This window comes from Pelodiscus sinensis, chromosome 16, assembly GCF_049634645.1.
Source record: "Pelodiscus sinensis isolate JC-2024 chromosome 16, ASM4963464v1, whole genome shotgun sequence".
Lineage (NCBI taxonomy): Eukaryota > Metazoa > Chordata > Testudines > Trionychidae > Pelodiscus > Pelodiscus sinensis.
Window position 1 is genome coordinate 18,818,361 of NC_134726.1, and position 72,089 is coordinate 18,890,449.

The 72,089-nt window shown below is 43.1% G+C and overlaps 1 long non-coding RNA gene across 1 annotated transcript; it reads left to right on the forward strand.

Moving 5' to 3' along the window:
* Positions 1-4,523: 4,523 nt before the first annotated feature.
* LOC142818543 (uncharacterized) lies at positions 4,524-34,849 on the forward strand. The gene is made up of 3 exons (XR_012896049.1): positions 4,524-4,773; positions 33,026-33,136; positions 34,636-34,849. It is a non-coding gene; the product is annotated as an uncharacterized LOC142818543 (long non-coding RNA).
* The last annotated feature ends 37,240 nt before the right edge of the window (positions 34,850-72,089 follow it).

The following is a 72,089-nucleotide window of genomic DNA, read 5'->3' on the forward strand; positions in this document are numbered from 1 at the left end:
AGAACTGGTTAAAAGACAGGAAACAAAGGATAGGAATAAATGGTAAATTTTCAGAATGGAGAAGGATAACTAGTGGTGTACCCCAAGGGTCAGTCCTGGGACCAATCCTTTTCAATTTATTCATAAATGATCTGGAAAAAGGGGTAAGCAGTGAGGTGGTAAAGTTTGCGGATGATACCAAACTGTTTAGGATAGTCAAGACGGAAGCAGACTGTGAGGGACTCCAAAAAGATCTCACCAAACTGAGTGATTGGGCAACAAAATGGCCAATGAAATTTAATGTGGATAAGTGTAAAGTAATGCACATTGGGAAAAATAACCCCAACTATACGTACAGTATGATGGGGGCTAATTTGGCTACGACAAATCAGGAAAGAGATCTTGGAGTTATCGTGGACAGTTCTCTGAAAACTTACACACAGTGTGCAGTGGTGGTCAAAAAGGCAAATAGGATGCTAGGAATTATTAAGAAAGGGATAGAAAATAAGACCCAGAATATCTTACTGCCCCGTATAAAACTATGGTACACCCACATTTTGAATACTGTGTACAGATGTGGTCTCCTCACCTCAAAGAAGATATTTTGGCCTTGGAAAGGATTCAGAAAAGAGCAACTAAAATGATTAGGGGTTTGGAATGGGTCCCATATGAAGAGAGGTTAAAACGACTGGGACTTTTCAGTTTAGAAAAGAGAAGACTGAGGGGAGATTTGATAGAGGTCTATAAAATCATGAGTGGTGTGGAGAGGGTGGATAAAGAAAAGTTGTTTTTTAGTTCCCATAATAGAAGAACTAGAGGACACCAAATGAAATTAATGAGTATCTGGTTTAAAACTAATAAAAGAAAATTCTTCTTCACACAGTGTGTAGTCAACCTGTGGAACTCCTTGCCAGAGGAGGCTGTGAAGGCTAGGACTATAACAGAGTTTAAAGAGAAGCTAGATAATTTCATGGAGGTTAGGTCCATAAAAGGCTATTAGCCAGGGGATAGAAATGGTGTCCCTGGCCTCTGTTTGTCAGAGGCTGGAGAAGGATGGCAGGAGACAAATTGCTTGATCATTGTCTTCAGTCCACCCTCTCTGGGGCACCTGGTGCTGGCCACTGTTGGCAGGCTACTGGGCTAGATGGACCTTTGGTCTGACCCAGTATGGCCATTCTTATGTTCGTATTATGTTCTTAGCCCCTTTGCAGAGGGCCTGCCTAAAACCTAGGCACCCTTTCACTCCAGTTTAAACCCTATTTTGAGAATGTTGATGACATTAAGCAATGCATAATCCTTGTACTGGCTCTTCTGCAATAAGCCTGAGTTTCACTTTTAGACTAATCTTCCGTCCTAAAAATTACCATAAAATAGAATAATGGACCCAGTAGCAATTCTGTGAAACCCTAAGTTAACACTTTTTTTTTTAATCAACAGTTTCTTAATTTTCATAGTTCTGGAGTTCAGAATCCTGACATAGGAAAAAGCTTTGTTTTTTTGTTTTATTTTTCATTTGTGTTGTTTTTCATCAGTTAATTTTGTAATCAAAGAATGAGATTCTCCCAGAGCAGTCTGAGGGAGACTGCTACAAGCTTTCTTTTGAAGGCCCATTCTCAAGCCGTAGTTAGGACATGCCAGAGGTGAGAATGCAGCATGTAACCCCGTGGAGATTTTGCATATTGCTCTAGGGCTAGGCTATAAGGAGCCATGGACCAGATGCTGAAATAGACAGTTCACCAATGAGGGGACACTGGAGTATGCAGTGGGTGGTTGCAATAAGCTCACAGTCTGAAATGTGCACCTCCTAGCTGTTTAGAAGAGACAATGTACCTCGATGCCCTAAGCCGTGTGTGCTGAACCCTTGCTTCAGGAAAGGGTGAATTCTCAAAACTGAACTCTCAGAACTGTGATTCTTTTAAAATACAGATAATTGTCGGTGAAGAAAAATGGCCACACAAGATTTTGAAAGTGTGTTAAATATTCCTTTCTCTCAAATACAGATTTTTAATTTACTATTTTGGTATAACCTAAAGGATGGCATTTTTTAAAAAAAGAATGAGAACAAAATAAGATTTCTATATTTAAATTCAACATGGCTTAATTATCCATTATTATTCATAACAACTTATAATTAAGCACCTTTCATCCTGAAGGATTGGAAAGCACTTTACAGATCATATGTAGTGATTACTTGTCCCATATTGAAATGTACCCTCTTCTATGCTGGCTTGCAGAAACGATTTTACAGAAGTAAAGCTGTGTAAAAATAATCTTTATCTAGGAAACGAAGGGAAAAGAGTGTTTTCTCTGAAACGACAGGGGAAACTTTTGGTGTGTGGAATGTGCTAATGTCAAGTGGGTGGCTGGATTGTTTGTTTTGTATTCTATTAGAGTAATATCCAACATTTGTTGTACTGACGCAAAGAGTGGAACAAATCTTCGCCCCCAAAAGCTTGTGATCTAAAAATAAACAAGAACCAAAACTTTAACTACAGAATATGGGTGGGAGGAGGGATGCAAGATACAGGCCTGGTGTCCATATGATAGGCACATAAGTTATTGGCTCGCTTTTGTGTTTTAAAGATGCAAGTCCTTTTTTTCAAGCTCCCCTGCAACTGTGGATTTTTCAGAGTGATTTCAACAAAGCAAGGAGAGCTTGGCAAATAAATTTTTCAGCAGGGTAGTGTGGGAGCTGCATGAAAGTTGTGGAGATACTCAACTGATAATGGGTTCTCATTCAGAAAGGGAAAATATGAACCAGTTGAACACAGACACACACACCTGTTCTGGCAAAATGTCATGGGATCTTTCATAACAGTTGTCCTCCTTTCCTCTCAGGCAATGCTTCATAGATCAATGTGGGGTCAAAAGTCAATGGATTGAGAGACTAGCACTGGGTACTGAAATACCCACCCTGCTTCCTGCAGCACCAGTGACTAGGGCTCTTTCAGCCCAAAAGATCAGTCAAGAACACAGGCAGATGGGGTGGCATTTTAGTCTCCTAAGAAGCTGTATGATCTTGTCCAAATCTTACAAGAAAAGAATAATTTCCCTGAAGGCAAGCTTAGCCCATCTTCTGCCAGCTTGTCACAGCTCTCTGCATCTCTTGCAAGAGGCAATCTCACGCACCAAGAGCAGTTTTTACATCTGATCACTCGCAGGGATCTAAGCAGAGATTCAGTTCTGTGCAGCATGGACCATTAGTGAGTCTGGCTAAATGGATGGAGGATTTCACTAAGTGGATAGTTCTGCTGCAAGGGCTTGCCAGTGGCTATTGAGAGACTTCCTCTGATGCAGTTGAATTTTGAAACCTTTGACATCCACAGACCGTATTAACTGAAAATCCTAGCTCTGCTCCTGGCCGGTAGTAGCTTATGCAGCAGTGTGCTCACGGAAAGAATTCAGTACTTCACTAGGGATCAGGTCCATAGCCTGCTGGCCAGCTTGACAGGGCTGGGACCTGGGAGAAAAGGAATCCTTACCCCACGCCTGTCAAATGGTTAAGAAGCTGCTTCAGTTCAATCGCTAGAGACTCTGGGTAGCCCATCCAACTTTTCACCTTCCATCACCCACATGCAGCTCACCGCAGTTGAGGGATCTGCCATGGAGTCAGATGCTGTGCAGGGCTTGAATCTCAGACCGTGACTCTGTGGCTGTGGAGGGGGCCCTTAATGTGACCTGCAGCTGTAGGGTGAGTTGTCATAAGCCTTGCTGGTGAAGTATTGGGAATAGTTCCAGTGATGTCATTGGGCTTGCAGGTTGGATAAGGGCTACATAGTTCCATCTGCACTCTCAGAAATAACCCCCTGACTCGGGACTCTTTGATGTGAGTTAGCATTGACCAGAAGCAATACGGTTCTACGATCCAGCCCTGAGTTAAGGTTAAAGGATTTGATTTTAAAGTCATGCCAGCATGATGGGATTATCTGTCCTCTCATTCTTTACCACTCCTCAGACCTTTGCACCAGGTGACCAGATATCCCAATTTCATAGGGACAGTCAGGATATTCGGGGTTTTGTCTTATATAGGCACCTATTACCCCATCTCTCTTCCCAATTTTTCATGCTTACTATCTGGTTCCACGAGGCGTACAGATAGTTCGGATTAGAAGCCTAATCCGAACTATCTAGTCCGTGCCGCGTGTAGCCGCGCGGCACGGGGTTCGCACTAGCCGGCTTTTAAAAATGGCGGCGCCGGCTTTATGCTAATGAAGCCCGGGAAATTCAAATCCCGGGCTTCATTAGCAAGTTCGGTATGCATACATTACCCCCCTAGTTCGAACTAGGGGGGTAGTGTAGACATACCCATACAGTGAAAAACCCTGCAATCGGCAGCAGACCAATTTTTGCTCTCTGTACACTCATCCTGCCACTCGCTAGTGTGGTACAGATGAGCTTGTGATCTCCCCACTTGCCTCTGGATATGCAACAAGAAATGTGACCTCAGTGAGAGTTCATAGAATCTTAATAACATGACAAGTCGGTAGGTTCCGTGGCAACGTTGTTGATGTTGGAATAGAGTGGAGACAGGATCATTCCACGTGTAAAGAAAATGGTGGGGAATGTGTGAGAACTGCTCTCGAATCTGGGCTAAAATACAGGCTGGAAATGTTTAAGAGGAAGATCTTAGACACGTTATCCATGAGAAGATGTGTGTAAATCTGGGAATAATTATGTACTTGTGGAGACCTATTAAAAGCATAGAACACTAATCACAGTGGATTTCAATTACCTAGAGTTTGAAGGGAATGGAGACTGTTTAATACCTGAGGAAGGATACATGTGTCTGCCAGTGTGAGTGTAAGATTATTTTTCTTTCACAATTTATATAAATAACAAAAAAAAAAAAAAAACCCAAAATCTCAGGATAGTTTGGATTTAATCCCAAGAAATGAAGCAGGTACCAGATGATAAATAAAATAGAAGCTTGGGAGCTTATAAAGTTGAGTGATCATAATACTATTGGAATTGAAATATTCATGAGGCTACAATATGTACAAAAAGAAGCAGCACAAAATATTAGATTTTGAAAAGACAGCATTCAAGGGAGTGTGTAATGAATTGAGGAAAATTGATGGGGATGCAACGACTGTCCCCAAAAATGTGTTGTGGAAGATTGAAGGAAATTTCTTAGGAACAGATAAGAAAGAGATGCAATCTACATTCTTCCCATAAAATGTAAATGTCAAACATTCAGTTCATCATCTCAAACCAACCTTTAACAAAGAAATAGTAGACAGCAAGAAGGATTACAAAACCGAATCATCCTGGATAAATTATATATATATATCTAAAAAATAATAGTGGAGAGGAAAATACACGTCGGAACCCAAGTCAGATTTGAAATTGCATAGTGAACCTCAGCTCTATCCGCATTGCAGTTAGACACAGAACATGAAATTCTTCTTCCCTCATAAATATAACAATGGGAGTGAGGCACAGTATAAACTAGAGAAAATGAGGTAAAAGGAAAGGCTGTTCACCCCTACTCTACATGTTTGTCATCTTTTGTTTTTCTTGTTTCCATTTGATCTGCATCTTCTCCACCTCTTCCTTCACTTCTCGGTCTTCAGAATCAAGTCTTGTTTTTTCTTAAATGAATTTATACGCTTGCTTCAATGAGTTGCAATAATAAATTACTGACTTTTGCATTAAATAATTCTGCCCCGTTTCCCTGTTAATCCCTCGTCTCATTCAGTTTATGATGTCCCCCTTCCCAGTGTTCTCCTACTTTCTTGGTTGCTTTAAAAGCCGGATTATGACTCCTTGCTATGTGCCATGAAATAAGAGGAAATAAGAACCCCCCACTCCATTACACCCCAACATGCCCTTTGGACTGAGTGCACAGGAATAAGCAAGACAATTTACTGCTCATTTCCTCCCTGGAATTGGTAGAACTATGGCTCTACTTTCCTCGTGGCTGGTGAGAGTTCCTGAGCCAGTACTCTGAGTCCACAGCACTCTGAGTACCTTTTCTGAGTGGGGTGAGGCAGACAGGGAGCCTGCCCAGGGCTCCCCACTGTGTCTTTGGGGGGCCAGATTCCGTGGCTTTGTGGGTCAGATCTGGCCCTCAGGGTCAGATTTTGCCCAGCTCTTCACTAGTGCATGCAAGCAGGGGCACAACTAGCAATTTGGGGGAAGGGGCATGACAGAGATGACTTTTGGGCCCCTTCTCCTCTCATGGTTCACCTCTAAGATTAATTATTTTACCCCTTCTTCTCAGTGAATTAAAGAGCTATTAAATAAGTTTGCATAGTTTTAATTGTGCCTCAGCTTTCATTTAAAGAAGAAAAAAAAAGTGATGCTATGCAAGTAAAAAATCGACACTTCCCCCAGTATAACAAAATCAAATGTTGCATAATTTAAATTTTGAGAGCAATCAATTGTTTAATATCACATAAAATAATCTAATTATTCATGGAACATGGAAATTTGTTGAGACATACATTATACGGTAAATAGCAGCATTAGAATACTTGTACGGCTCACGCATCTTGCTTTCATGCCAGCCCATGTGTCCAAAACTTCTGTAAAGCGGGTGGATTATGCAAGCTTGTGCTCAATTGAAACAACTGCCAGGTTTGTTAAATGCTCTTCGTCCATTATAAACTGAAATAAGGGGGAGGGGGGAGGCGGGGGAAGAGGAATCAAGCAAGGAAGGTGAGGATATGGAGGGCTCAGGGCAGGAAGATTGGGGGAGGTTCATGAGTCAGGGCAGGAGACTACGGATGGAGGGGCTCAGGGAAGGGGGGATGTGGGAGGTGCATGAATGAGGGCAGGGGGCTGGGGAGGCATCAAGACACAGGGGGTACGTCTAGACTACATGGCTTCATCCACTGAGCCATGTAGTCTAGACGTACCAGGATGTAGGGATGAATGTGGAGAGGGCAAGGGTGCCATTTTGGGAGACTGGAAGCTGCAGCTGCATATACTGGGTCACTACTGCTCTTCCTCTTCCCTTTATAAGGGAGCAAGGGAAGTGCACAGCTTGTATGAAGTCTCTTCTGCCTCTTTCCCTGGGCAGCTGGGAGAAAGGGGAAGGCACGCATGCTGCACATTTCCCCCTTGTTCCCTGATATGATAAGAGGAAGAGCAGCAGAGTTCTGGGTACACACATCTGCATCTCCCCCTTCCCTAAAGGGCATGGGGGGGGGGGTCTAAGATCTGGGGCTTCCCTAGACCAGGGAGGGTGTGTCAAAACTGTTCCCCATTCTAGCACTCTGAGTGCAGAAGGTGAGGGCCCCTAAGAGACCTTAAAAATACCCTGCCTCTATAGGCTTCTGTTTAAAAGCTTCCCAAGATCACAGATTCCCTGGCCTAGGGAGGTAGCTGCAACCATCAAGAGAAAAACTTTTTCTTGAACTCAGGAAGAAGCACTTGGAACTTCTTTCAGAGGGGTACCCCAAGTTCTTCTAACACAAGAGAACTTCAATTAAAAAAAATAAAATAAAACAAACTGTAATCTTGGCTAGCTGACATCTCAGTCTTAGGGTATGTCAACACTGCAGTGCTAATTCGAACTAACTTACTTCGAATTAGTTACTTTGAAATAAGCTAATTCGAAATAATGCATCTAGACCCAAAAACTATTAGAATTAGCATTTTGCTGATTCGAAATAGCGTGTCCACACTGGACTCATGCTGGGTCACATTTAAGGGCAGCTGAAACCAGTTCCAGCAGGGCATCAGGTCAGTAGTTGTTTTGTGTGGCTGCTGTCTGAGGCTATCTGAGGCTCGTGCTTAAAGGGACCCCCCTGGACAGCCAGTTCTCAGCTTTTCCACTTGCTTGCCTACCTCGTCGAGGGACAGCAAAGCGTTTTCCTCTCCACCTGCCTGTGTCAGTGGTTCCCATTGGGGACGTCGCAGCAGTTGGCACCATGGAGCCAGAGCTCGCTCTGGGCATTTTGCTCCAGTTTTTGGGCTTGCTGCTGCAAGCCTGCCAGCAATGGCTGGAGGCTGCCTGGCACCATCTGGTGCACGTCAGCCCCCTGCCTCTCCCCCTGGCCTCCCTGGGGGTCGTGGAGGAGCCGCAGCAGCGCCCGGATGCCAGTGTGCCCCGCCGCATCTGGCATCTGGACACTAGCAGCGACTGATGGGACTGCATCGTCCTGGAGTGCTGGGGAGACCAACAGTGGACCCAGAACTTGAGGATGAAGAAGGACACCTTCCTGGAGCTCTGCGAGTGGTTTGCCCCTGCTCTGCAGCGACACTTGCATGAGGCCCACCATCCCCCTCCAGAAGTGTGTGGCCATTGCCCTGTGGAAGCTCTCCACGCCAGACAGCTACTGATCCATTGGGAACCAGTTCGGCGTGGGGAAATCCATCATCGGAGCAGTGCTCATGGAGGTACGGCACTCACTGGCTACTGGGCTGGGGGGAGGAGTGTTGCAAGGAGGGGATGGGCCGCCCCAGGGAAAACGGGGGTGGGGGGAAGAGGTGAAAGTGCCCCACACGGGACGGTTCGGTCTGTTCCGGCTGTACTACATGCCGCCCGCAGGGGTTGCTTCTGGGAGTGGGGCGCGGGGCAGTGCCAGGGAACAAACATTCCCATCCACCCGGGCACCCCAGTGATTTGCAGTTTGGTGTGTCTATCTGCAGGTGGTCAAGGCCATCAACAGGGTGGTCCGCTTCATCAACCCAGACGCGGTCATCCAGGGGTTTGGCATCCTCAGCTTCCCCAACTGTGGGGGGGGGGGCATTGACAGGATGCACATCCTCATCCGTGCCCCAGAACACCAGGCCTCCCAGTATATCAACCACAAGGGGTACTTCTCCATAGTCCTGCAGGACGTGTCTGACCACCGGGGCCAGTTCACAGACATTAATGTGGGCTGGTTCTGCAAGGCACATGATGCCAGGGTGTTCCGGAGGCTGCACGCCGGGAGCTTCTTCCCGACTGCCACATCAGGGTTGGGGACGTGGACATGCCCGTGTACCTGGTGGGGGATGCGGTCTACCCCCTACAGCCCTGGCTAATGAAGCCCTACATGGGACACCACAACCCCTCCCAGCAGGCCTTCAATGCCAGGCTCACCAGGGCCCGCATTTGCTCGAGGGGGCCTTCGGCCGACTGAAAGCACGGTTTAGGTGCCTCCTCGCCTGCCTCGACCTCACCGAGCACAATATCCCTCCTGTGGTGGCAGCATGTTGTGTGCTGCACAATTTATGTGAGCGGAAGGGGGAGGCTTTCCTGCCAGCCTGGATGGCTGAGGCTGACCACATGGCTTGCTAATATGTGGAGCCCAGCACCGACGCCATCCAGGAGGCCCAGCAGGGGGCCGTCCAGATCCGGGAAGTCCTGTGTGAGAGTTTCCTGGTGGAGGAGGACTGAACTCTCCCTGCATGCCCCACTGGGGCCTTCTTGCACCCTCACTTCCTTCCCCTTCCTACCCCCCCTTCCTAATGTAAAATAAAAATACCTGTTTTGCCAAAAAAAACCTCTCTATTTTACATAACTGGGGTTGGGGGAGGGGAGAGGGAAACCTGGGAGGAGGGAGCTGGAAGGGAGAGGAAGGGAAGGGAAAGCTCAGGGTTGGGGGTCCTGATGGCTCTCCCATCTCGCAGCACTGCGAGTGCAGGGGCGTTGGGGGGGAGTGAGTGTGGAGGGTGGAACAGGAGGGATGGGGGGTGCGGAGGAAGTGGGAGGGGGAACAGGGGTGAGAGGAGGAGTGAGAGCTTGGGTGGCCACGGGGGCTAGAGCAGGAGGAGGCAGGAACCTGTCCACCGAGGCCTGGAGGTGGCCATGGAGGGCATGGCCCTGCTCCTCCAGCGCCTCCAAGCTCTGCTGCCACAGCTGCAGGTCGTCCTGGACCCAGTGGTCCTGGGTGTGGAGCTGGTGCTCCAGTAGCCGCAGGTGCCGCCGCTGATAGTCCTCCAGGTTGCGGGTGTGCCTGCTGGCCCAGGTGCAGGTGGCTCTTGCAGGCGGGGTAGTGTGCCCTGCAGTCTCAGGTGCTGCGGCTGTGGTAAAACAAGAGCAGTGGTCAGTTCTCCCTGGGGACACAGTGGGTGAAACCCAGCCCCTCTCTGCAAGGCGAGGTCGGTATGTGGGGAACGGGCCATGGCTCCTGCATGACGCCCAGGTGCACTGTCCCTGGGCTCCCTCTCCCCCCCTCCCATATGCATAAGGGGAGCATGATGGCACTCACATGTGGAGCCCTCCCCGGCCTTGGATGACAAAGCCGATGTGCTCTGTGGGATGCCTCGAGGGTCCTGGGCAGAATCCCTGAAGGCTCCTGGCTCTCAGCCTCCTCCTCTTCCTTATCCTCCATGTCAGGGACAGGGCCCTCTGCCCTGGGGTCGATCACCACCTGGAGAGCATGGACTGCGTGAACCCCCAGGATGCGGTCCAGGGCCTCATAATGAGGGCAGGCCTCTGGGTCAGCCCCTGGCTGGGAGGCCCTGGAGTAGCCCTGCCGCAGGTCCTTTATTTTACAGCAGACCTGGTCCTGGGTCTGCGTGTGGCCTCTGGTGGCTAGGCTGGCAGCCATGCGGCTGTAGACGGCCACGTTCTGGTCGCTAGTGCGAAGATTGTGGACATTGGAGGCCTCCCCCCAAACTTCAATGAGGTCCACGATCTCTGCAGTAGACCAGGCGGGCGCCCGCCTCTTGCAGCCCTGGGCAGGGTCCTGTGAGCCACCAGCCTGGTCCTGGGAAGAGGTGGAGAGCTGGGTGGCTGGCTCATCTTGTGCCAGGTGGAGGGTCTGCTGGCTGGGTGCTGGCAGGCTTGCAACTGGCACAAGCACTTTAGCCAAACCATGGCCCTTTAAGGGCTCCGGGGCTGGGAGGGGGAGCAGAAGAGTTTCCCTGGTTTGGCCCAGAGTGGCCACCAGGGCAACCTGGGAAGGGCTAGCCTCCAGCTAGTTCGAATTAAGTGGCTACACAGCCCTTAATTTGAACTTCTTAATTCGAACTAGGCATTACTCCTCATAGAATGAGGTTTACCTAGTTTGAATGAAGCGCTTCGCTATTTCAAATTAAATTCAAACTAGCGGTTTGCATGTATAGACACTATGAAAGTTAGTTCAAACTAACGTCTGTTAGTTCGAATTAACTTTGTAGTGTAGACATACCCTCAAGCATGCACGCACAGGTCTCCCATTACCTTCCAAGACACAAAAATAAAATCATCTTCTTAAAAAAAGGTGATTTTTATTAACAAAACAAAAAGATATGCTTGATAAAGCATACTTAGTTGCTAGGTGTTTTAAAGCAACTGAGAAAAGAACAATTTAAAAACACAGAGAAAATTCCATTCCTGGGATACAGCTTAAAGTGCAGTGTATTGGGAGAGACATGGACTTAGCACAGAGAAGTTTAGCCAAACAACAAAACAAAGAAAATAACCTGATTCCATCTAAATAGCCATTCCCTATCAACTCACAGTCCATGCTTCAAGTTCCAGTTCATTTCCATGTCCAGTATTCATGGTAGTCCTGCCTGGTTCAATTCACCTTATTTCTCCAGATCTCTGTTTAAAACGCAAAGAAGAGAAAACAAACAGGGTTTCTTTTATTTCAGATCTGAATACCTTCCCCCATTGGCTCTCCTGGCTCCCTGCCAACACTTCCTAGCTACCTGAGTTTAACACTTTGGTTACTAAATGCTGGGATGTTCAGAAAAGGCCAGAACTCTTCCTATCCATCACAAGGTGCACACCCACAGCCAGCCCTTTATCTGCCTGGCTGCCTGCTCCTTAGCAAGGCAGCCTGCAGAAGACCCCCAGGAGCCTGGGTGGGAGAAGTTGCAACTGAGCACCCCAATCTGCCGGTTTCTTCTTGCTGGAATTCTGCACTGGATGCATCAGTTTGCTTTAACTCTAACCTAAATTCTAGAGCAGCCTTTCAGCACAGAGTTGTACTTTTCTTTCTCAAGTGTCAGTGTTTGCCTTCAAAAAATTACTGGAAAGTGGGGGTTCTCCTCCCACCTCTTACTTTGTATTTAGTTAGTCCCATGCTATGACCTCTGAGGCAATTACAGCCGTTCATGTGCTGCAGATTTGAGCCAAGATAATGGGTGTACTGACTACAGTGGACTTGTACACAATGAAATTAGCTGAAGGTCTACATATGCTAACAGAATCACCTCTGCCAGTATAGACTACCATAGGAACTTGTTTATGTGCTCTTGGTTTCAATTACTTTCCTATATAGGTTGAATCTCTCTAGTCTGGCACCCTTGGGACCTGACCATTGCTGAAACAGAGAATTTGCCAAATCAGGGAAGGTCAATATTGTCTAGCAGCATTAGCAATGGTTCACTGCCTACTGAGATGTTAGAAGACATTTAGGGGTAAATAAAAGCTAAATAACAGCACAGAACTGAAAGTCATGACTGGTGGCTGTAAACAAACTTCATGGGACCAAGGGAAACTTAGCCACACCCTTGATAATTGGACATCTAGTTTGTAAAATCATTCCAGACCACAGATGTTGCTGGACCAGAGAGTGCTGGATTAAAGAAGGTCAACCTGTAGCAATTGCCAAACCTTCTCTTCTTCGGAGTGCTGAATGCTGCCTTGTTTTATTTAGCAAATATCCACTAGCTTGAGTCTTAGCTCTGATTACTAATTATTGTGCATTTGTCTGCATTGTTGTATTTGATAGTCCAATTATAGAAATGAACCAGATTCATTTTCTTTGAACCTCATTTCCCCTCAAGATTCAGTCTATACTAGGAAGAATAATTATCTACATTTTATGCAAAACTGACAAATTTTGGTGGTTTTGCAGTTGTTTTAACTACTGTGTAATCTGATTAACTACTGTGTAATCTGCTGTGCTCTTAGCTCACTCAAGTGGTATTCTAAGATGTGCTCACAATTTAATGTCTAATTAGGAAGACTGAGAGATGTGGAACAATAAATTAGCTTAGGACCTTACTTGTACATTTTAACTATGTTTTTAAACAAATAATGCTGTAGCAAGCAATATTAAGTTTGTAATCGCAAACTGATCTTTTAAACTCTGGTAAGGAAATCCTCTATTTTCCACATGAGTGCAATGCATTGAAATATATGGGTCTTTTTGAATATAACAGATGTAACTACCTAACATGCACCATCATTATGTTGAAGACTGTGTACATGCCAGCCAACAAGTAGCGAAAGTGAATAGTCTGAGTCCTAAAAGGTCTCCTTGAGCTAAATCAGTTATGTTAAATGTAAGGATACATTCTCTGAAATTGAGAGGCCAGATTCTGCTCTTGGTTTAACCAGTGTAAATCCAGAATAAATTCATTGTTTTCAGTGGACTTAATCTGCTTTCACTCCAATGTAAAACAGCCAAATTTGGCTGCTTCTTTTCTTGGAATGCCCTTGGAATTAAAACCTTCAGATGTCAAATCTACACTTTCAGATCAAATGCACTAAAAACAAAGCGTGAAGTTCTCTTCTCTGATCAGCATTATGGAGCTCTGTTTTATCTTCCCCATCTGTTCCTCACAGACAACATTCAGTAAAATCTCCAGCACACACCAAAGATAATGTGTTTTCCCACTTTTTATTTGGAAAAATCATTTTGTATATGGGTGACCCCATCCCCGCTCTCCAATATTTATTTTGATGGAGATGGATGTCCTCTTTGATAAAATCGGCACAGCAGCATACACAATGGCAGTTGCCCACTCTGACTGGTCAGCGTACCTCAGTTAGGCTGTGTCTAGACTACATGCCTCTGATGGCAGAGGCATGTAGATTAGACACATAAGCAAAGTCAAATGAAGCTGCGATTTAAATGATCGCAGCTTCATTTAAATTTACATGGCTGCCGCGCTGAGCCGACAAACAGCTGATCAGCTGTTTGTCCGCTCAGCGCGCAAGTCTGGATGCTCCCTGCCGACATCAAAGCCCTTTGTCGGCAGCCCCGTTATTCCTTGTGGGATGAGGTTTACCGGGGCTGCCAACAAAGGGCTTTGATGTCGGCAGGGGAGCATCCAGACTAGCGCGCTGAGCGGACAAACAGCTGATCAGCTGTTTGTCGGCTCAGCGCGGCAGCCATGTAAATTTAAATGAAGCCGCGATCATTTAAATCGCGGCTTCATTTGACTTTGCCAAAACAACAAATCTACATGGCTCCGTCGACGGAGCCATGTAGTTTAGACGTACCCTTAGATATAGCAGGAGCCCACCTGAGAGAGTTGGAAACTCGTTGTTTTTTTTACAGCTTGTGTGGATATTTTCAGCAGCACAGTTTGGACATAAACTGTTGCGATTTTGAAGAGATCATGTATTACAACCACTTTGCACTGGTGCAAATATCCACACAACAGAACCAAGCCCTCTTTTTTCACTTTGGAGTGTCTGCTGTGTTAGAAAAAAAGGGGGGAGAGTGTGTTAAAATGTTTATGTACACCTAAAATAACTCACTTTGCATAGATGTTTAGACAGACATGAGGTAGTTAACTTTTACTTATTAGGAATCTCTGCAGTCAATGGGAGTTTTCAACCTGTAGCAATTGCCAAACCTTCTCTTCTTCGGAGTGCTGAATGCTGCCTTGTTTTATTTAGCAAATATCCACTAGCTTGAGTCTTAGCTCTGATTACTAATTATTGTGCATTTGTCTGCATTGTTGTATTTGATAGTCCAATTATAGAAATGAACCAGATTCATTTTCTTTGAACCTCATTTCCCCTCAAGATTCAGTCTATACTAGGAAGAATAATTATCTACATTTTATGCAAAACTGACAAATTTTGGTGGTTTTGCAGTTGTTTTCCCACTGATTCAGTAGGCTTTAGGTGAGATCCCAAAATGAAAATAGGTGGATTAGAAGTGATGACTGAAGGGAGAGGGAGAAGAACTCTGTTCCATCCCTAGTTGCCAAAAATACCTAGTTTCTGATTTTACTGTGTTTGAAATCAGAGATGAGCCTCAAGCTCCACATCTGAACATTTTGACCTTTGGACAATTTTGATTCAATACCTGAATTTTGTGACTTGAACCACTCTCAATTTTTACAATTCCCCACTAATTGTTCATGTTTATTCATGTTATATGTCTCACAGAGGGCTTGAAGGGGATGGAATGATACTGAATGTGAAGGTATTTCTTGTAGTAAATTGCTGAACTTTTCAGCTGACAAGCTACAGGACATGATGTCCTTTAGATCATGAGAGGGCTGGAAAGTTCTCACTACCAAGGGGAAGAAGAAAAACCACAAGGATTGCAAATATTGGTAATCATGTCTGTCGAATGCTGATTTTCTTGTATGCCTAATATGACATGATTCCTATTGTAGAGTCTTGAAAAGAGAGAAGTTTTAAAACTTCATTTGGTCCACAGTTCAAGTTCTAAGGAAGGTGGAAAAGTTTAATTTCTTTTAAAACCAAATAAACACACAGGCATGAAGCCTGACTCTTGGGGTTTAAGGGGGATTTGTTTAGGTCTTTCCTGCTTCTAGACTTGATTTCCCTGGTTGTGTATCAAAGGTTTCCTACAAAGAGCTCAACCGTGGCTATCATACTCTGGTGGTTTTATTATCCTTTAAAAGCATCCATCTGTAAAATATGGTTTGCAAGTTGATAGCCTAGAATTTAGAGGTTCTGAGATTAGTTTTCCCCTAACAGTACTACAATGCTACTATAATATAGGATTTTTTTCTCATTTAAAACTCCAGAGGTGAGGGGTTACTGAATACGTTGGTGTTTTTTAGCTCAGTCTCATAGACTTTATGGTCAGAAGGAACCATCATGATCATCTAGTCTGACTTCCTACAATTTGCAAGCCACAGTAAACTGCCTAGCTTCTGGCTGAGTTACTGAAGTCCTCACGTTATGATTTAAATATCGTTTTGTGGATTAAAAGACTTCATCTTAGAGAATCCCTCATTTACATTAGTTTAAACCTGCAAATGACCCATATCCCATGCTGCAGTGGAAGGTGGGGAAAAAATTCTGAACTGGGTGAAAATTCCTTCCTGATCCCAAACATGGTGATTTGAGCTACACGAATTACATATCTTATTTCAATGCTATTTTATAAACTCATAGAACACTAGAACTGGAAGGGACCTTGAGAGGTTATTGAGTCCAGTCCCCTGCCCACATGGCAGGACCAACCATCATCTAGACCATCCCTGAAAGATGTCTGTCTAACCTGCTCTTAAATATCTCCAGAGATGGAGATTCCACAACCTTTCCTAGGCAACTTATTCCAGTGTTTGACCACTGTGACAGTTAGGAAGTTTTTCCTAATGTCCAACCTAAACCTCCCTTGTTGTAATTGCCATTTGCTTCTTGTCCTAATCTCAGAGGCCAAGGAGAACTTGAAAACCACTACCATGTCCCCTCTTAGGCTAGGTCTAGACTACACTCTTTTATCAGAAAAAGCTATGCAAATTACGCTGCACAATTTGCGTAGCTTTTTCCAATTGCTTTTCTGGAAGAGGCTTTTCCACCATTTGGCCCGTCTAGATGGGGCAAAATGGCAGAAAAACATCCTCTTTTGGCAAAGCCCTTATTCCTCATAGAACGAGGTATACAGGGTTTCTCGAAAGATCGTGTTTGCTCTTCCGCAAAAAAAAGTGGAAGAGCAAATGCGTTCCCTGGATGCGGCGGAGTTTTTCTGGGATACTTCTCGTATCCCAGAAGAACCCGCCAGTTTAGACATACCCTTAGTCTTCTCCTTTCCAGACTAAACAAGCCCAATTCTTTCTGCCTTTCCTCATAGGTCATGTTTTCTAGAACTTTAATCATTCTTGTTGCTCTTCTCTGGATCTTCTCCAATTTCTCCACATCTTTCTTGAAATGTAGTGCCCAGAACTGGACGCAATACTCCAGTTGAGGCCTAATCATTTCAGAGTTGAGCGGAAGAATGACTTCTTGTGTCTTGCTCACAACACTCCTGTTAATGCATCCCAGAATCATATTTCAAAACAGATTATTTCTTCATTTGGTGCTGTTTACACAGTGTCAAATTTCAAAATGAAGCGCTATTCCAAAATGTCCCTTGCTCCTCGAGAATGAGGTTTACAGGGATGTTGGAATAGCAAGCCCGAAATAATGGGCTTGCTGTGAAGGTGTGGGGATAGCTATTTCAGTATACTCTAGTATCCCAAAATAGCGTTGCAGTGTAGACATACCCCTAGGGTACGTCTAGACTACAGGCTTTTATCGACAGAGGCTTTGTCGACAGACACTGTCGACAAAGCCTCTGTCAACAAAGAGCGCCTAGACTACAGCCAGTTCTGTCAACAAAGCAAACCGCTTTTTCGACAGAGTCTAGACGCTCTCTTTTGAAAAAGCACAGTGTGGATGCAATAGCACCTTTTTTCGACAACTCTGTCAAAAAAAGGCATTATTCCTTGTAGAATGAGGTTTACTGCTGTCAACAAAACTGCCGCGTTCTGTTGACTTACTATCGACAAAACTCGGTGGTAGTGTAGACGCAGATATAGTTTTGTCGACAAAAGTCCAGTTTGTCGACAAAACCCTGTAGTCTAGATACACCCCTAGGCTGTGTCTAGACTGGTAAGTTTTTCTGCAAAATCATGTGCTTTTGTGGAAAAACTTGCCAGCTGTCTACACTGGCCGCTTGAATTTCCGCAAAAGCACCGATGATCTCATGTAAGATTGTCAGTGTTTTTCCGGAAATACTATGCTGCTCCTGTTCGGGCAAAAGTCTTTTTCCAAAAGACTTTTGTGCAAAAGGGCCAGTGTAGACAGCACAGTACTGTTTTCCGCAAAGAAGCCCCGATCGCGAAAATGGCGATCGGGGCTTTTTTGCGGAAAACTGCGTCTAGATTGGCCACGGATTCTTTTCTGCAAAAAGTGTTTTTGCGGAAAAGCATCCGGCCAATCTAGACGTGCTTTTCCGAAAATGCCTTTAACGGAAAACTTTTCCGTTAAAAGCATTTTCGGAAAATCATGCCAGTGTAGACGTAGCTCTAGTGTCCCATCACAGGTTCATAAAAAAGATCTTAGTTCAGGCCCCAAATTCCACTAACAAGATGGATAGAAATGGCTCAGAAATGTCAAAGCAATCTTCTACAGGGGGGTTAAATATCCCAGTGTTACCAGAGTACTTCAGTAAAAAGATGCTAGAGGCAAGAGACAGCAAGGAGCTGCCAGATTCTGCTTGGATTGCCCAAGAGCCCCCAGGAGCTCCTGTGTTTACCAACAGGCCATGGTGCATATTCCATGGGCATTATATCCTCTACAGAAAAATGTCCTTCCTGCAACATTCCTTGCATTTTTCCCTCTGGGAGGCGATAATCTAGGCCTGGGTCATTTTGCTTTTTGACTTTGTCTGTCAATACGAAATCTCCTGAGAGTGTCCAGAAACCTGGGATTAATCTAGTTGGTGGTTTCCTTACAACAGCCTGTTGTTAAGTGCTGAGGAAAGTTGTTGCTGCTGCAGCGGTATCGTTCTTGGAGAGCCAATGTCAGCTGTAGTAGTACAGAGAGCAGCATGGGCTGTGAGTATAAGAGCAGGGGAAGGCAATGCCTTCCCAAACTGCCAGCCCAGCCCAACACACACTCTGCCTCCAACGCCTGCCCTACTTCAGCACATCTCCCCCTGTCTCCCAAGGCTGTCTGGGCTTCAAGGCTGGGGCTGTGCTGCCGGCTTCCTTTGGGCTGGTTACCTGCTGTGCTGTGGGGTCAGGTGGAATTCCCATCATGTTCCCTCCAGGCCGGGTTCCCACCCATTCCAGACTCTCAGGTAAGCTGGGGCCATGTGGATCTTCCCTCCCTCCTCCTTATGCTCCTGTTGAAGCTGGGGCCATGCATTTCCTGACTTCCCCCCCTATACCTCCTGATGGAGTTGGGGAGATGAGGCTTGGTGCTGCTCATGTTCAAGGGCAGGGGAGCTTCTCACTGTGGGCTGCCTGCCTTCCTGGCTTGAGTGGGAGCATTCCACTATGGGCCACCCACCCTCCAGGGCTGGAGGGCTTCCCACTGTGCACCACCTGCTCTGCCTGTGTACTGCAGAAGGCTAGATCCATGCTGGTGCTTCCCTCCTTGTGCTGGGGGTAGAAGGCTGGGACTGTGAACCTCTAGCTGATGAGGTGGCCTTCCCCTGCAATGGGGGACTTGGCTCTCATGAGGGCCTCAGGCGGTAGGGGCGGGAAGTTTGCCCACTGCCATGAAGAGCAGCATGTTAATTCAGCAAACCTCAATGTTGTTAAGAAAGACTATAGACTTGGTTCAGTGGTGAAGGCACTCGGTGACATTTCTTGTTGACAAAGAATGGTACTAGTGCTCCATAGGAGCTATAGGTACATTAACTCATGTATGCCCATGTAAGTGCACCAGCCATAGGATCATGGAAGTTTAGGGTTGGAAGAGATCTCAGGAAGTCATCTAGTCCAACCCCCTGCTCCATGCAGGACCGACCCCAACTAAATCAGTCAGTGCACTGGGATGCTGACACCATGGCTGGCCAAAGGTGCTGCTACTATGATTTCTTCTCTAATACACTGATACAAAGAAGTTACATATAACACTCTGGACATGGTTAGTTACCAACCCTACACCTTGTACCTGCTAATTTGAACAAAACATCCTCACCCTGTCATTCCTATGAAGGGTCAGTGTGTTCCTACATCATCTCCAAAGAATGTGTTTACCTGGTTACTTGAGAACTCTGGGTGTTCTTGTACCATCCTCTGCAGTGAGGGATGTGCTAAGTTGGTATGTGCTGTATTGTTTTGCCAATGCTAGGGCTACTCTGTAGTCTTTGGTTCACATGGCTAGTAATGCCTAGGGGAGTAGCAGGGTCTAACCTATCCCATTCCAGTTTAAATGGAATATGCATGATATATTTCAGTGAATTCCTCTCCAGTGCCCAAATCCTTTTGTTGTCTATGGCAAGACTTTGTGAACAATCTTATATATTTTAGAAATGTGCATCTGTCCATCCTGCATACTAAATCCCTCATCCCCAGATCCACCCCAGAGCAATGGTTTAAATGGGGGGGGGGGGAACCTTATTTAAGTTAAGGACCCCAGTAATGCGCAGTAGATCTTTGAGTTTAATATACAGTTCCAGTTTTTTCATTAAAAGATTCCATTTGATCAGTGTTTCCCAATTTTATTTGGCCATAGAACCCTTTTAAACTCGAAAGAATTTTGTGGAACCCCGGATAACAGTCTTATATATGGAGCTGAAAAAGTAGACCACAAATAAGTAAGGGTAATAATAAGCAAATGCTAAACAAGGTCATGAGATCAACATTTATTTTAATTGCACATATTTAAGAGCAAAAATCTCATTTACAAAAAATAAAGCTAAAAAACTAATATGCATTATATTGGCAGTTTTCAGTGTGAAGAGTGTTTTTTCTTCTTTTCTTGGCAAATTCTTTTTATATTTGGTTTAATACTGTTGGATTCACATATCTGATGAGTCTTGATTGTAATGGTCAAGTTTTTATATAATTAATAAACTGTACTGCTTTGTCCAACACATTTTTAAGAGAGGGAGAAATATTTTAACTACCAGGCAATCGCACCACTGACTGACTGCATGCGCAGCGCTGAGTAGTGACATCATTGTCCCCACTCTCTAGCTAAGCTGGCATTACAGTGGGACACTTATTGTGGCAAACACAAATGAAAATTGTTTTCAATAAAATTCATAAATGCTTAAATATTAATTATGTTTTTTAAATCATAAAATGTTATTGTAATGGAATTTTCTCACGGAATCCTTAGTTCCACAGAACACCATTTGGGAAACACTGCACTTGATATATGGAAAGAACCATGAATGGGTGGCCATCTTCCTCCTCCTACAATGCTTCATATTTAATTGAAAATTACTGAAGCTAAGAAGAATTCGGCTTTTCCACATTTTCTAGCTTAGAGAGGGTGTGTCTAGACTACAGGGTTTTGTCGACAAAAGTTGACTTTTGTCGACAAAACTATACCTGCGTCTACACTACCGCCGAGTTCTATCAACATGATGTTGACAGAACTCGGCAGTTTTGTCGACGGCGGTAAACCTCATTCTACGAGGAATAATGCCTTTTGTCAACAGAGCTCTGTCAACAGAAGGCGTTACTGCATCTACACTGTCCTTTGCATCTACACCTGTGGTCACCAACCCATTCAGGCCCCCCCACCCTCCATTTTCCCCCCACTCCCAAGAAGCCCCACTTCCTACCTCTAGTGTAGTGTGTGCCAGCTTTCCGCAGGGTGGACGGAAGTCCTGTCTGAAGCCCGCGTCACTTCCAGGGGTTCCGGAAGTGTGCTGGCTGCTCCCCTCCCACAGCTCTGTCATGTGCTGGGGGAGAGTGTGTCGGCCTCAGAAGAGGAGTGTGGCAGCTTCCCTGTGCTGCTGGCAACAGAGGGGTGGGTTGAGCGCAGGGGTTTCCCTGCGCTGCGGGAGTGGGGGTTGACCCCGAGGTTTGGGCTGTGCTGTGGGAGAGGCGGTCTGGCCCCGGGGCAGGTGGCCCATGGGGGGTTTGGCCCCACTGCGGGAGACGTGTTTTGTCCCTGGGGCTGGCTCCCACAGGGGTTTGTCCCCAGGGCAGGCGCCCGCGGGGATTTGGCCCCACCATGGGGGATGGGGGGGATTGGCCACGCCATGCGAGGGGGGTTTGGCCCTGGGGCAGGCACCTGCAGAGGTTTGGCTGCGCTGCAAGAGGCATGTGCTGTCTTCCCTTGGGGGACGGGGGGGGGGGGCGAGAATTCTGGGAGGAGGTGATAGAGGGGGACTCTCTGCCCCCACTCCCCCTTGTTGCCTCCCTCCTCTCCCCAGCCCCCTGTTCCCTCGCTCCACTCCCCAGCCTCAGAAACCTGTCCCCACTGGCACCCTGTCCCCCGCCCTCCTGGCACCCTGTCCACTCTCCCATCCCCAGCCTCAGAAACCTGTCCCCACTGGCATCCTGTCCAAACAGGTTCCCTGCCCTTCTCAGAAATAAAGTCACTGCAGACACTTTTATGTTTGACATAGTATTTTATTTGAAAATGAAGCCTGGTCATCAAACCCCCAATTGGAGCCAAGCCCCCATGTGGCCACAGCTTCATAACACTCCTGCACTCCCCTTTCCCCCAGACCCTGCATCTCAGCCTATCATACACTGGAACCCCCTGCCCTGAGCCCCTCACATACCCAACCCAAATTCCTGAACCCTCACATCCAGAAATCTGTGGCTTACTTAGTACCCAAACCCTACATCTGACCCCAGCACTGCCCGGCCTGGAACTCCCTCTCTAAGCCAGTGTTCCCTTATCCACTTCCTCCTGCATCCAGATTTCCTCCCAGAGCTTGCACCTCTCACCCCTTCCTGCACCTAAATCCCTCCTTCCCACCCTGGAGCCTACACATCCTGTCTCAACCCAACAAGGGTTCATCTTGACTGCAGGAGTTTTTCAGGATTCCGGAGATATCCCAGAAAAACTCTTCTGCATCCAGGGATGCATTTGTTCTTCCACTTCTTTCAGTGGAAGAGCAAACATGATCTTTCGGTCACCCCTATATTCCTCTTTCCATGAGGAATAAGGGGGCTTCCAAAAGACGGGTTTTTTTCTGATATTTGGTCAAGTCTAGACAGGCCAAATGTTGGAAAAACTTCTTCCTACAGAAGAATTGGGGGAAAAAAAGTAGCAGTGTAAGGGTTGGGGATAGCAAGTGATGGAGAGGAGGTGAACAGAGAGGGCGGGGCTTCAAGGAAGGGGGTGGGGTTTCAAGGAAGGGGCTGGGCAGTAGATCTTGGCTTGTTCTGTCATTTAAAAAGTGATATTGGGTGTAAAAAGGTTGGAGACCACTGGTCTACACTCTCATGTGGACAAAGCGGCTTGCTTTGTCGACAGAACTGGATGTAGTCTAGACGCTCTTTGTCGACAGAAGCTTTGTCAACAAAACCGGTCGACAAAAGCCTGTAGTCTAGATGTACCCAGAGAAACACTGAGGAACTGGCATTCATATGCAAATTTGACACCTCCAGGCAGGGACTGAGCAAAGACAGTAGTTGAATGGGGCATTATATTCAACACCCAAATGACTCAAAAGCTAAGTCTTGGACGTTTACAGCTCATTGTATTAGCCCCATTTAGCATGAACACTATAATTGACAGGTGAGTTTTTTCTTCTTTCTCTTTCCCCTCTCCTCTTTTTCTGCTTAATATTTAGGATTTCTGTACCTCTTGCTCCACTCATCTGAAGAAGTGGGTTGTACCCACAAAAGCTCATTATATTTTATAATTTTTTGTTAGCCTCTAATGTGCTACAGGACCACTTTTTTAACAGCTTTTTAAAGTTAGAGACTAACACAGCTACCCCTCTGAGAGTTACAGTTTCCTTAGAATGATCTCCCTCCATGCTTTTCTCAGCACAGCCTGACACATTCTCCGGTTTGCGAACACCCCTCTAAATCATTGATGAAAATATTGAACAGAACTGGACCCAGAATGAATCTTTGCAGTAACCTGATACCCCCTTGCAGCTTGACAGTGAACCGCTAACTCCTCCTCCTGGGAACAGTTTTCAAACTAGTTATATACCAACTTTATAATATCTCAAACTGGGTTGTATGAAACTTACTACTTGATTTCTTCAGAGATCAGTATCCACCTAGCAGACTCTTGGCATGTTGTCGAGAACATCATAGGAGTAGAGGGCAAATGACTCTATTTTTGGAATTCAGAAGACCAAAATTGTTCCTGTTCTTTAAAATAAATCATTCTCTCTCAGTACTTATCCATGCTCATGATCACCTCCTAAGTATTTACAAACAGAATAAATAATAAAAGAATAGGAAAATCGAGCCACGATCTAGTGATGGAATACCATCCCATTTCTGACCCATCAAGTCACCATGCTCACTTAATTCAAAGACTTTCACTTCTCATAGTGATTATGGAAGTAGGTCAACAAAGATGATATTGTCCTAATTTCTTTCTCTCTGCTTTACAGTGTTTGTCTTAGATTGTAATTTCTCAGTGGCAGGAACAGTTTGTTTTGTACCACGCTGAACATATTATTGGTACTTAAGCTAAGAAATTGTAAGTGGAACTAGTGAAGCTGAGCAGTAATCGTGAGTGTTGGAAAAATATTTACAAGCTCTTTTATAGGTATTGTACCAGAGAAGCAAGCAGGCTGTATGTGAAACCTTTTTTTTCTATTGATGTACACACAAGCATAGGCACCAAAAATAGCTCCTTTAATTGAAATTGTTCTGAAATTAGATATCTCTCCCTTAATATTCTTTGGATTGAAGCTCTTATTTCACCTCATTTATACTTCTGGCAATGATATATACAAATTTGGTGTCTGTAAGGGTGTTGAGAGGATCGGAAATTTGGATTGTCTTCTATGGGACCACATGACGTTTCCCAGATAATTTCTTCACTGCTTGGATTATGGAGGCACAAAAAGAAATAACTCATTTATATGAAGACAGAATTCCTAGGATTGTTGTCATGCAAACCAGTGGAAGCCACTTCCTTTTGCATAAATAAACTGAATGGGCATGCTAAGAAAGGTTGAAGGCACCACTCATTTATTCATTCAATCTTCCTGAATGGGGTTGCTAAGGAAAGCAACTTATTAAGAACCCAATTTGACAAAACTTCATGCATAACAGGTGTCCCACTGACCCAAAGATGGCTACTGTGTTCATCTCCCCCCCAAGCATCTTAATGGTAAGGAAGGGAGAGTTGTGAGGGTAGCTAATTGTTGGAGCAGGAGGGACTGTCTGCTGTTAAGATGCCTGTTTTAGAATTATCTGGCATGAAATTGCTGCAGTTTAGTTAGAATGGAATGGGGTTTTTTTAATGTCTTTGTGTTATGCTATGTCAGAGTTGCCTAGGCTCTGACCCTAAAACAATGACGTCAACAGGAAGACTCTCAGTGACTTGGGTGGCCTTTGGTTCAGATTCCTGTTTTGGGTCTAGCTTTTAGTGTGGCCTGAGAGCTGGTCTAATTGAAATTGTAATTACAGGACCGAGTTACTACATGTATTCAATGGTGAAAACTGCAAATGGATCCAAAGGTGTCAGTGAAGGTAAAATACTTGGGGTAGCGTGGAAGGATATTTGAGGTGTAACTGAGGGTGTAAATTGCCCTGTAGACCTGATACTGTTGCATAAGCAGGAAAGAATCCACTTTGCTGTTCAAATTCCAGAGGACCTCCCTGGGTTGGGGGTTAGAAATTAACTTTTTTTCCACTTGTAAACTGGACATACTAATTTTGAAAATCTTTGTGATACGATACACCAGAAGCTCCCCAACGCCGCTATTCTGAGTCACCTTGCAGAGCTTCCCATACTTTTAAACACAGACAATTTCATTTCACTGGGAAAAAAAAGGACATTTGCATTTGGAATGAGTACTTCAGTTCCAAAAGTCCAGCTAATTCTGATTATTTAAAGTGCTATGCTAAAGGGTTTGATTCTGTTGAGAATGAAATTTCCTATAACCATTGATTGATTGATTGATTGCAAAAGGGTAGGAAGTGAAAGGAGGATGCTGTGGAGTATTGTGATTAGTTGTGATATATTTTTCTAAGTTTTGGAAATTTCTTGGTGATCATTATTAACTATTTAGCATATAGGGATTGATCTAAATCCCATTGAAATTAACAGAAAGCATCAGATTCAAAAGTCTAACATATGTATTAGATGTTAAATGTACTGGCACTTGAGAAAATATGGGTTTATCACAATTCCTGTCCCAAATTGCTAATTTAAAAATTACTGTAAAGAAATTAATCAGAGAGTATTTTGAAATAAACCATTGTTTACTCTTCTTTTTATCTAATCTAGTACACATACAACATGTTTTCTAACATTAAAATGGTCTACAGCACAAATGGAAAATAAAATAAACATTCAGGGTAGGCTGCAGGTGGCTATACTGAAAATATTACATGTAACAAGAGTAAGGAAAATGTGTTATGAGCAAATATATATTGTGCCTCGTTTCAGATTATTAGAATATTTAATCTGGCTGTGCCATAATGTCCCTTTGCTATTTTTTTCACACAATTAAGTGTGAAAAGAGAAGAAATTACCCTTTTAAGTTCTCATGTACATTGATTTTTGGCTTCTACAGGATTTTCAAATTTGAGCAGCATGACAACAAATATGTTTTGTCGTTATTGCAGCATGTAGTCAGTGCTTGCATATTCCATCCAATAGTAGGCAGCCTTGTCAAAGTCCATTATCTGAGCAGCTGTAGTAGATTTGTTGGTATGGTGGTGCTATGTGTGTTTTGTTCTTGCTAATTCATAACCTATCTTGTCAGTTGTATATTTTATTGGAGACTAGCACACACTTTGATTCAGGTGCAGTGGGAATCTTATGGAAATGATGAACTTCCAAATAGCCTTCATGTTATTTTTGATTCATCAGATTACATCATTTTCTGTCTCAGAGGGATAGCTGTGTTAGTCTGTAACTGAAAAAACAACAAATGGTTCTGCAGCACCTGAGAAACTAACAAATATATAGATGGTATCATGAGCCTTTGTAAACACAGATTGTGCTCACGAAAGCTCATGATGCCATCCACAATTTTTGTTAGTCTCTCAGGGTATGTCTAAACTACATGGCTCCATCGACGGAGCCATGTAGATTAGTTTACTCAAAAAAGGGAAACGAAGCGGCAATTTAAATAATCGAAGGGTTCTGGGGTCGACAGATCCCCGTCTAGACTGTCATGCTGTGCTGACAAACAGTTGATCGGCACAGCGCAGCGGCCATTTTTATTTAAATGAAGTGGTGATTATTTAAATCGCCGCTTCATTTCCCCTTGTTGTCCTGCCTCATCTACATGGCTCTGTCGATGGAGCCATGTAGTCTAGACACACTCTAAAGTGCTGCAGAACTATTCATGATCATCTTCTGTGTTGTGCTGTGATATGACATACAAGCACAATTCAATGTGAAGTAATCAATCATTAAGGTATATTTTTAAAATTTGAAACTCTGTACACAGAATTGAGGAAAAGGAATATTGAAAAAAAATATTTTTGTTAAAAAAAAAAAGTTTGTTTAAAGTCTTGCCAGGTATTCCCTTAAAAATCCACAGGATGGGTTAGAAAACTTGGGACCAAGATGTATGGGTATCTGATCCTGCAAATACAGGCCTGTGAGTAATTCCACTTGGACAAATGGGGCAGTTTGTTGTTGTCGAGTATCATTGTACCAGGAAATGTTCCCTAGTAGGCTTTTCTTTTTCCTGGTTTGTATTGTGTATTTTCCCATATAAAAAAATAATGAACTGTTTTGAACACACATGCACATACACACACCTCATCACCACTGGTACAAAAAACAGCTCTCTGATTCCCTAGCATCTTCCTCATCACTCAAGTTATCTGCTCACCAGGCCTGCTCCTGCTCTTACAGAAGTGAATAAAAAACTCCCACTGACTCTCCGGGAATTGCATCAAGCCCTCACAACATGTGTTCTAATGAAGGGAGGTTGTGTTTAGTTTACGTGATAAAACAAACAATGCAGTTGTTTGTCTACCTTCAGTCCTTCCTGCCTTTCTATGTGGCAGAGGTATAGCACTTAGAGATTGTTTCATTATAATCTATCTCCATTGCTTCAGAAATTTGAACAGCTGCACATGAAAGGATAAAAATGTTTTGCCAAATTAATCTCCGATGATTTACTGCCTACGCCTAATCTGTCCGGAACCAGCTATGAATATTCTAATGCCTGTTTGGAAATGACTGACTAGGATGACGGCAGCTGAGAAGAAGCTGTCAGAGCTTTATGGTGGCTGCTTGTGAAACATGATGTGCCTGCCTGCCTGCCTGGAGCAGTTGCAATCAGACTTTCAAAATGATGACAATTCATTGTGGTATTTGTTGCAGAAATAAAAAGTACCACCTGGGCTCCCGGTAATATGAGGAAGAGTCAGTGAATCTCTAAATGGCATCAGCAACCTGTTAAGCAAATTTATGGCTTACATTTGGGGAGTTAATATTAACATGAAAGGTGAGCCAGAAGCCACACTGGGTAAATCTTCAAGTGCCCTATGAACAGACGGCTCCTCAATAAATTGGAATACTAACTAGTCTGGTTTTCTTAGCCTAGAAGATGCACACTGCATTCTCTGGGTAAATTGAGTACTGCACAGCCTTCTATTGCACACGACTCCATTAGCCTCACTGTTTTAATGCAGCTTCCGAAACCTTGGGTTTAGATACCAAAGTGACAGACCCCTCTGGTGTACAATGGAGAGATAGTAATGGCCCCTGTAGAAAAATCCAGTAGAATTTGATGTGGGAATGATTCTCATTGTATGTAGTTTTTGAACCAACCTACAGAATTCTGTAACAAAATCAGAATTCCCAATTCAAATCTGTAGGTTGCTTTAAAATACTGTGAAAGGAATCTTATTCGCTTACTAAAAATCAGTATGTTTGTAGGAGTACAGAAATCTATTTAATGTCTGTTGAACCCCACTGACTTCATCTGTATTAAATTACATGGGGACTATGCCATAGAAGACCAATAGGTTTGTGTAGTCTTTGCTTTTAAGGAACATTTAAGAAAATGAGGAAATCACATGGATACAGTGGGGTTCCAAAGAACCAAGTTTATTGAAAATATACAAGGCATAGCTACATATAGCCACTGCTGCTTTGTTTGTTTCTGGTGGCCTCTGCAACAGAAGACACAGAGACTTACTATAGTCTAGACTCACAAACTATTTAAAGGCCAATTCTTATCTGCTACAATTTGTTTATTGAAAATATTAATTGAAATACATTTCTATTGGTCCCCTGAGGAATTATCACCCCTTACTCAATGCTATAACTAATAAATGGCACAATCCAGCCCTTACCTAGAATGTTTTTTTGCATTCTGCATTCTGGAAAATAAATCCCAAGTTTTACAAAAGACTCCCAAAAGTTTGCCAAGACAAACTTAAGTTTCTCTAAGAATTTAGAGAGGGTCTGTGTGTATATGCAAAAATGTGGTTATGTTACCCTGGCTCTTCTAAAAGGAAAGTTATCATTCATAATAATAAATGTGAATTGTATGTATTTATAATCATGTATATATGATCATATTCCTGATGTTTTTTCTCTTCAATACACAATAATACATTAACTGTAAACACTATGGCTGTGTCTACATTGGCACGATGTTGTGCCAAAGCGGCCGCTTTTGCGCAAAAACATGCTGCCTGTCTACACTGGCGGGGAGTTCTTGCGCAAGAACACTAACGTTCTAATGTGTGAAATCAGTGCTTCTTGCACAAGAACTATGATGCTCCTGCTCAGGAATAAGCTCTCTTGCGCAACTGTTCTTGCACAAGAGGCCAGTGTAGACACGCAACATGAATTTCTTGTGTAAGAAAGCCCAATGGCTAAAATGGCCATCGGAGCTTTCTTGCGCAAGAGAGTGTCTACACTGGCACGGATGCTCTTGTGCAAAAGCACATGCCAGTGTAGATGCTCTCTTCTGCAAATACTTTAACGCAAGAACTCTTGCGTTAAAGAGTATTTGCGCAAGATCATGCCAATGTAGACATAGCCTATAGGCAGGGCAAAGTCTGAAAAGCAGCCTGACATTACACTTTCCATCCTTTTTAGGTGACATGGGGCACAGAAACTTGAAAGCTAATTATGATGGGGTGTATTCCATTCCTATCTTCTGATGCCCCAGACATCTCCCAAGCTTTGTCCAATAAGTAAAAAATTCTTTTTATATTTCTGTCACTAATGCAGCTGTGTGCAACAAAGTATTTACAATGCTTCTTGCCCTGTAGCCTTTTCCCGTAGGGTTGAGAGGGAACAGTGATCTCCCTTTCTTGAGATCTCAGCACTTACTGGGCTCAGCTAACCCAAGCCCCCTCTCTCTCACTGCCTTCCTGTCTCTGCTTTTATACTCCTCAGCTGATGGCTAATTGGTTATTGGCCTTCCCAGCCTTATCAATTGATTGGCTGTATCCCCAAGCAGCCTTCTGTGGGAGAACTGATTGGTGCCTAATTGATCAGTGTACTGGGTCACTTAATAGCGCCCAGCACTGTCACACACTTCTATCCCTCCCATCTCAAACACTGAGGTTCCTCTTTCCTGGCATCTGCCTTTCTTTAGCGGAAGAACCGGGTACCTTTTTCCTGTGCTTGTCCCCAGCTTGGTTATCCTGCCTCCATCCACAGAAGTCACACATTGTGGTAGGGGATGTGCCCATAATTCAGATCACTTGTTCTTCATGCTAGGAACTTTTCAGGGATTTCCTCTCTCTTGCCCTCAAGTACATGGGCCATGTACTATCCCTTCATTATTAATGTTTTGCTTATGGCTCTCATTCTCTTAGTTCTACTAATATAGCTCATGATTCCATCTCTTGTGGCCCTAGTAGTGACCATTCTGTGGACAGCCTGTCTTTCTTCAATATTTCCAGGCTTCCTTTTTCCTCTGCTTGTTCAGCCAATTCTTCTCTCCACATTCTCCTCAGGAGTGTTCATTTCCCTCTTTCACCCCCTGTCATATAGCCTGTTGTCTAGGGTTCTCTGGCTCCCCTATTTCAAGCCCTTTCTCTGACCGTTCACATCCCTTCAGCTCTGGATCCCAGATGCCTGCTTTCTTCCTAATGGGCTCCACTCGATGGGGCCATCTATTCACAACACCAGCATCACAACACCAACCTCTTTTCCACCTGAACTTCCTGTGGGTGCCCTGGACAATTGTAGCCATTAGGAAAAGATTCAGTCTTTCCCTTGGCAGGGTCAGCTGTGGCTTCACCATATCTTTCCCAGCCAGCCAACACCCTGATTCATTCCCACTTTCACTGCAATGGTTGGCTTTTTACTCTGCCACTTTCCCAAGGTCCCAGTCCAGCCACAACATTCAACTAACCTATAGCCCAGATAAGGGTAGTCTGTTCTTCTGTATCCCCCTCTTCCACATTGGTAACAGGAAATTATCCATCTCTCTGAAGGAGTCCCTTTGCTTTCCTCCACATTCTTCTCTGCAGACATCACCCCTGCTACTTCTTCAACCTTCTGTTCCAGCTCAAATCTGCTAAATAGATGCTCTTCCATGCATCTGACCTCTACCTCCAGATGTGTGGGTTGATACCTCCTAATGCAGATGCAGGTGTTCTCTGGGAGGCCTTGTAGAAATGGATCTGAAATTATGGAAGGAATAATTTCGTCCACATTCTGCATATCCAGTTTTAACCCCCCAAAAATTGTTTGCAAAATGTTTTCAAAATTATGTTAAACTTGTAAAGAGTGATCAAATTCAAATGAGTAGTTGCTAAAGTCCCTAAGTCCAATTATGCTGCAACATGTTTGTGAAGTCCCTATGAATGTCATTCTATCCGATAATAAGAAAACTGTGAAAATTAAGAAAAGAAGAAGGAATACTTTATCCTCTCTGGTAGTTTCCTGTCTGATACTATGAGTTGCCTACATTTAGAATCACTGACATAAATAATCAGCCCTGTCTCAGAGCTTAATATTACTAACAACATGGAATGGTTACTGAGAAGCATAAACTCATTAACAACATACCACAAATGCATAAGGAAAGTGAATACAAATGTCACCGATATTCCATAGCTCTTGAGACGAAAATTGTTCCTTTATCCTCATGCTCTTTTTTAGTACTCACACAGCACTGCAGTCTGATATAAATTAAAGTCCACTGATATCAACAAGGCTTCAGATAGGGCCTATACAAAGTGACTCCATAAATCCTAGATTCAGTCATCTCCAGACCTTGAGGGAAATCTTCCCAATCCACATATAAACTCCGTGACTAGAAGTAGGGTGACCACACATCCCAATATTATTGGAACCATACTCATATTAGGAACTTTGTTTTAAAAGGCAACTGTACCTCACTCTTGCCCCAAAAAAGTGTCCTGATTTTTCACACTTGCTCTCTGGTCACCTTAACCATACATCTCTATTACTTAACCAGGTATTAGCTCAAGTATAAATTGAAGGAAATTTTAGTAATGGTTGTCCTGACCCTTTCTCTACAATCTTCACTCAGTCAAAACTCCCATCAGTAGAAGCCTCTCCTAAGTGAGGGCTACAGGTTAACATTCAAGGGCTCCAGTTCTGCAAAGACTTATCCGTGTATTTAACTTGACAAACTCTGAGTGCAGGGGCGGGTGGTCAGGATAGTTAATATGGTGGCCTTCCATGCATAAATTGTGTGCTTTAGCTTTTGCAGGGTAATTTTTAATATTGTGCTGTATTTTAGGAATCTCCATTAGTTTGGCTAATGCCAGATACGAGATATAGGCTGCAATGAAGGATCTGTAAAAGATGGGAAGAGAGTTTTGTTTTAGTTAAGGTACAGGTCTGGGCATTTGTGAGATCTGAGTTCAATTCTTGAATTGGTCATAGGCATCCTGTGTGACCTTGAACACCCTCTGTACTGCAGCTCCCCTTCTGTAAAACGGGGACCATGATTCCTTTTCTCTATACTTTGTCTAATTTATCTATTTGACTGTAAGTTCTTTGGGGCAGGGACTGTCGCACTATTTGTATAGCACCTAGCACAATGAAGTTTCAGTCTCAGCTGGAGCTTCTAGGCTGTGAGGTCATATAAATAACTTCTTATTTAAGGGGAACAATTACAATTATTAATTGGGCTAAATCAACATAATTAAGATTGGTTTTTACTCTGGGCAAAAGAGCAGCACAAGCTTTCAGTTCATCTGTATTTGTCTTCCTCAGACTATATCTGCTAAACTTTAGACTCCTTGTTGTATAAGAAAAAACTAATAGAAAACAAAATTGACTTGGCATTAATATTCCCTTTCCTTAGTATTTATAGTGATTAATTTGCTCTCTTCATATGCAGCTTGAGGTTCAGAAAAAACAGAAGATACTTTATCAATATTGATTTCTTTATGTTGGCCAAATCCTCATTTAACCTTTTGTGCTCATGAACAGTGCAGAGAGAGGGATACAGTAAACAGACCTTTCCTACAGGCAGAGCATTCTTTTCACACTCCCAACTCTGCTTTATGTGGGCAGGATTTTATAGGTTGGTTTTTGCATTACTGCTTTACACTATTGTTTGAAGAATGAGCTTTTAAACCTGAAGAAGTCATTGTTAGTCACATAGTGACTAATTTGGCACAACATTTCAGCCCTGCTTTCTCAACACTGCAGGCACAGGTCCCCAACTTCAGGCAAATGTAATGCCGGCAGACCTCGATCATCTGAGGGAAGAATTGAACCTGGGACATCTGGATCTTAGTGTATGAGCTTCTATTGCATGAGGTAAAAGCTAAGGCTATAGAGCAAACTCAATATTCTATCTGTAAAATCTAAAAGGGTGTTATAAGGAGGAGGGAGAAAAATTGTTCTCCTTGGCCTCTGAGGATAGGACAAGAAGCAATGGGCTTAAATTGCAGCAAGGGAGGTTTAGGTTCAACATTAGGAACAATTCCTAACTGTCAAGGTGCTTAAACACTGGAAAAAATTGTCTAGGGAAGCCGCAGCCAACCTGCGGCTCATGAGCTGTATGCGGCTCGCCCTCCTTTCCCTCTCCCTGACTTGTAAAGCCGCCCTTGTGCCCCTGAAAATGGTTCCCTGTGCTCACCGGAGCAGGGGAGCCATCTGGGGCAGCCTTTATAGATGGATTATTAAATATGGCATCAGCTGGCAGGAGCCTGATGTGGCAAAAAGCCTCTAAACACATTGGCTACGTCTACACTGGCATGATTTTCCGGAAATGCTTAAAACGGAACAGTTTTCTGTTTTAAGTATTTTCGGAAAAAGAGCGTCTACATTGGCAGGATGCTTTTCCGGAAAAGCCCTTTTTCCGGAAAAGCGTCTGTGGCCAATGTAGACGCGCTTTTCCGGAAAAAAGCCCTGATCGCCATTTTCGCGATCGGGGCTTTTTTTGCGGAAAAGACTACTGTGCTGTCTACATTGGCCCTTTTCCGAAACAGTTTTCCGGAAAAAGGACTTTTGCCCGAGCGGGAGCAGCATAGTTTTTCCGGAAAAGCAGCTGATTTCTTACAGTAGATCATCAGTGCTTTTCTGGAAATTCAAGGGGCCAGTGTAGACAGCTCGCAGCTTATTCCAGAAAAGCGGCTGATTTTCCGGAATAAGTGGCCCAGTGTAGACAGCCATTTTCTTGAAGGGGCAGTCCTTTTGTTTGTTTGTTTTTTTGTTTGACAATTTCGCCCTGGCTCTCTGCACTGGATACACTGGTATCTTGGCTCTTTGCCCAGAATGAGTTGGCTACCCCTAGTCTAGGGTGTGTGTGGAATCTCCATCTCTGGAGATATTTAAGAGCAGGTTAGACAGACACCTGTCTGGGATGAACTAGAGAGTGCTTGGTCCTGCCATGAAGGCAGGGGACTGGACTTGACCTCTTGAGGTGTCTTCCAGTTCTAGTGTTCTATGATTCTATGATGTGTAAATGGTCGCAGGGCCACTAAATGGGATAGTACATTACTCCCAGAAAGTGTGTGGGTTACTCAATATGAATCCTCACAGCTCCATTTAAAATGAACAGAGTCACAGTAGTTTATACCAGCAGAGGATCTGCCCATTATTGTAAATGACAGCTCAGTGGGTCTAAGGAAAAGCGAACCTATTTCAACAGTGAAAGAGTTAGATATTGTGTTTAAAATTTTACTTTAGAAATTGGGACCTGCTGCAATATTCATAAATACAGTTTATTTTCCTGCAAGACTGCCTTTAGGGGTTTTTCCATCTTTGTTTTTTGTTTGTTTTGTTATAACAAAAGTTTTAATTGTGTACTGCAGGTGAAAGATATTTGGTCCGGTGGATATGGGCTTTGGACAGGAAGTTGACTTTAACCTGTTGGACCCTGAGCAAGTCACTTAACACATCTACATCGGGAGATGATTAGATTTGCTGGTTACCCACCTATTTGTGTGGAGACTGGAGAAAGGGGAGGCATATTCTCTGAAGACTGATTCTGTGGCCTTTTAATTTAGGATGCAGCATTGATAGAAACAATTTGCTAAAGACCAAACAAGAATAAAGTTAAAATAAAACTATAAAATGAAAATAATAAACCCGCTGAGGCAATAGGGAGCGTCACGCATTTCTCAGGTAGTTCCAGGCATGCTTGCTAAGTCATTCTTCCTTTAACGAAGCTCTCTTTGTGGCACTTAAGGTTATTTATCACAGATTTCTTTAGTGTTACCAAACAAAATAGCCATCATTTAGAAACTGTTCTGTGAGCAGCAATGGCTACTGCATACAGTAGCTTCTAGTTTTATTATTTCCTCACACATATAGCCAGATCCTCTGTTGGTGTAAGTTAACGTAACTAAATTGAAGTCCATGTGACTGTGCCTATTTTACAGCAGCTGAGGACTTGGCCCATAATGTACAATGATTGGGTGTGGATTCCAAATAGTAATCTGTAATTATAATGCTAATCCCTTGTAAAACTGTGATACTTGTGACAGTTTTATCACCCTTTAGAGTCATAGGTCAGGTGTATACCACACATTTTCCCCTTCCGCTGCCATGTTGAATGTGGGGCAGCGACCGCTGCTGCCGCACCATACCAGCCCCCATAATCCTCTGGGTCCTTCTCATCCATAGGATGGTTGATGCAATCATTGCTGCCCCCTCAAAGGTCAGAGCTTGAGGTAGACACCCCAAATCATCCTATGGACAGGGCGTTTCTGGATGGGGGAATGGGGAAATGAGATATGAGGTCTTTACCTTGAGATCTGCAGAACTTTTGTCAAACTAGTTGCCAATTGACAAGAACATATTGTGAAAACTCTCACCACTTTCAAAGTCCATGTTCCTACAAAGCACCCAGCAAAATAATTCGAGATGGGACTTGCATCTTACTGTTCTTACAGATTTTTCAGGCTCAGATATCAATAAGTTTGAGTCTGAACACTGTGGCATGCCCATGAGGCTGGGCTTCACTCCTTTTTAATCATCCTTCATCTACCATAGCTTTTGAAACAAACTGTTACTAATGACTAGTCATATGCCAGCCTAATGAATGGGACACCCATGTGAGAGACTAATGTGCAGTCTCAGTCCAGACCTTTGGCCTTTCTTAGCCCTTGACTCTCTTCTCAGTTTGTAGTGGTATCCTTCTAGGTCAGGAGTGGGCAAATACAGGCTGGATCTGGTCTGCCAGAGTTAGCCCCTGGTGCCTCCCCCCACCACTATATTTACCTGTTCCTCTGCAGAGAGAGGCAATCGCAGCTCCCATTGGCCAAGGTGTTCCTGGCCAACGGGAGTTGTGGGAAGTGCAGTTTTATTGCCCACCCCTGCTCTTGATTCTTTGAGGCTTGTATGGAAAAGTTTGCATTGCTGCTGCCAGTTTGTCCCTTCAATATAGTTATACTATAAACATTATTTCATTCTCCTGGACTATAAGCCTAGCAGCCATTTAAGACTGTTTTATGTTACATTTTGTTAAATAAGGCTCTGCCTGTAAGACACCAATAAGTATCCACCGTACATAGGCATTTTTTTTCTTTCTTGTAACCTTTCAATGGGACACTGATTAAAGAACAGTGCACCTTCCTAGATACTGTCTGGTAATGTGAATCTGGGGCGCCTATGGATATCAGTGCACAATGTACCAGAAGGCATAATTGATCCCAAAAGTCAGAATGGGAATAGCAAAAAGTAATAGCAATTTTTTTAAGTACATCGGAAGCCTGCTACTCAACCAAGGGAACCACTGGACAATTGAGATGCTAAAGGAACATTCAAGGATGATAAGGTAATTGCGGAGAAATTAAATGATTTTTTTGCATTGGCCTTCATGGCTGAGGATGTGAGGCATATACCCAATCCTGAGCCATTCTTTGGAGGTGACAAATCTGAGGAAATGTCCCATTCTGAGGTTTTCAGAATGGAGAGAGGTAACTAGTGATGCCCCACAGAGGTCCATACTGGGACCAATCTTATTCAACATATTCATGAATGATCTGGAAAAAGGGGTGAACAGTGAGGTGGCAAAATTTGCAGATGATACACAACTGCTGAAGATAGTTGAATCCATAGCAGACTGTAAAAAGTTTCAAAAGGATGTCACAAAACTAGGTGACTTGGCAACAAAATGGCAAATGAATTTTAATATTGATAAATGCAAAGTAATGCATATTGGAAGACATGATCCCAACTATATGTTCAAAATGATGGGGACTAAGTCAGTTATTGCCACTCGAGAGAGATATTTTGGAGTCATTGTGGATAGTTCTCTGAAAAAAAAGCAAACAGATTGTTAGGAATAATTTTAAAAGAGATAGCCAATAAGACAGAGAATATCTTATTGCCTTTTTATTAATCTATGGTATGCCTACATTTTGAATACTGCACACGGATGTGGTCACCTCATCTAAAAAAAATTGCCATTTGAAAAATTTCAGAAAAGGCAACAGAATGATTAGGGGTATGGAATGGCAGCCATTTGCAGAAAAATTAATAAGGCTGAGACTCTTCATCTTAGAAAGGAGGCGACTAAGGGGGAGACAGAGGTTTGTAAAATCTTGACTGGTGTGGAGAAAGCAAATAAGGGAACATAATTTATCTGTTCCCATAACACAAGAACTAGGGGTCACCAAATGAAATTAATAGGTAGCAGGTTTAAAACAAACAAAAGGAAGTTTTTCTTCCTGCAACACACAGTCAACCCATGGAACTCCTTGCTGGAGGATGTTGTGATGGCCAGGTCTTTAACAGGGTTCAAAAAAGAGCTAGATAAATTTGTGGAGGCTAGGTCCATCAATGGCTATTAGCCAGGATGGGTAGGAATAGTGTCCCTAGCCTGTGTTTGTTAGAAGCTGGGAATGGGCAATAGGGATGGATCACTTGATGATTACTTGTTCTCTTCATTACCCCGGGGACACCTGGCATTGGCCATTGACAGAAAACAGGATACTGGGCTAGATGGACTTTTACTCTGACCAGTATGGATGTTCTTAAGTTCTTAATATTTTTTGAATTAAATGCAAATTTTCTCGCTCATCCAGTGCAGTCTCAGAGGTGAGGATCATTAGGGAAAAGAAAATCCTAAAGTGCTTTTGCTCCACCTTTCCATCTCCTCATGATAATCCAGTATCCTGTCTTCTAAGAGTGGCCAGTACCTGATGCTTCAGAGGGAATGAAGTTTGACTCCTGGGCAATTGAGAGATGACTCTCTGCCCTTCCTTACGCACCATTCTTTGTGTGGTAGCATCTCTCTCTTCCCAAACTCATCATCTCTTTGGGGTTTGAACAAGTCTGTCCTTGTGATTTATGGGGTTGTATGCAGTACTATTTAAACTGGTGCCCCTATGCCAGATGGCAGCTGGGGGGGGGGGGCATTTTTTAGAGAGATGATTTTATAATCTTCTGTAACACACTAATGAAATATTTTTAAATAAAATTTTAAGCTAAAGTCCTATAGACTAACATAGTAAATTGATATACTAACAGTTTATACCTCAGGTTGGCAAAAGCCTGTTAAATGGCTGCATTACCACTTGCATGGCTCCTTTTATAGGTTCAGTGTTCTAATAGGTCTGGCAGGCTTTTTCACTTTTAGGTGAAATAAACCCTCTCCAGAGGAAACAGAACCCCAGAACAGGAATAGGAAGAGACGTGTGGGTGGACATTAAGACCCACTGGTGCTCCAAATCTTCAGGTGCCATATATAATGGCACTGAGTTGGAATAGGTCTGGTTTGTAGGACTTGTTCTGGGCAATCCTGCTATATATCTTTCTGGAGCTGGGAAGGAATGGTCCTTCAATGCCAGATTAGCCTGAAGTAGGTGAGGCTTTTCACTTTCCTTTTGGCAGCGCAGGGGTCTGGTAAACATGTTAGATTGGGAAGGTTTCACATTATCCCAGCTTGGCAAATGTGCATTGCAGTCACTCAGTAGGGGTCTGGACAAACCAGAACTGGAAGAAGGATTAGGGGAGAACATCTTCTAAAGCAGGTGTAGAGGGATTGAGGCTCCTAACTTCAGGAATGGTAAGGGGCTAACCCCTTTGTTCTATATATCCTCATCCCTTGTCTAAAAGGATGAAGGGAGAGTCGGTGGGATCCTAGAAATATTACTGGGACCCGGTTACATGTTACTACTACAGATTACTGAGAGAAGATTGACTTGCACTGGTGGCTGGTCTTGTCTTTTTGTGATGTCAGTGATAGTTAACTTGGTTGCCTAGCTCTGTGTATTGCCATATAGTTGTCCTATGAATAGAATTCTGTTGCGGAATAGGTCATGGGAATTTTGTTTAAATAATGATGGAAGAATAAGCCCTGAAATCCTGGATATGGGGTTCATTAACTTTTTAAATAATGGCCTGTATTTTCAAAAGGGACTTAGTGGTTTTGGGTGATGGAAAACCAAGTCCCTTTAGGGTGTCACAGTTTTGCCACACATCATTTTTTTATGAAAATTTAATTCAGTTTGTTTTAATCTAATGGTTTGTGATAAAGTTCATGGTGCCATTTTGGATCTTAGCTCTAAATTATCTACCGAAGTTAGAGCTCTTGACTATCATGAACCATTTACGAAGGCTCAGCCTTTGTATTCAAAGGAAAAGCAAAGATATGTCATATGCTTAAAGACCGAGTTCACTCATTTTCTGTTTTACACGGTTGTGTTTTCTATGCTTGTATATTGTGCGTGTGGTTAATTAATGTTCTGGCATCCACTTTATAGAGTCTGTATGTATTTATTTCTTTGTTAATAAGAAAAGTGCCTCTAAAACAGCTGACATGAGGTAAATTGGGATGCCTAGCCTAAATACTTTAAATAAATAAATAGACTTTAATATGGGCAAGTAGTGCTGAACTATAATTACTTAGGGCTGTGTGCCATAGAAATGTAACAAAATTCCAAAAAATCTAATTTCGTTATTTTAATGCAAGTCTACATCCCATTCATTAGACTGACATATGACTAATCATTAGTAACAGTTCATTTAAAAAACTAGGGTGGATAAAGGTTGATTAAAAATTAATGAGGCCCAGCCTCATTGGTATGCCACAGCATTCAGGCCTGAACTTGTTGTTGTTTAAGTCTGAAATCTGAAAGAACAGTGGGATGTAAATAACACCTTGTGTTACTTTGCTGGGTGCTTTGCAGAAGTATGAACTCTGAATACTTTACCCTCCCACAGATCTCTGGGATAAATTAATAGATAACCAAAATATTAACTAAATAAATTGCTCTACTGCACTAACTATTATGTTGTGTGCTTAAATCTTTAGCATAAATTGTTAGTAATCAAGCCAATATAGGGCTTGTATGTATGAAATACTGAGTACCTTAAACTTTCTGTGAATACAGTGTGAATTGGAAGGCACTTGGACCATCACAGAGTTAAGCCCTGATCTACCTGCTAATTCATCATCATCCCCGCATAGGTATTCTAGCTCTGCTATGGCCACAAGTATCAGAACTCCATTATATGTATGTAGTTTTCATTTAACAAGGGGGACTTAGAAGGGTGGGGAATTTAAGTCAAAATTTTGCCAAGCAATACTTTGACCAGTTTGAGTCACTAAAAGGAGCAGTCTCTGACAGTATTTCCTCTACTTTTTTTCCATCCATGTGTGGAATAATTTTTTTCACGTGCACCAATTCAAATGCAGATGTACACCATCAATAGAAACAAACACTGCAAGCTCTGTACACTGTGCATACTCAGCTAATCATCTGGGTTGAATCCCGGGTGGCCACCCAAGTGTTTAGCTTACAGGGGACATTGCACTCCTTGGTGTCATTTGTTTAAGAATTCACACACGGAGCTCTGTTAATCCCAGTCTGCTTGTTTGGTTTTTGAAGAAAGAGTGTGTGTGACCTGGGGAGGGGCGATTTGGAAGAAGAGAGATGAGGGTTTGAGGAGACAAGTGGATCGTGGAAATGTTTGCAAGTATAGTCAAGAAGGAAATTCAGCTTGATGAAATCAATATGGAAAGTTGCCAAACGGAAGGGACAATTTAGCTAAAAGGAGGCCAGACTTCCACTCCAGTCCAAAATATCCCTCATACACCTTAAATGTCATACCATACTTACAGAAATATCACAGTGACAGCATTGCCATGTAACTACAGCGACGTTCTTAATCTGTTAGGGTGAAGTAGTTGGGACCACTCTTGAGGTCAGAATTGCTGTTGGGGCTATGGAATCAGCATTCCAATCTGTCTTGAATGATGGGTGAACTTCAAAAGGTCCTGTTGGGAGACAACTCCAGGATGGTCTGTGGGCTATGTCGTGCCAAAGGTCAAACTAAATGATTGGGAGGCACCTCTGGCCTTAAAAATATATAAACCAATGAACTGCAAGTCTAAAAATGCAGAGTCTTTTCCTTCTGCCATTTCAATACCCCCATTGTTGTGGGACAGGCTGGACAAACAGCATTATCAAAATGAAGTGACTTTTCATTTGTGTAAAGTGAATTTTGCTGAATACATAGCACCACTACTCCATACTCTGCTGGACTATAGTTCTCCCCTAACCCTTGACTGCAGCTAAAGATGTTGGTAATGCTCTGTAAAGCCATGATCTGGGATCCAGTTATCTGACACATAAACCCTCTCCCTATGCCTCATCACAGTGGTTGTGGATGGCTGCTGTTTCCACTGCAGAGTTGGGGAGGAAGACCGTGGTCTGATGGGCCCATGTTTCCAGAGCCTGTTCCCTTGCAGTTTTGTTAGAGGCATTCTGGGGGTTCTGACTATACTGTGAGATCTATCTGTTTGCTTGGTCAGACTCTGAAAAGCAGAGGTACCAAACAAGTCATTAACAAATATTAGCTAGTTATAAATGTCTGAAACAGCAGTCTGCACTTCTATATTGGTGGAGTTTTTGAACAATTCCTGCTAATGTATCTTCAGTACTCATCATTATATATTCAATATGTTTAACTTCATTTTAAATGTTCTATGAAATAGCTGAACTTAACCCAAAAGATTGCTGGAAAAATCTGTAGTGGCCATATGGTGTTATAAAATTACAAAAATGAGAGAGAAGGATGAGCCAGTTCCAGTTGCCAAACTTGCTACTTGCCTCTAATAAACACTGAACTATCTGGCATCTGCCATCCCTCAGGTAATACCATCAAGAGTACAAGTAAATGTTCCTATTTAATTGCATTGTTTATGTCTCAGAGGGTCCAGGGAAATCATGCAATGTTTATCTAGATTCTCCATGAATAGTGAATTGGCCATTGCTAAAAAATCTTCACTGTCTTCTTTGCAATTTGTACTTTAATTAGCATGAAGTCTTACTTCCCTCAGAGGTTCCACAATCTGTATGATATCATAAATGAGTGTCCTTTTATTTGTTCTCAATATGATCATGGGGGTATTAGGTTTTCCACTTTCATCTCTCTCAAGCTAACTGGAATCAAGGGTGATCAGTGTTTACAGGAGGAGGGGACCCAGATGAAATACTTTTTAAAAGAAAAATTCCTGGTTAAAGTCTAGAATGCTATGGGAAAAGGATGCATTTACTCTCTCAAATCTATAAACCACTTAGGACTTCTTAAATGTAAGTATGAATACAAACCTTACTATTTTGAACTAAAAGAGAATCCGGATTATTGTTAGTGGTAGTACTAAATGAGAGCTAATTTTGACCAACAACTAGAAGGCAGCTCTTATGAAAAAGTCTGATTATATTTAATAATGCTCTAACCAGAGTTCCACAGAACTCACTTAATAGGATTTTGTAGAAATTACACACACAACCTAGAGAATGATACCTTTTCACCAGGATTTATGAGCCATTTGATAGACATTATATTAGCAAATTTTGTTTCTGCCACCCTTATAAAGATAATTATTTTCTGTGAAAGTCTACAGGACTTTCCATAAGGAGACACAATTAAATTTCAACAAATCTGACTGTGCCAAAAATAAACTTGGTTTAACTGTTTCTATATTTTGCTGACAGGCCTACAAACCACTTGGACTAGGGCCTGTCAGTGTTCAATTCCAGACCGTTGGGTGGCACAGCATAACCTGATGTTGGAACTAGCAAGAATTCAGCAGACTTAGCAAAAATTTGGATATGGTTTATGGATAACAATAATGATAAATATTTACCTGGCTTCATGAGATTTCAGGCTGAATTGCATCACTATAGACTGGAGCATCCATATGAAATGCTGGACTGACCAGCAAGTATTCCTATGCTAAGACATGATTGTTGGTCATGGGGTGATAATGATGCCATTAACGTATTCTTACCACTGCCATGGATAATAATTTTGAAAGAAACATTTTAGCATCAGAGATAGTGGAAAAGGAGATAACTATAGACAGCTATGATGGCTACTGAAAATATCAGGAGACGAGACTCGGTTATTAGGATTCTAATTGAGACACTGATTAAGACTATGCAGATAGGACAATGGCTACATTCTGGTTATAGTAAGAGCTCATCCTTTAGATACTATATATATTTTATTTTAAAAATTTTAGATTTTAACTCTCTTCCTCCACTGCTACTGCTTCTACAGAGAGACCCAAGTGTTGCCAAGTGTACAAGCTGAAATGCCAAGCTCCACGTCAGGGATTTATACAGCCTTAGACCTGCTCTTTAGCTCTAACACTTTGTGTAGGAAATAATTAGGGTCAATTGTGCTTGTCCCTTTTTGTAAATGTCTCTGCAAATAAAGGCTAATCTGTCAACAAGGCATACCCTAGCAATCATCTTGAACAGAAATGAATTTTAATAGCATTAGGAGACATTTGGGACATGCTCTGGATCAACTTGGGAGCTGACTCAAGAGCACAAGGAATAATATAGCATAAAGCAGTCTGAGAGTGTGAAATCCTCTGAGTCTCACACGAAGACCAGGACACAGATCAGCTAACTGGAATAATTGCAGAAGCTAGTGAGGTGATGTGCATTGAAAGAGCAACCATGAAAATGTGGAAACCTGTCAGTTTGACAGCTACTGTTTTACAGCTCACATCACCTAAAAGTGGTAATACTTGGCAGTAAAGAGTGTGTTTGATTGGCAAGAACTCAATGGAATTAAAAATAATGTTCTTTCCAAATTAGGGCACCCTCTGCAGGACAGTCAGGGTACGTCTAGACTACATGGCTCCGTCGACGGAACCGTGTAGATTTGTTTGTTTGGCAAAGGGAAATGAAGCCGCGATTTAAATAATCGTGGCTTTATTTAAATTTAAATGGCTGCCCCGCTCTGCCGATCAGCTGTTTGTTGGCAGATCGGGGCAGTCTGGACGCTCCCCTGTCGACATGAAAGCCCTTTATCGACCTCCCTGGTAAACCTCATCCTACGAGGCATAACGGGGTGGTCGATAAAGGGCTTTCAGGTCAGCGCGGGAGCGTCCAGACTAGCACGCTGAGCCGACAAACAGCTGATCAGCTGTTTGTCGGCTCAGGGTAGCAGCCATTTAAATTTAAATGAAGCCGCGATTATTTAAATCGTGGCTTCATTTCCCTCTGCCGATCAGCCTTATCTACATGGATCCATCGACGGAGCCATGTAGTTTAGACACACCCTCACATGTTTAAGTGGCATGAACTTTGTAGTACTCAAAACAAGACTTAGAAGGAAGTATTCTGAGAAGATCGTGGAGTAGATGCTTAGCTAGTGTAAATTGTCAGAGCTCCATTAAAAACCTCTCATGTATTTGACATTTCTCAAATATGTGTGTAAAATGTATGATAAGGTATTTAGAAATATTTATTTAATATTTAAAATTTTGTGGATTTAATATTTTGTGATTACCGTATGAAAAAGGCTATATGCTACATGACAATCATTTAGACTTTAATTTTGGAAAACACAATGAAATTATGTAGGTGGAATGATGGGATGGGGTGGAAAGAAAAAAATCCCCTTCTCTACCTTTTGTATTGTGAGGTGTGTAGCTTTTGGCAGCTTCTCACAGGCCTCTGAAATGGCTTCCCATAAAAGACAGCCACAAGAGCATGAACGTTATTCAAATCAGCTGCTTCAGATCTACATATTTATTTGTTATAATTTAAGTATCAAGAAGATAATCCTCATTTGCTGTTTGTAAACATAAGAAAGTATAGAGCTGGCTGATCACTAAATAGATTTTTCATTACTTGTGTAAATAGACTGAAGCTTTAGCCTCAGGAAAGGGGTTTCAAAATTTTTTCCATTTGCAGACCCCTACAAAATGTTGAATGGAGGTGCAAACTCTTTTGGAATTCTTAGACATCATCTGCAGATCCCCACAGATTGCAATCCACTGTTCTATAGTAATGACAACCTTTTGCAGACATTTTAGACATAGATTGCAAACTCCCAGGGCTCTGTGGACACCCACATTGAAAACCATGGACCTAGGATAAAGAGTTTTTTCTCCTATCTGTTGGTGAATAGGGGGAAGAATGGTTACAGAACTGCCTCATCAGTATAAGCTATTTACCCAGATGGACAGGAGATCCAGAGGAAAATGGGCTTCAGGCCTCTCCATCTATTGGTAAACAGGGGGAGGCATAGCTACTGGGAGCTTCATTTGCAGAAACATTACTAGAATTCCTCCAATGATTTTTTACGAACCCCCATATCTGTACACAAACCCAGACCTGGTTGTATAAGAGAAGTAAACTGAGGGTACATCTACACTGGGATGGGAACATGCTTCCCAGCTAGGGTAGACAGTTGTGCTAATCTGCTCAATTTAGCATACTGAATATAGCAGAGTAACCAGAGGGTGGTACAGGAGGGGTCATAGTGGACCACAAGCTAAATATGAGTCAACAGTGTGACACTATTGCAAAAAAAGCAAACACGATTCTGGGATGCATTAACAGACTGTAGTGAGCAAGACACAAGAAGTCATTCTTCTGCTCTGATCAGGCCTTAGTTGGAGTACAGCCGCTCCCTGAGTTGCGAACGGTCGAGTTATGACTGTTTGCACTTACGACCAAAGCTCCCATGGTCCCCGAGTTACAAACGCGACCCACACTTACGAACAGCGTGGTCGCGTGTAACTCAATGGGCTCCGAGATATGAATAGTTCAAGTTACGGACCAAGTGTTGGTCCGTAACTTGTTCGTAACTTGGAGAGTGGCTGTATTGTGTCCAGTTCTGGGTACCACATTTCAAGAAAGATGTGGAGAAATTGGAGAAGGTCCAGAGAAGAGCAACAAAAATGATTAAAGATCTAGAAAACATGAACTATGAGGCAAGGCTGAAGGAACTGGGCTTGTTTAGTTTGGAAAAGAGAAGACTGAGAGGGGACATTAAAGCGGTTTTCAGGTATCTAAAAGGGTGTCACGGAGGAAGGGGAAAAATTGTTCTCCTTGGCCTCTGATGATGGGACAAGAAGCAATGGGCTTAAACTTCAGCAAGGGAGGTTTAGGTTGGACATTAGTAAAAACTTCCTGTATGTCAGGGTGATTAAACACTGGAATAAGTTGCCTAGGGAGATTGTGGAATCTCCATCACTGGAGATATTTAAGAGGAGGTTGGATAGACATCTATCTGGGATGATATAGACGGTGTTTGGTTCTGCCATGAGGGCAGGGGACTGGGCTTGATGATTTCTCGATGTCCCTTCCAGTTCTAATAGTCTATGATTCAAGTGGCTAGGCTGAACTGTTGACTGTGTTATTTTAGCATAGTAGCTTGAGCAGAGCTAGGAAGGATGTTCCCAACTTTCAGTACAGATGTGGCCAGAGGGAAAAGAGCTCTTTGTAGTGAGGACTCTGCTCGAGGGTCCTATATTTTGTTCGTTCTTCTACCTCGTGGATCCTGTTTTGCTGAGAGCAGAGCACAGCATAGTGAGAGATGGCTCAGACTGCAGACTTTGCTGTAAGAGTCACTGCAGAGGTGGCTCTTTCATAGATTTGTAGAACTGGGAGGAACCTTGAAAGGTCATCAAATCCAGCCCTTGGCACCCATGCCAGGAACAGAAACTATCAAGACCATCCCTGACAAGATGCTTGTCTAACCCGCTCTGAAAAATTTACAATGATGGAGATTCCACAACCTCTCTTGGCAATATATTCTAGTGCTTAACCACTCTGACAGGAAGTTTTTCCTAATGTCCAACCCAAACCTCCATACTGCGATTTAAACACATTGCTTCTGGTCTTATAATTAGAGGCTAAGGAGAATATTTTTTCTCCCTCCTCCTTGTAACACTCTTTTAGGTACTTGAAAGCTGTTATGTCCTCTGTCTTCTCTTTTCCAGACTAAACAAACCCAGTTCTTTCAATCTTCCCTCATAGCTTATTTTCTCGACATTTAATCATTTTTGTTGCTCTTCTCTGGACTTTTTCTAAATTGTCCACATCTTTCCTGAAATGTGGTGCCCAGAACTGGACATAATACTTCAGCTGAAGCCTAATCAGCACAGAGAAGAACCAAAAAATTATTTCTCATATCTTGCTTACAACACTTCTACTCATGCTCCCCAGAATGATGTTTGCTTTTTTTGCACTGTTGACTTATATTTAGACTGTGGCCCACTATAGTTTGAATATGCCACCTTCCCCTTATCCACAAGGCTTGTTACTCTGTCAAAGAAAGGTATCAGGTTGGTTTGACATGATTTATTCTCAACAAATACAAGTTGACTTTTACTTATCACCGTATTATCTTCCGGATGTTTGCAAATAGATTCCTTAATTATCTGCTCCATTATCTTTCCTGGCACAGAAGTTAAGCTGGTTGGTCTGTCATTTCCTAGGTTATTTCTCTTTTTTAGAGCTGGGCACTATGTTTGCCTTTTTCCAGTCTTTTGGAATCTTTCCCGTATTCTATGACTTTTCAAGGATATTAACTAATTCGTTGGCTATCTCCTCAGTCAGCTCCTGGAGTATTCTAGGATGAATTTCACCAGGCTCTGGCAACTTGAAGACCTCTACTTGTCTAAGTAATTTTTAACTTGTTCTTTCCCTATTTTAGCTTCTGAACCTATCCCATTTTCACTGGCATTTATTAAGTTAGGCATCCTATCACCACCAATCATCTTGGTGAACATGAAAACAAAGAAGTCCTCAAGCACCTCTGCCATTTCCACATTTTCTGATATTGCCTTTCCTTCTTCATCGAGTAACATGCCTACCCATGTCTGTGGTTTCCCTCTTGCTTCTAATATATTTGAAGAATATTTTCTTTGTCTGTCGGTAGTTTGAGCTTGTTTTGTGTTTTGGCCTTTCTGATTCTGCCCCTACATACTTGTGTTCTTTGCTTATATTCATCCTTTGGAACTTGACCTATGAAGGAAGACTGAAAGAATTGGACTTGTTTAGTTTGGAAAAGAGAAGATTGAGAGGGGACATGATAGCGGTTTTCAGGTATCTAAAAGGGTGTCACAAGGAGCAGGGAGAAAAATTGTTCTTTCTGGCGTCTGAGGATAGAACAAGAAGCAATGGGCTTAAACTGCAGCAAGGGAAGTTTAAGTTGAACATTAGGAAAAAGTTCCTAACTGTCAGGGAGGTTAAACACTGGAATAAATTGCCTTGGGAGGTTGTGGAATCTCCATCTCTGGAGATATTTATGAGTAGGTTAGATAAATGTCTATCAGGGATGGTCTAGACAGTACTTGGTCCTGCCATGAGGGCAGGGGACTGGACTCGATGACATCTCGAGGTCCCTTCCAGCCCTAGTATTCTATGATTCACCTAATTTTCCTAGTTTTTTTTTTTATTTGGAGACAATGTACAAAAGGCTCCATGGCAGAGACACTGCACTAGCAGTTCTTCAGCTAGGTGCAATGCCAAAAGGACATTGAAGCCAGAGAGGACATTAGCAGAGGTAAGTAAACTTTGGTGAGGTTGAGTGGTGTACCCAGCCACTCAATGAAACCGGGATCTCTGTAGCTGGAGTAGGACAAAACAAGACCAGGTAGCACTTATCATGGGATTCTAGACAAGTCAGGCTGAGTGCACTATGCATCTCTAGGACTACTCTACTCATTGACACCAAACCATGTGTGCATATTTAGTGGAGGGGAGAGTGACCACTTAAAGGGACATTTTACCTAATGGGTGATCTCACTGGTGGTGTTGAGGAGGACAGGAGATTGCATTAATGGACTGCTGCCAAAGTTACTATGGTGGTGTGATGGGTTCAGGCCCTCTTTGGTACTGTGACTTGATGTGCTGAGACCCCACTGAGTCAGTTTTCCCTGCAAGCTTGGACTACCAGTTCCTCTTTTGTTGAATCAGACACACAAAGCTCCTGCAACATGAAAACAGGGACAGGACCACCACAGCTGCAGACACACACTGAAAGCAGTGAAGTGTGCGTTTTTCCCAGCATTCAAATACACAGCCCCTCTCGGAGCTGAACCCTAGATAAATCCATCTTGTGCTGTGCTTGAAGACATACCTGGTGTTGCTCGGGTCCTGAACTCAAATAAGTTTTGTTTTTCTTCATTAAAATCATTGTTCTTGGGTGGGGCTGGAAATGAGCGGTTCAGTCTAAACTTTCCCTCTGCTCATATGGAAAAATAGAGCCTCCAAGATGGATCCCAGTATCAGGTGATATGGCGACGTATCTTCGTGGGACCCACCGTAGCCACCCCTCCCAGGCTTACAGGAAAAATGAGTCTATTTACAGATCATTTGGTCGCAGGGTATTTGGGCCATTACGTTCCTTTAGTATTATTAATGGCCCTCACTTAGCTCCATTAGTAACCCAGGTTTATACTTCATGTTTCTAACTTTAAATACAGGAATGATAGATGCATGCAAATAGGTTAATCACATTCAGTAGCTTAAAACCTTTTCAGTGATATCTCACATGAGGTGTCTTGCATAAAGCATATTTCATTTATGCCATATTTATATTCATAAATATATTCCCATAAATAATATAGAATTTCCTTTCTTGAGATTTTGAATGGGGAAGTATTGCCTATTAAGTGTGCCCAAGGATGGTATTTTGTTACCCCAGAAATTCTGGGTAGGAGGTTGGGCTGTTGATGGTTGGCTTGAAGAAGGATCGATAGTTTTTTGGTCCCCATGACACCTTGCGGAGGAGTTGCACTTAGAAAAAAAACATATGTATTTGTCCTTTTAACCCCCACCACATTTGATTTCTTATTCTTGCCCCTTAATTGTCTACTTTTATGCTAGCTTTTTCAAATAAGTGATGGTAGATCTAATATTTAAACTGGAGGGGAAAGATAATATAGAGTGCATGTGTTTAGTATTTTTGTCGTCTTGTGATTCAGTCATAAATAATTCATTGTGCAGCATCAATGAAATAGAAAAGGATTCATTATTTCTTTGAGCCTGTGCGTGTCCAAATGTTACACTCCAAAATTAATTAAAAGCAGTTTAGATCAAACATCCTGTATTGTATCTCGCTTACACTGAACATGTAAAGCTGCCAACATTTCAGGCTTTCAAACTGAAAGGATTTTACCAGCATTACTTTTATGGGTCCCAAAGAAAGTAAGAGTGGCTTAATATGGGCTTACCTTATTTGTAATGTGGTAAGCTATCAGTTGTATAGTAAACTTGTATTTATGTATCTACAAAGATGGGGAGAGGGCGGGTTAAATTAACCGGAGGGTAATAGGACTAAAGCTCTACTAAATTAAAAGGCATATGTTAACTGAGAGAGAGCTGTTGTCATTTCTCAAAGCTTGAGAGTATAACAATATTTGGTCGTAAGTATTCCAGTAGCAGGGGTCTTTAGACTAGCAGATAATCCTACAAACTGTGCTATACTGGTTGATTTACTTAAAATTGGAAAGTATCGAAATGTCTACAAGTTGGCCCCCCCACCTGAGTGAAATTGATGGCTAGATTGGGTATTTACAGTCCATTCTATGTAAGAGTCAGTGGGCAACTGCACAGTCCCAGGACCAGCAGAGGAAAGGAATTGTCTCTCATGGGTATCTAAGGCTATGTCTTCACAGCAGCTTTTTCAGAATAAATGGTGTTATCATATATATAGTAGCCCAGTGTCTGAGAGTCTGTAACTCTGAAATGCTGGCTGTTCCTTCTGGGGGGCGCTGTTGCCTGAAATGCTGGCTGTTCCCTCCTGGTGGCGCTGTTGTTGAAATGCTGGCTGTTCCCTCTGGGTGGCCCATGCTGCATGGGGAGTGCAGGGCCCAAACGGCCGCTTGCTCCCCCGTGGCGGCCTGGCTGAATGGCACAGAAGTCAGCCGAGCACCATGGTGGAAGGCGAAGGGAGGCGGGGCGGTGACGTGCGGCATGACAGCGGCTCCAGGCCCTGCCCCCTGGCCGTGAATGTCACCACCCCTCCCCCCTTCGCCTCCCGCCATGGCATGCGGCTGACTTCTGCACTGCTCAGCCAGGCCGCTGTGTGGGAGCAAGTGGCACAAGTGACCATTTGGGCTCTACACCCCCCATGCAGCACGGGGAGTGCGGCGCCCAAATGGCAATTTGGGCTCTGCAGTCCCCCGAGTGAGAGGCAGGACGGGGAGGAGAAGAGAGAGACAGAGAGAGAGGCAGGAGGTGGAGGAGAGCTGAGAGAGGGGGGAGGGAGGCAGTAGTAGGAGGAGGAGGAGAGAGAGACAGAGAGAGACGGAGCGAGAGACCGGAGGCTCAGGAGAGAAAACCGACGTGGAGGAGAGACCTGAAAATCCCGTCTTATGACGGGCTAATTGGCTAGTTCTGAAATAATAGTCCACATCCACATAACAAGCAGTTATTTCGACATAAAGTCAACATAATGTCAAGCTGGATGACTTCTTACTCCAACTCCTGTAACCCTCATTGTACGAGGAGTAAGCGAAGTCAGAGGAAGAGTGCTCTTTCTCAGACTTCCTGCTGTGTAGACAGCACCAAAAGCCAAAATAAGCTATTTCAACTTAAGGCACACAATTGACATAGCTCAAGTTGTGGAACTTATTTCGGCTTTAGCCCTGCTGTGTAGACGTGCCCTAAGGGTTCTAGCTATTGCAGCATATCCCTGGCTTGCATGCATACCGACTTCATTGTTTTTCCAGCTTCATCGTAGACATACATGAAACAATATTTGTAACACTGTTGGCTCCAGAATCTCTATGGTAGTATCTTGACTCCATTGATGATCATGGCAAAACTTTCCCATTGATTGTATTGGGGCAATGACACTGAAGGAGATCTTCCTTTTAAGCTGGTAGGATGTTATTGTTTGCAGGCCACTAATAGTACCTTACACTTCCTTAGCTAGACCAAAAGAGATGGTGATTTTGTTGTGATTGCTCTTCTCAAATGCCAAGTTTTGAAAATGAGACTCTCAAAGACTCACCAATAATTAAGGTAACTTCCTATTTATTTTTTTTAAAATCAAGCAAAATGTTTACTTGAATCAAGGAAAATCACACAGGGTTAACTCTCTTTTAAGTCAGCCAGATCAGCTTCAATTTAAAGTCACTTGGATAAATTGTTTCTAACATATTTCTTCCATTTACAGTATTTTCTTTTGGTGGATCCTTGCCTGTCTAAACATGAGACAGATCTTAAGTGCCAATAATCCAGCTGCTATTGAAACCAATGAGAAGACTCCCATTGATTTCAATGAGAGCTGGATCAAGTTCTATATGGTTTGTTATGATACATTGAAATGTTAATTAAAGCTAGGTCCACGCTACACCTTTTTCTGTTTTTTTTTTTTTTGGAAGAGGCTTTTTCAAAATGTGGTCCATCTACATTGCACCAAATTTTGGAAAATCCCCCTCTTTCAGAAGATCTCTTCTTCCTCATAGAACAAGGAAGACAGGGCTTCTGAAAGAGCGTGTTTGCTCTTCCACAAAAAAAAAAAAAAAAAAGCGGAAGAGCAAACACGTTCTCTGGACGTAGCGGAGTTTTTCCAGGATATTTCCGGTATCCCGGAAAACCCCCGCAGTCTAGATGTACCCTTAGTTGGTAATGTTACTTTACATGATAGTACAGTGGGTAAAATCCTTGCCTCCTTAAGTAAATGGGAAAACTCTGACTTGCGTAGGTCCAGGATTTCACCCAGTTATCCCTTAAAAGTAGTTTTACTGCAGGTTAGTTAACCTACATTAAAAAATAGAGAAAAGGTTGGCTAAAGTGGGTGATGGTAATAAAGAAAACAAAGCTTTTCTGCTGTTGATCAGTGTTTCAAACTTGAGCCCAGGATGTGTCTGTTTGCAAATAATTACCAGCTAATATTTATTGGGTAGCCTCTGTAAAACAAGTTGAAAAAGTGTTATCTCACTGCATTATTGCAGCTATTACTATTTTTGGTAGAGGTTTCCCTTTTATTTTGGCCAAGATGGTTAGAATATCCTCAGATATAAGGATGTTGCTTGTGTGTTGCTTAAACAGTGCAATACTTTTCTGATCAAACACTGTTTATCATCAAGTGCTACTTTTCTGTCCTTCTTATGCTACAAGAAGAGGTATATATTTCCCTTCCCATTTTAGAACATGTTTGAATATTACATGTAGCAGTGTAGTATGTGAGTGACTAGAAGGGTGTTCTAAAGGGGAAAGAGTTGAAAACTTTTAAAAATACTCGCAATAAATACAAAATAAACAGCTTAGAATAAAGGCAAAAATATTTGTGGTTCTTTGTTTGCTGTTGTTTTGTATCTGCAAGATGGGGAAATTTGAAGAGTTTAATCAGAATTGATGTAACCCTCCTGGAAAACGCCATGTCAGCTTTTTGATCACCAACGCTAGACGACATATTTTTAATAGCTTTCTTACATTTTATAAATAATAGTTAGACCTAATCGTGTACTGAAGTTGTTGTGTTTGTTTGTTTAATTAGGAAGCTGAATCCTGTGGCAGATGTTGCCATGTGTAATATAATAAATAAAAGTCTTTATGAGACCCAGCAGGCAGCAGAGCTTTCAGTTAGCAGATGGCAAAATATTAAACTGGCAGTGCAATAATTTAGCTGACTGATTCAGTTGGACCTTACCCAGGGTTCACACAAGCATGCATCAACTTCATATATGATTTGTCAGTCAGTTCTGGTTTCTTGCAGTGAATGTTCACCTTTTTCCTTTTCATACCATAGGTGTTTTTGTTTTTGCTTTTTTAAAGGGCTTTTCAATTAACTGGATACTGTTACCCTATTAGTCAGTTTAGGCTTACTGTGATATATGCTGTGTGAGCCTACAATAGAGGGATGTCTAATAAACAGAACAGATGTGCTACTCCAACTTCCAGCATTTAGTTTGGAGTTAGTCAGGAAACCTGTTTCTACTGACCCTTCTTGAGCAAAGCAGATGCTAAAGTGCTTTAACCTTTCTAATGAATAGTTGTTATGCCTGGTGTTGGGGTGTTTAGGTATTGACTTGCCAGTGGAACTTCTTGGATAAGCATATGTGATGGAAAATAATATGATAAAGCCCCAAGACCAGTTCTAAATGAACCAACGTGAATCCCTAAAGGATGTGGAAAAATGAAAAACTTCCTGTGACCTCTTTCCCAAGGCCTGCAGGCATGAAGTATTTAATGTAATCTGCAACTGGACAAGTAATCGGGGGAAATCTTTGGGGGAAAAAATCAGTGCAAGTAAGTTCATGCCTTCATATTATAGGTTATGGGAGGTCATTTACAATTAATAGGGGACACAAATACTTAAGCTTTTTGCTTGTGCCATTTTGTTCCTTATCCTCTTGGGATTTGCTAAGTTCTTTGAACAAGAGATTCATGCTACTTACTGTGAACATGGTAAAGGCTTAGAAAGTATTTTAAGTTGGGTTGAAAAAATAAACAAAGGTTCAAAATAACCATGTCTGTAAAAATACACACAATGGAGTTAAAATGCAGCTTGTGAAAGGACAAGTGTTTAAATATGACACCGCTATTTCAGTAAATGCATTGAACTAGCAAAGACTGTCTAACCCTCTATTCCTCTGAGTAATAAACAGATTCACTGTTTAAAGCATAGCACTTCTGTCGACAAAAGTCTGACCTGTATTTCCTCCTCTTTGATATTAAGGAAAAGTCGGGAGACAAAGAATGACAGGATTGAGGCTGAATGTTTTATATCTGCAGTGATTGTAACTTCTGTAGTGAAGCTCTACCAAACATAAAGCCTCAAACCACTTGGGGTAAAGAAACAAGATGACTAACCCATCTCTTTTAGAAAACACTTCTCTACATATTAAGGAACTTGGTTTTCTATTACTGTAAGTACGTTTAGATTTCAGTAATCAAAGGACCTAATTTTGCTTTGATTGCATCTTTGCAATCTCATATAAGCAGAGACTTCAATTTGTCTCTGCTATGAATCAAAGTAGAAACAGAGTGACCGTATGCCATCTGTTTTCCTTGGAGTCTGGAGCCAATCAAGGACTGATGTGGCCTACATTGTATGTTAGAGCAGCCCTTTGGTCATTTTAACCCATGCGTGGATGCCAGTAGCTGAAAAGGGCCAGTCCAGCTGCTGGAAAAAGGCTTTCCAGCCATGTACCATTTCTCTGGCTACACTCCCTTTGCTGGAATGGTATGAGGATGATGTAGAACTACTTTTGTAGCTTTGCGTCATTTGAAGATACTTCTTACATTGGAGAACTGTCCCCATAACAGTGCAAAACAGGCAGAACATAACCAAGGAATATGATCCATGGTTTCCAGCTGCATTTTGAGATCCATGAGAAATGCTGTGTTAAAGTCAGGTTGTATTATTAGTATTGCAAAGATCAGTAGTTGTCTTGCGTCAACCGAAAACAATGCGCTTTCGTTAGCTTTTGAGTCTGGGGAGGGAAGAGGGGAATGACTGCAAATCCCAGGTGTTGTTTTGTAAAATGATGATGACTGCACAAATGACTCCCTCATCCATTGTCTGTTTAGTGTATTCCTTTCCTGGATTGTTGCTAGGGGAAAACCGTTGTAAGTGCTTGTATGCAATAGATTGATGTGTCACTGTTGCCCAGTGATGAAGACAATGCCTTGGTAACAAGAGAACTGTAACTCTCTTCCTGACAATCCCTGCATCTGTCTCCCCAGAGGCTGTGCCCAATCTAGAGGTCAAGTACAGCATAGGATCTGGATTAATCTTTCTCCATTGAACTATATCAATGCTTATTAGTGGGATGAGGTTTAAAACTGTGTGGTGCTGAATGTTTTTCTTATGTTCAATTTACCCTGAAGCCAACCTTCAAACTAGGGATCAGATTTTCAAAACATTCAGAATTAACGTGTCTGCTCCATCTCAGTGCCAAAATTCCCACTGACTTCAGTGGGAACATAGCTGAGTCAGTGCTGCACACTTTTGAAAATCACACCAAAAATTCCCTCTGTGGAGTAGTTAGTACTGAAGTTTCCTGATGAGACTGGGAATACCTTTCTGGGACATCCTTCAAATATTGTTTCCAGTCTATAGTGGCATGTACGGTGCTTCTTAAATGCATATTGGGCCAGTGGACACAAAGATAGTTAACATTGATTCTTTTTCCCCTGAAGGATGGTGGAAATTATATTTTTGTAACAATGCACAAAAATGATGTGTCAAGAGAGTAATTTAAACCATTTAAAGATAGCTTAAAGAGAAACTTGTTTGGGAGAAAAATGAATAAAATGCTGGTGACAGACAAGCAGAGTCCCTAGATATGTGCATCAATTTCTGCTACTGACAGGTCTTGTGTGCATAATAAAAACTAAACTGCTGAGGCCAGCATCAGATTGAAACCACACTTATTGTCACAAGCACCTTTATGGGATGGTAATAATATCTACTAGCAAAGGTGAAACAGCTATCTGTCAGGCACAGAAATGAGCTCTCCCACATTGCAAGATGAGCAAAGGGGGGGGGGGGATCAATAAATCATAAAGTTAGTTGAGACTTTATTTATCTTTCATGGCTTTCCTTCATTCCAGCCCAGAATCCCTCAGGACACTAATTCTTTTATTGCATTTTATCACTATGAAAGCACGTCTAGGCTAGCAAGGTTTGTGAACTTAGGTAAGCAGAGGCAATAATATATACCATTAATTAAACAGGGTTTTGGATGGGTCAATTCAAAACTTGGTCACAATTTGCTGTGATCTATTCGGTTATAAATCTGCTTCTCAGCTGCATAGTGCTTAGCTAAAGAAAGATTTTAAGTAACATGTCTTTACTAGGAGTAAAGAATTCTGTTGATGGAAACTTAAAGTAACAGGTAGTAAAAATAAGACATGAAGCTATTTTCTCCACTGTATCACTTTTAGTTGCTAATTTATACACATAGGTTGTGTCTACATTGGGCCACTTATTCCGGAAAAGCGGACACTGGGCCACTTATTCCGGAAAATCAGCCGCTTTTCTGGAATAAGCTGCAAGCTGTCTACACTGGCCCTTGAATTTCCGGAAAAGCAACGATGCCCTACTGTACAAAATCAGCCGCTATTCTGGAAAAACTATTCTGCTCCTGCTCAGGCATATGTCCTTATTCCAGAACACTGTTCCGGAAAAGGGCCAGTGTAGACAGTCCAGTAGTCTTTTCCGGAAAAAAGCCCCGATCGCGAAAGTGGCGATCGGGGCTCTTTTCCGGAAAAGCGCATCTACATTGGCCACAGACGCTTTTCCGGAAAAAGGGCTTTTCCGGAAAAGCATCCTGCCAATGTAGACGCTCCTTTTCCGGAAAAACTGAAAACGGAATAGTATTCCATTTTAAGCATTTCCGGAAATTCATGCCAGTGTAGACACAGCCATAGTTTCTGTGTAATTAACCTAAGAATTTAATTTAGGGCCCAGAGAGTAAGGAGGGATTAGTAGTAAACTTACTGTATATTTTAGAAATGTGTGTCTGTCTGTCCATCTGTGAGTCTGTTTGTTCAAGGACACCTCTGAAATGGTAACCGGTAGTGTCACATAAAAGTCATATGTGGGTCCTGCAGCTTAGCAAGCCTGGGATGGAAGTTTCTTTCCCTGCTGTACCCAGTTTAGCATGGTGTGGGACGCTGCAAGCCCAAACCGCAGCTGGGCTTTATCAGATCTAACCCATGCCTTGAGCTGGGAAACTACCGAGCAGTAAACAAGTCTGACCTTGGTCTCAGCCCATAAGAGTGATAAGAATGGTGTTGAGCCAGGTATGTGTACACCCGGTAAACAACTGTAGTATAATTAGTGTAGGCAGCCCCATGCCCATTGAGTCTCAACAGGAACCTAGACCTTGAAGGGTGTCCTGAATCCCCCTAGATGGAGCCACGTCCACTGCGGCTGGGTGCGAGGTAACCGGAACGGGACTCCCCGCAAACCTGAAAGGGTGTAAGCATTTCCAAGTGCCTGTTACTCTTTTATGCGTTGCTTTGCCTGTGCTGATTTGTATTACTTTGCAGTAGCTGTGTAAATATCTGGCAGTATTAAGCCTGTAATAGTAGTGATGTAGTGAGATTAATAAAAGCAACTATCTATCCCTAATCGACTCTGTCTTGAAGTGAATCCGCAACCCTGTTGGTCCCTGCCCCTGTGAGTTGACAGCCAGGACCACCAAATTTCGTATGCAGCTTCTTCTTATCATAACTTATAGCAAGGTCAGGGTTTGGTTGTGCCAGAACAATCAGATGTGCATGGAATTCAACTGTTTCTCATAAAATTGAAAGGGAGGGGTCTGGTAGGAGGAAGTTTATACTGTAGAATGACCACAGGGGCAGCAAGTGGCCAGAGATGGGGACAGCTATAATCCATTGGGCCAACAGGGGGTGGAAGTGGAGAAAAGGATAGCCATCTACTATATATGTAAGATAATTTATTTGTCTGTCTGTCCCCCCACTAGGGCACAATGACTCCTCCCCCAGATGTGCCTGCTGCAGCTCCAACTCCTCTGATGAGGTGGGGTTTACCCACAAAAGATCATGCCCTAATAAATATGTTAGTCTCTAAGGTACCATAGGACTGCTCCTTTTTTTTTAAAGTTATAGACGAAGACAGCTACCCCTCTGAGACCTCTGTGATTAGATTAACTCCCAATTTTGGATTATTTACAGTCTATTTCATGCTTTTAGAAAAGAAAGGCAAAAGTAATTACCTAATCCCAAAGATTTACATTTTTAGCTGCAAGATTGTTTTGTCTCAAGACAGCAGAGGCTTTAAGCAAAAGGCAGCCTTCAAACCCTAGAATGAACACATCATGCAAAATTAATGCTGAATATACTGCTGAGGAAATTATTGGACTGTGTTCTTCCTTCAGTGAGGGTTGGGTGTTTTTTGGTTTTTTTTGACAGTTGCAATGAAAAAGTCATTCAGAACCTGGAAACAGGTGCCACAAGAATGTGAAACAGAGAGAGAGAACAGGAGAATGGGCTTTCATCTTCTCCTTTCAGAAAATGTTAATTTTGTATGTATCATACTGCAGTGTGTTTAAAACAAAATCAGGATGAGGGATTCCTCTTTTTAAAATAACCAACATGGGAAATTGGAACTTTCATTACAGAAATTTGAACGTGATTGTTCTGACAAAGTATGTGAAAACAGAATTAACCCTTTAAGAAGTGAGAAAACAAACATTCTTTTCCTACAAAAGTGGTTTTAGGGACCATTGATTTTGAAAATGGAGAGTGCAACTCAAAAGTGGTGATGCTGTGTGAGCCTTTATCAGGTCATTGACATTGAAAGAGGCCTTCATGTTAAGTCTTGGTTATCTTAAAAAATATAATCAAATAGTGAATATATAATGTGTGCAAATTCAGCTCCCTTCAAAATATTGCATGGTCGCTCACTTGTGCCACTTTATTAGAGAACTGCAGTTAGGTAGGTTATGAGTTCCTCCTGACTTGGTTAAGAATGGTTATCCTGTTATTTTTGTTCCCCTTTTCTCTTGGCCCATTTCTTTTTTCCCATCTACCTGTTATATCTTGTCTTTTAAACTGTTCGCACAGAATCTAGCACAGTGGAACTTTGACTATGTGTTACCTCAATAGAAATGTGAGAAAGTATGACTTGTTCCCTTGGCACAATTACCGTAGTGTGTTAGCCTGTCCTGGTTCTGAAAAGGTTAATATGAGCTTCCCAGGTCCATAAAATCTGGCTGTACCTGGAGGCCTAATAAGAGCTGAAGTGAAGCTGGGTAAGGAGCTGGGTGGAGGTGAGGGAAGCACAGGTCAGCAGCAATGTTGAAGTCTTCCTGTTTTCTGTATCCTTAGGCTATGTCTAGACTACAGGCTTCTTTCGGAAGAACCTTTTTTCAGAAGAGCTTTTCCGAAAAAACTTCTTCCAAAAGACAGCGTCCACACACAAAAGTGCATCGAAAAAGTGATCTGCTTTTTTGAAAGATAACGTTCACACTGAATGGATGCTATCTTGCATTTAAGCTGTGATTACTATGGACGGAGTGGCTACCAGGACACCTGTGCTTTTTCCTCGTTCCTCTTCTTGCAAAAGAACTCACTGTTCCCTGTCCACACACTGTTCCCTGTTCCGCCTTTTTTCTGAAAGAACTCTTTCAGAAAAAAAAGGCTTCTTCCTCATAGAAAGAGGATTACCAATGCTGGAAAAACTCCTCTGGTCTTTCAATTTACTTTCAGAAGAACACGACTGCAGTGTGGACATAACTCAGATTTTGTCAGAAAAATGGCTGTCCTCACTAACAACTAGCAGGGCTGAACAGAACATCTTGGGAGATCCTTTCCTGAATTCCTGAGACTCCTAAGAGGCCAAGACAGACATGGAGCAGCCACAGACAGAGCAAGCTCCTGTGAGGAACCCTGATAATCCAGCAGGAGCTGGACTTCCAGGGAGAAAGCCCTAAATAATTTTCAGGTGAGGAAGTGAGAGAAATGAGAGGTCATGTGAGAGGTGCTCTGCAGTATGCTTATGTCATAGTTTTGTTAGGATTTTCTTGGCAAATTCCAGGGAGAACTCTGAGGCTGTGTCTAGACTACATGTCTCTGTCGTCAGAGGCATGTAGATTAGACACATAGGAAAAGTCAAATGAAGCCGCGATTTAAATGATCACGGCTTCATTTAAATTTACATGGCTGCCGCGCTGAGCCGACAAACAGCTGATCAGCTGTTTGTCGGCTCAGCGCGGCAGCCATGTAAATTTAAATGAAGCCGCGATCATTTAAATCGCGGCTTCATTTGACTTTGCCAAACAAACAAATCTACATGGCTCCGTCGACGGAGCCATGTAGTTTAGACGTATCCTGAGAGGAGGGTGAACCTAAGGAGATAGTTGGGGGCAAGGTCTGAAAAACGGGCTAGTAGGAAGAAATCCAGAGGAGAACCAGCAAGATGTCTAATGAAGCAACCCTTGGATGCTGATCATAGGGTTCCTGTATGGAAGATGGTGGGAAGTCTCTGAGAGAGCCAAAGATATAAGGATGACTCAGAGCTCTGGGAGACGAATGTGGGGACTATGGGGCCTAATATTGGGTTGGAAGACTTTTTGTAAGAATATTTCTGTTGAACTTTTATCACGGAAATGGGGAGACTTTAAGGTGATTAGGCTGGAGACTGAGATATGAGAAAAAAGACCACCCCAAGGCTGTCAGCAAGGGACACTAAATGAGGAAAGAGTGGCCAATGTCACATATAACTGTGAGGATGCATTCCAGAGGTGAGGACACTTCTACGTTAGTAATAATTTTTATACTGTGGTTCTTTTTTCAGAAGTTACTGTAAAAATGATGCTGCAGGATTGCAAGTTCACTTCTCAAATAGATCCAGAATCAAATTTGTTCAGTCAGCTAAGAGAGAGAGAGAGCTTTCTTTTAATGAACAATCCTGCAAGCTCATCCTGGGATCTGGGAAGCGGAGTTATTTTTGCAAGGCAAATTCTGGAATCCCATAGTTTTCTATCTAGTTACCCAGGTATATCTGAAGGGAGAACTTGCTCCTGCCTTTGGAGCTTATTGTGCAAGTCAGAACGGGGAATCCTGTTTCAGCACCTGCAGTAATAACAGGAGTAAGAGCGAGGTTTTTTGTTGAACACACATACCCTAAAAGCAGCACCCTTGAGCAAAATTATAATTTTTACATATAGTAGTTACTTTTCAGAGCAGAACAGTGCTTAAATTTATAGGCTACATCTAGACTGGCATGATTTTCCGCAAATGCTTTTAATGGAAAAGTTTTCCATTAAAAGCACTGTGGAAAAGAGTGTCTAGATCGGCACAGACACTTTTCCGAAAAAGCACTTTTGCAGAAAAGCGTCCGTGCCAATCTAGACGCACTTTTCCGCAAAAAAAGCCCCGATCACCATTTTTGCACTTGGGGCTTTTTTGCGCAAAACAAATCTGAGCTGTCTACACTGGCCCTTTTGCGCAAAAGCTTTGCACAAAAGGACTTTTGCCTGAACAGGAGCAGCACAGTATTTCCGCAAGAAGCACTGATTTCAGACAGTAGGAAGTCAGTGTTCTTGCAGAAATTCAAGCGGCCAGTGTAGAGAGCTGGCAAGTTTTTCCGCAAAAGCAAGTGCTTTTGCGGAAAAACTTGCCAGTCTAGATGCAGCCATAGTGAATATTGGAAATGAATCTCCTGCTAGCTTTGCACCTGTGCATCTTTCTCTATCCATGTTGTATTGTCTTATCAGTGACATAGTGAGGGAGGCAGTGAGGGGGCAGTTGCCCTCGGGCACCATGCTAGGGGGGCACCAGTTTAGTCCCCCTCCACTCCCCGTGTCATCCCCTGGTTTGCTTGCTCCTCCTCCGCCCGCCACCTGTGGCTGGAGCCTCCTTCCTGCCTCTCCACCCCAGTTCGATCCTCCTCCATCTCTGCCGGCAGGTTAGTGAGTGCTTGGTTCCGGCCTCAACTGGACGGGGCGGGGGAAGATGTGGTATAAGCTCCCCACCCTCCTCCCAGGGTCAGGCTCAGCTGTGTGCCAGGTTTGGGGTCCTGTCGCACGGTGGGTGGGGGAGGGCGCAAATTTTGCCTTTGCCCCTGGGCACAAAACACCCTCGCTATGCCACTGTGTCGTATCCTTTACTTTTTGCCAGTCTCTTTAGGACTCCAGGTGCCAAGGCCTCTCCATTCCTTGAGCTGGCCACTCTCAATTTCTTCAGTCTGTGGCCTTAGAGAGTGATATCTCACTTCCACCTTTCTTCGCTTCACTGTGGAGACAGCCTTCTGCAGGAGATGCTTGGTGCCATTGCACCACACAAAGCAAAAGGAAACTGATTTTTAAAGTCCAGAACACCAGAATATTTTGATAATCCCTGTACAGAGTCAAGATGATACTGGATTTTTTTGTATTATTGTCTTCATTTTGTCATGCCACTAACCACTTGTCAGAAGCAAAACCTGTTCTCGCTTCTCTTTTTGTCTGGTGCTACTTGTGTGCTCTCTCTTTCTCTTCTGTTCAGCTTTATTGAGGCTCCAATTCAGCAAAGCACCTGCATACGCCCTTACATCCACCCCTCCACAGCAAAGCACTTAAAATAAGCATGTATGACAGCTTCCTTCTTGCCTGACACCATAGAAAATGATCTGAGGAACTCCAGAGTTAAAAGCCTTGAGATGAAAACAATAAATGGTCTGGTAGCACTTTATAGATTAACAAAACATGTAGATGGTATCATGAGTTATGAGTTTGGGATACGAAAACTTGAAATAAATAGGAGAGAGGAAGGGGAGGAGGTGAAAAAGAAAAAAGGAAGGGGGGTGTGAGTCAGAGCATCATTAAGTATCTGGAGAATGGATACTTAAACCTAAGCAGATAAAAATCAAAGTCAATAGATAGATTGCTAAGACAGGAAGGATACCACTCAGCTGTTAGCATCTTCAGTGGTTAGTAAGTAGGTAGTGTCCTAGCCAGCCCATATCACGCCTGAGTCCATTAGCATGTGAATTGAAATTGTGGATGAACTGGGATTCCAGTCCTTCCCTATGAATCTGGCTTGCGGAGCTGCCTGTGACAAGACACCCACCTGCAGGTCTGTTAAACGGTGGTTAGGCAAGCAGAAATGTTCACCAATAGGCTTCTGTATGTTCCCTTCTGTATGTTCTCCGACTCCAACCCCAACCCATAAGCTGTCCAACTCTTGGTGTCCAGCCTCACTATACAATGAAACAGGTCAAAGGGACTAAGAGAACTTTTGTTTCAACTCCCCAGCTCAACTGTCCAGAACAAGACACAAGCGACAAGGAGTCCTGGTCTAAACAGGATGTAAACAGTGGTTCTGGGTACTTACACTAGGGAACTGGTAGAATTTCTTTAAAAGTTGACAGGAGACATGTTCTATTTAATTTTTAAATTTAATTCATAAGTTATTTAACTAGGTTATGATAAATTTAGGCCATAACAATTTTAAATTTAATTTTAAAGGTATATTATTTGAAACAAAGCCTATTTAAATGGGATCACAATTCCAACATTAATAAAGCTCTCCTGCCCCAGACAGGAAGGGACTTGGGAACGCAGGCACTGGGAACACCAGAGTTCCCCTTCCTCAGACAAAGGGAGAGGGAGAATCACCTGGGTCCCAGCAGATGTGAGGGTGTCAGGACACAGCACAAGGGGGCTGGGTTCCTGGGTAGGTGTGGGGGGGGGGGGGGGAGGAGGGAGGGATCAGGGCCCGGAGAGTAGTGGGAGGAGGGATTGCTTAGAGAGCCAGACAGGAGATGGGGATCCAGGTGGGAGGGAGAAGAGGAGACGGGGTCTCATCAGGGTTGCAGTGGGCCAGGAGGTGGGGTTGCTGGGCAGAGGCCGAGGCGGGGAGTGGGGGGTGTCACAGGACAGTGGGCAGGGGCTCACAGGCCAGGCGGGGATGGGGGGTGGCCAGCCAGGGGGGTCACACGGGCAGGGGAGCGCACTCATGAAGGCGAAGAAGAGGCCGCCAGGCTCAGCCTCCCCAGCCGCGGGCACCCCATGCTGCCCTCCAGGAATCACCCTGCCTCGGGGCTGCCCACCCAGAGCTCCCAGCGCCCCGGGGCCAGGCGCAGGCTCCAAGCAGCAGGGCATGGGGCTCCTAGCTTGGGTGTGGGGCCCCGCCGTGGCTGAGCCCCAGCGCCTGCTATTCCAGTGAGCCGGCTGCTGGGAGCAGCCACCGTGGCCATAGCCTGCCCCGCCAGGCTCAGTGTCACCAGCCATGGCTACCCTGCACCGGGGCCAGGCACCCCGCTCTCCCAGCGCCCCACCCAGCCCTGCCCTCCAGCGCCCCTGGGCCAGGTGCAGGCTCTGAGCAGCCGGACGCGGGGCTCCCACCTCGGGGCGGCTCCGGGAGGCTCCCCGCTGCCCTGCTCCTCCTCCCAGCTGGAATGCCGTCCCTGGAAATGTGCCACCCCAAGCACCTGCTTGTTTTGCTGGTGCCTGGAGCCGGCCCTGATACTTGCACAGGTGAGGGGTTTTTTTAATGCTAAAACTAATCAGAAACACACTATGCAAGAAGCATTATGTGTGCTTCTGTGGGGTCTGATCCTGCAACAAGTGACTTCAAAGGTAGCAGAATAATGTCCATAGGTAGTTTACATTTGTAGTAGTTTGCTGAGCATTTATATATATAAAAAATCAGTTGATTTCAACAATGCCGTAATTTCCAGTGGTAGCTTTCCATACATTGTTAGGCCGGTTTCATAGAGTGGACTGTACCAAGCCATGGAATACCGTAGGCCTGCCCATTGCAGCAAGGAGACAGGCTAGTTGAAATTGCAACATTTTGGCTTTTTCATAATTTTCAGTGTTAGCCACTGTCTAGCTCACATACTCTTAATGGAAGCTCATTATTTATGAACACAGGTGTGCCACAGACTGGACATGAATATGCTTGCTGGCCCTGAATTTTCAGAAGTGCCAAGCAGCCACAGCTGAAGTCCGTAGGAGCCCAGCATTTCTACAAATTTGGACCATGCAGGTCAGAGGATTAAGAGTTTTTCTCTACGTGGTCCCGTTTGCATCATGGAAGAAGTGACAAACATGAGTGCATTGTGATAGCTCTCTGAGGCAAGCATGGTTCTCTCCATGTGCCCTGAGGAGAGGGAGAGGAGAAAAGACAGAAGCAGTTAGGAGGGGGAAGCAGGCAAAGTATAATGTAGCTGGAAGGAATATAGTCTTGATGTCTAGTACTTTTACATTCAGAGCCTACACCTCACATTAATACTTCAACAAAAGTCTCACTTTTAGACCCTGGTTAGAGGAATTGATCATCTTTATCATGAGATAATGGGTAATGCAGACAAAGTGATTGTGAGTAAAGCAACCTCTACTTTAGCACAAAAGATTCTAAAGCTGCAGCATCATTTTAAACCATCATTTGAACAGTGACTAAGACAATTTTTTCAGATGCTTCTCCCCCACTTATCACTGCATAGTTAGTATTAAGTTCTCGATAAGAGCGCCAGCATCAACAGTAAGCAATGTATCAATTCTACTGCACCATTGACTTTCCATCTGTCCCAAGAGCGTAAGCAGTTTGCAAATTGCTACTGGGGCATTGCCACATAATTAGGTGAGGGGAGTTTCTAGAATGACAAACTGTTTCATTTGATCACTATGCAGACCATGTCCTATAAAGCATGAGGTCCAGAATCACTGACGTGGTCAGCACATTCCCAGGGTTATGCTAAGATTTATTTACTCACACTCGTAAATGACTGTGAAGTAGCCTATTTTCGACTGAGCAAAGGCACAAAGGCTGGCTCTACACATGTAGCACATAAATGTGTTTACTTTTAAAATTCCTTAATATTTTCTTTTGGGCCTGAAGAGGAAGATATTTAAGCTTGACTTCTCCCATGAATTAAACAAAGGGTGTTTGCAAAAAGAACACTCGCTTCTCCAATTAAGCATCTAGGGTTAGGTATAAGTTAGTTTGGACTTTGTTTCAGATAACTGCTATTCCACACTATACTTTCACAACTCCCTTCCTGCTCCTAGCTGCTTTTGCTTGCAATGCAAACCTGTGTTCACTATGTAGGATACTCTCCTAATGGGAATAAGCTAATTCTCCCCTTTAAGGGCTAAGAGCATCACCAGAGATTGTCTTCATTTAAAAGAGCACATATTAGAGTGTAACTTGTATCAGCTCTACATTGGCTCAGTATGAGACGGTATGTTTTAAAATGCTCCTCAATAGTATTGCAGTGGCCAGCAACCTGCTGGATGAGGCTCTGCTACTGCTGCTTTATATTTGCCTGCAAGAATGTGCACATGCATCATACTCCATTTTTAAGGGCACTTTGGGAAGTACCCTTTAATGTTCTGCTCTGGTTTCTGGGCTATTCCAGGAAGTGCGACTTTGAAACTCCTGCTGGAAAATGCACGATACTGTTTGTAACACACAAATGCCGAGTTACAGGGATCGTCTGGAAGAGCTGTTCTCTCACATTTCAGCTCTGAGGGCATGTCTACTCTAGGAAATTATTTCAAAATAACTGAAATCAACACAGTAACTCCCGATTTAACAAAATTGAAATAGTGTATCCCCCATTACAGGGAAGCATCGAAATTAGTCAGAATTATTTTGAAATAGCGCCAGACTGATTGGAGCCTGCCTCAGATGTAGAGCCCCTGGAAGAACTGTCTTGAGGGCACCAGGAGGGCGGAGACTTCCTGTGGCTGCTTGGTTGGGCTAGCTGCGACACGTGCTTTCAGGAGCTTCTCTCTGCAGCTGTGTCTCACATGCCACTCCTCTACTGCCTCCCCCCTCACGGGACACAAAATGGATGCAGTGTGCTCTGGTTGCCCTTGCAGATGCCACAGCACTCTCAGCATGGAGCCTGAGCTGCCACAAAGCAGTGCCAGGCTCATGGGCCTCAGTACTTCCAAACTGCCTGTATGTTGCTCCAGCAGGAAGTGGACCAACCCTGACTCCAGGCCCTGGTCACCCCTCAATCCCCTCGACAACACGGAACATCACTTCTGGCAGCATGAGACCAGTTTGGACTGGCGAGACTGCATCATCCTGCAGGGATGGGACAACCAGCAGTGGCTGCAGAACTGCCACCTTCCTAGAGCTCTGTGAGTGGCTTGCCCCTGTCCTCAGATGACAGAACTCCCAACTGAGACCTGCCATCCCCATGCAGAAGCATGTCGCCATCACTCAGTGGAAGCTCGCCATGCTGGACAGCTACTGCTCCATCGAGAGCTAGTTCAGCATGGGGAAATTCACAGTTAGGGCCATGATCTAGCAGGTAGCCAATCACTCAGTGGCCATCAACCAGGTGTGCTACGGAGGGTCATCACTCTGGGGATCATGGACACCATCGTCAATGGTTTTGCCACCATGGGCTTTCCCAACTGCGGGTTGGTCATAGATGGTGCACACGTCCCCATCCTGGCCCCCGACCACTGTGCCTTGGACTACATAAATAGGAAGGGGTACTTCTCCATAGTGTTGCAGGCCCTTGTGGATCACAAGGGACACTTCAGTGTCATCAACACTGGGGAGTCAGAGAAGGCTCATGACATCTGCATCTTCTGGAACGCCTGCCTGTTCCAGAAGATGCACACTGGCACTTTTTTCCTGACTGCACCATCAGAGTTGGGGATGGAGACATGCCCATTGTCATCCTGGGTGATGCAGCCTACTCCTTGCCCCCCTGGCTCATGAAGCCCTGGGTATCCTGGACCCTACCAAGGAGCTCTTCAATGCCAGGCTGAACACAGTCGTGGAGTGTGCATTTGACTGTTTAAAGGGGAGGTCCTGGAGTCTCTTCACTCACTTGGACCTTAGTGAGCGCAACATCCCCTTTGTGGTGGCGGTCTGCTGTGTGCTTCACAACCTTTGTGAAAGCAAGAGGGAGACTTTTCTGCCAGGGTGGGGGGCAGAAGCTGAAAGGCTGGCAAGGAAATATGAGCAGCCGGACACCAGTGCCATCAGGAGAGCACATCAAGGGGCTGTGGTCATCAGGAAGGCCTTGAGGGGGAGTTTCGTCGAAGGCCAGCTGTGAGACCCTCTTCCATGCCTCTCTACCAGGGGCCCCTTCAGGGACAATTTAGAGTTATTGGGGCCCTGTGCTCATCTTCATTTTTGTCATCCTTCCCCCACCCAGGGATCCAGCCAAGAAAAAGAGCATTCACTCTTCCTGCCCTCCCATTTTCCATCCTTTTTACTTCATCCATTATAAGGAATAAGAAGTAAATGAAAATAAAGTGAGGTACCTTGATTGTTGTGTAGTCTAGCTTTTTTCTCCCACAGGCCATTTGAAAATTGCTGAGGGTCTCGGTGGACCACTTAATGATCTTTCCAAATATTGTTTGTACCATTAGCTAACTATTGTAAAGTGCTTTGGATAAAAGCGCTTTATAAAAAAACCCCCATAATAACCTTTCCTCAGTCCACCTGAGTGGAGTTCCTGAGCACAGTTTGAGAACTTCTGGTCTAGATGAAAGCTGGTATTTGCATTAAGCTAACGTGAAAAATATGTAAAAATAAGATGTATAGATGATGCATGAGTGGGAAAAATAAAAGCTAACTTCCTCTGAAGAAACTTATACAAATCAAAGAAAAAATTATTTGAGTAGCTTTCTTTCTACACTTTTTCTTTACAAAATCATCAATTAAGTCATCATACGTAATACTTTGTAAAGAGGCACTTTCAATTGTTAATATTGCTGAACTCGTCAAATGTTCCAGACTCATCGTATTGCACAAATAATTTTTAACTTTTTTCAATATAGAAAAAGAACTTTCACCAGAAGCATTTGTGACAGGTGTTAAAAATATTTTCAAAATGGTTTCTATACTTGGAAAGGTTGCCTGCAAGCCATCATGTACAAGTCTATGCAAATCAACTGGTGAGCTGAAGCACAAACCTCATCATTTTTGATAAAATGAATGAAATGTTTCATTTCATCTTCCAAAATACCAGTGTCTGTGCCCTCTTAGTAGAATTCACTTAATTTCTTACTGTAGAGGCTTTTAGCATCTTCATCCATACTTCTGTCAAAAAACATTCAAAATAAATCAACAGTTTTCTTTAGAGATTCACTTTTACTCTGCAATTGTACTATTATTGTGTCACAAATAACATTGATGGTCTCAACGATGATATTCTCTTTCCCTTTTAAATTGATTTCATTGCTCTAGTTTCATACAAAAATAACTTCCTGTTTTTTTTATGCTTCTCATCAGACATAGCAGAGGAACCTATGAGATCTGTTAATGTTAGTGCCTCTGCTTCCATGGACCTATAGTCATTTTGAACTTCTATGACAAAACTTGTAACTGAGACTAATTACTGTGCAGCATTCAATACATTTTATCAACTTTTTGCAGAGATTTGCTGATGGCATTAATTTTTTGAAGTAAGCAGTTCCACAAAATAGTAAAAACAGCAACATCATACATTTCAAACTTTTGTGCTCAGGATTTTGCTTCAGTTTTTGCACATGGTTTTTCAGAATTTGATGTGGCTATGTCTAATAATGTTCTCTTTATAACATCATAGCTCGTTTTCAAAGCCAAAATAGGATCTGCATGAGCAGACAACCTGGTGTCACAAATTCTTTTGACTGTCAAATGTTTTCCATTTGCCTGCTACAAGTGTGATTGTAGCATACTCCCCTGATGTGTGAAAACTGAAAAGAAGCATCCGAGTTTTGAATGAAGTAAAAAGTGTAGCTTCCTTACAAGATCCAGCTGAGATTAAATTTAAGGAAAGGCTGAACAATGTTTGAATAAAGCAGAGAGATTTGCATTGTTCAGTCTTGCCTGTAAACCTGAATATTTTCTTGCCATGTTTGTGGTGTTATCAAAGCTCTGCCCATGACAATTTTTGATGTCCAAAGCTAAATTTGCAATTGTTTCCAAACCCATTGTCTCTAGACATTCAGAAGTGTGGGATTTTAGTGGGACAAATCAAAGAAATTGCTCTACAGCATCACCATTGCCAGTCACATATATTAAAATTAATGTTAATTGGGCTACATGACTCCACATCTGGTGTTGAATTGACTATTATGGAATAATACTTGGCATACTTTACTTCATCAGTTAATTGGTTTCTGAACGGCTCTGCCATTATAGTAATGAATTTATTGTAGGTTTGGTATGTTAAAAAGTTGCCTTTTCCTAAGCCACAACACTGATAATTTTTTAAATATTCATTGAGAAAATTGTAAAATTCACTAAGATATTCAAGGCAGGTTAAAAAATTGACTTTTTGATTTAACACTGATGACTCATCATGTCCTAATCCCATTGAAGATGGCAGTTTCACTGTGGCAACAACACAACTCAACACTTTCCTCCAATAAGAGCACTCTTTCTCAAATTGAGCCAATAACATAGAATCAGTTCTTCCAGATAATTTACATCTTTGAACAAACTTAAACATGGCATTAATATGAGCTTTGGAAGTTTCATGATCAGCATTATCTCTTGCAACATTACTTCAATTAACGTGCCTGTTGACAAATGTTTGCTTTCCTTTACTATGGTCAGGGAATAATTTGTAAGCATGACAGTGGTTTCTGTCTTGGTGGTTTCTGAAAAAACCAACCAATTTCTCATTTTTGTAGTCCCATTTTTCTTCATCCTCAGAAAATGGGACTCATGAAGTCCTCTAAATTGCTTTAGTCTTCCAACCTCATACCCTTTTCTCAAATTTTCCATATTACCTATGTTTTTCAATTTATTTATTAAAAAATATTCTATCATATCCATTGGCCATCATACAATGTCTTCAGGATAGGTTTCTTTCCTTATTTTAACAAAATTACCAGTATTTTGTAGCTCCATTGCCACTTCAGAGTCCACTTGTTCAACTTTTGCAGTCATCGTGGTATCCTCATAACTCAGCAAATGATCAGATAATTGAGAAGTTTCCTCACCCATACTTTTTGATGAATGTCCTCTATTCACTACTTCAAGATTTTAAAAATAAGATGACACACTGTCTTTTTGCTTAGCTTTGCCTCAGCTTCATTTTTTTGTGTTTTTGACTGCCAGACTAAAAGTATCGCTCCATTATTGCTAAAAAACTGACCTTGATTTTTAGGCAGATTAAAAATGTCTTAAAGAGCAGGGGGGTATCTATGGGTGGGCCTGAGTGGGCCATGATCTGGACCACCCAGTCCCCAATTAGGTTTAACACCAGTGGCACTGGAACATTTTTAATAGTGGGGTGCTGAAAGCCAATCCCTGTCTCTCCCAGGCACAGATCCAGACCTGGGTGTAGGCCACAGGAACTAGGGGTTCCGGCAGAGGTTCTGGCTAACAGAATAGCCAGGCCCCTAGGTAAGGTGTGTGAGGGACAGGTCTGGGCCCCCAGAAGGGTGAGGCCTTGGGTGGTAGGGGCAGAGCTGGGGGCCCAGCACAGGAGCAGAGTCGCCATGGTGGAGCTGGAGAAGAAGACTGACAGAGGAGATATGAAGATCTCCATGGCTGCAGAGGGTGGCTTCAGGTGCCACAGTGTTCCTGCACTGGCTGGCCCAGAGAAGTGGGCAGAGACCCACATGTGCTCCACCTGAAGGTGAGGGGGGACAAATCTCCATCGACCG